Raw genomic sequence first — 69,107 nt, forward strand, 5'->3', positions numbered from 1 at the left:
CCCACAGTTCCTGCAGTCTCCGCCGCCCATTGGAATTCTGGGTTGAGATCCCAATGCCTGATGATGCAAAAACAGTGTCGCGGGGGGTTCTGGGTACATGTCGTCAGGCCCCTCCCCCTCTGTCAGAGCAACGGCAGACAATCGATTCACGCCTGGGTTACCTGTGCAGACAACATACCACGGCAAGCATGGAGCCCGCTCAGCTCAGCTCAGCTCACCGTCACCATATGTCATCTGGGTGCCGGCAGACGTGGTACTGCATTGCTACACAGCAGCAGCTAATTGCCTTTTGGCAGTAGACGGTGCAGTATGACTGGTAGCCGTCATCGGCTATCTGGGTGCTGGCAGACGTGGGGCTGCATTGCTACACAGAGATGAATGGTCATTGGAATAAAATACAACATGGCTTTACAAAAGGTAGATCATACCAGACCAATCTTCTTTGAGAAGTTAACTGATATTTTAGACAAAGGACATGCAGTAGATTTCAGTAAGGCATTTGATACAGTTCCACATGGGCAATTATTAATTAAATTGGAGAAGATGGAGATTAATATGAGAATGAAAGGTGGATAAGGAACTGCTTAAAGGGGAGACTACAAACAGGTCATACTGAAAGGTGAACTGTCAGGCTGGAGGGAAGTTACTAGTGGAGTTCCCCAGGGATCGGTCTTGGGACCAATCTTATTTAAAATTATTATTACTGACCATGGCACAAAAAGTGAGAGTGTGCTAATAAAATTTGAGTATGACACAAATTTGGGAGGTATTGCCAATACTGAGGAGGATCGGAATATCAGACAAAAAGATCTGGATGACCTTGTAGACTGGAGTAATAGAAAAGGGATGAAATTTAATTGTGCAAAGTGCAAGGTCATGCATTTAGGGACTAACAACAAGAATTTTTGCTAAAAGCTAGGCCCAGGGACTTATCAGTTGGAGGCAACAGAGGAAGAGAAAAATCCTGGGTGCATTGGTTGATCACAGGATGACTATGAGCTATCAATGTGATACGGTTGTGAAAAAGGCTAATGCAGTCCTAGGAAGCATCAGACTAGGTATTTCCAGTAGAAATAGGGAAGTGTTAGTACTATTATACAAAGCACTGGTGATACCTCATTTGGAATACTGTGTGCAATTTTGGTCTCCCATGTTTAAGAAAGATGAATTCAAATGGGAACAGGTACAGAGAAGGGCTACTAGGATGTTCCAAAGAATGGAAAACCTACATTATGAGAGGGAAATCAAAGACCTTGGCTTGTTTAGCCTAACCAAAAGAAGGCTGAGGGAGATATGACTGCTCTCTACAAATACATCAGAGGGATAAATATCAGGGAGCGAGAAGAGCTATTTAAGATAAGCACCAGTGTGGACACAAGAACAAATGGATGTAAACTGGCCATCAACAAGTTTAGGCTTGAAATTAGGTGAAGGTTTCTAACCATCAGAGGAGTGACGTTCTGGATGAGCCTTCCCAGGGGAGCAGTGGGGGCAAAATATCTAACTGGCTTCAAGACTGAGCTTGGTAATTTTATGGAAGAGATGGTATGATGGGACTCTGCCTACAATGGCATGTGGCCCATCTGTGACTGCCAGTAGCAAAAATCCCCAATGGCTGGAGATGAGACACTAGAAGGGGAGGGCTCGGAGTTAGTACAGAGAATTCTTTCCCAGATATCTGCCTGGCGAATCTTGGCCATATGCTCAGGGTCTGACTGATTGCCATATTTGGGAATTGGCAGAGACCTTGGGTAGTTTTCACCTTCCTCTGCAGCGTGGGGCACAGTTCACTTGCAGGTTTAAACTAGTTGAAATGGTGAATTCTCTATACGTGAAGTCTTTAAACCATGATTTGAGAACTTCAGTAACTCAACCAGAGGTTAAGCGTCTATTACAGGAGTGGGTGGATGAGGTTCTGTGGCCTGCCATGTGCAGGAGGTCAGACTAGATGATCACGATGGTCCCTTCTGACCTTAAAGTCTATGAGTCTATAATTATTAATATAGATATTTTGTATATATGAATTATTTATATTAATTTTAATATTAACTGCTTTAGTGAATATATTCCTATTCTTAATAGCGATGAATATTATTTATGAATATAAATCATGATTCGCATCATATTTTTAAACATAGTCGTTAGTATTAATTTATTGTTTGCTGTGTTATTGTAGCCATGTTGGTCTCAGGATATGAGAGAGACAAGCTGGGTCAGGTAACCAACAGAATTTGGTCCATTAAAAGATATTACATCACCCAGCTTGTCTCTCTCAGTATTAATTTAGTAATTGTTAATAGTGATATTAACGTAGTATTCAGGAACTACTGATATTTTAACATTTATTAACAATAGTAATTTATATTTAGTAATTAGTAGTAGTAATATTTAGTATTTATGATCAATATTAATTTAATATTTATTAACATTACAATATATGTTAGTATTCAGTGCATACTCTTGGGTAGAGTACTGGACTGGGACTCAGGAGACCTGAGTTCTATTCATGGCTCTGCAAGTGGCCTGCTGGGTGACCTTGAGGAAGCCACTTCACCTTTCTGTGCCTCAGTTTCTCCATCTGTAAAATGGGGATAACGATACCAACCGCTTTTATAAAGCACTTTGAGATCTACTGATGGAAAAATACTATAGAAGAGCTAGGTATCTATTCGTATTGTCTTTCGCTTTGTCCCATCACTCAGGATCAGCAGCTCTTGACCATCATCTCCAAGCGTTCTTGTCAAGTGGGTCTTCCAAGCTGACAAAAACCTTCTTCATGTCCTCCTTCAACATCTCTAACCATCTTTTTCTAGGTCTTCCTTATGGTCTTTGTCCTGTGACTAGTAGTTCTTGTCTCTGGCTACCATATCACACATCTCGTTGTCTCACATGACCCAGCCATCTCAGTTGATACTCCCTCAGCTTTTCTGTGATGGTGGCTACCTGCATCATGGCCTGTACTGTTTCACTGCATAGCCTAATAGCTCTCATCTTACTCAGTGTCCACCTGAGCATTCTCATTTGGCAGTGGCAGTGTGAAGTAGTTGTTCTTCTCTCTTCCTCATTGGCCAGCATTCCGACCCATACGTTATGGCTGGCCTAATCATGATCCTACACACTTTGCTCTTTTGAATATTTGGCATATTTGTATAGAAGATAATTCCTGTCAACTTCCTCCATTTACACCAAGCGCTCTTCATGTAGCTCCTAACATCTGCATCTATATTCCCATCATGGCTCAGCAGTGCACTAAACCAAGGTATTTAAATTATTGCACATACTTTGTACCACCTAATTTTACTGGCTTTTCATTGTCGCACTCAACAAAACATTCTGTATTTTGCTGGCTGATTTGTAAGCCATTTTCTTCTAATGCAGCCCTCCAGTGCTCTTAGGTCCCTTTCCAGTTGTATTTATATTCACGACAGAACATAATGTTATTTCCCTGTACGTCTCCTACAATATTTGGGCAGCAAACACTGCGTTCATTGTTAGCCTTCCTGGCATAAACCCAAACGGGTTGTTGCTTATTTGATGCAGCAGCTTCTCCCAAAGTCTTTTGTCGATAATTCTTTCCAGCCAGCTCCTCATGTGACTCGTTACCATGACGGGTTGGTAACGACTATATTCTTGCACATCTCCTTTATGAATAAAGTTAGGGACCAATGTGCTCTTCCACCACACCTCAGGCTTTTTCCCAGGACAGAGAATTAAGTTGAAGAAGTTTGTCATCGATCCCACTCCCTCATGGCCTAATGCTTTAAATGCTTGATTGGGACACTGGCCAGTCCCATTGCCTGCCCAAGCTTCATCATCTTTAGCGCTGTCTGCGTCTCCATCATACTGATAGGTCCTGTGAGGTTACTGCTTGTGGATACTTCCCTCAATGTTTTCATCGCATTCTCTTCATTGAACAGTTTCTCATAAAACTACTTCCACCTCCTAATGATTCCACCGTCTTCCAGCAGTACTTTTCCATTTTCATCTTTGACACACTTCACAGCTTCCAAGTCCTCTGTTTCTTTGCTTTGCTTCTTTGCTTAATTGTGGCGAATCTAATATTCCTTTTCCACCTTCCTTTGTTAGTAGGTCTGCATATAAGGCTCTAAAATGCCTGACTCTTAGCTTCCACAACTGCTCTTTTCACCCTTTTCTTTATCCGCTTGTATTCCTCATAACTTTCCACTGTTCTTACTTTCTGCCATCACTTCAACCTTTCCTTCTTTACTGCCTCCTACACATTAATGGACCATCACCACATCTCCTTGCCATATTTTCTTTCTTTTGTTTGGCCACAGACAGCTTGTGTACTTTTTGTAATAAGTTTGGATATTTTCCCCCCAAATCTTGTTAGTATCGTCACTGTTGGTTTGGTCATTGTCTTACCTCCATAGAATCCTTAAATCTCAGACTAACTTCCCTATCCACAAGCCTCCACCACTTTATCCGTTGTCCCACAACTCATCTTTTGTCTTTTAATAGTAACTAATATTTAGTATTGATGAATGATTGATATTAATTTAGTATTTATGAACAGTACTAAACAATATTTTAATAGAGAATAATAGTAGTTTGTAGTTATGGATACTAATCAATATTAATTTAATATTTGTTAAAAATATTAAGAACATAAGAACGGCCATACTGGGTCAGACCAAAGGTCCATCTAGCCCAGAATCCTGTCTTCCAACAATGGCCAATGCCAGATGCCCCAGAGGGAATGAACAGAACAGGTAATCATCAAGTGATCATCCCCTGTTGCCCATTCCCAGCTTTTGGCAAACAGAGGCTATGGATACCATCCCTGCCCATCCCGGCTAATAGTCATTGATGGACCTATCCTCCATGAACTTATCTAGTTCTTTTATAGTCTTGGCCTTTGCAACATCCTCTGGCAAAGAGTTTCACAGGTTCACTGTGCATTGTGTGAAGAAATACTTCCTTTTGTTTGTTTTAAACCTGCTGCCTATTATTTCATTTGGTGACCCCTAGTTCTTGTGTTATGAGAAGGAGTAAATAACACTTCCTTATTTATTTTCTCCACACCAGTCATGATTTTATTGACCTCTATCATATCTCCCCTTAGTCGTCTCTTTTCCAAGCTGAAAAGTCCCAATCTTATTAATCTCTCCTCATATGGAAGCTGTTTCATACCCCTAATCATTTTGTTGCCCTTTTTTTGAAGCTTTTCCAGTTCCTATATATCTTTTTTGAAATGGGGTGACCACATATGCACTCAATATTCAAGATGTGGGCGTACTATGGATTTATATAGAAGCAATATGATATTTTCTGTTTTGTTATCTTTCCCTTTCTTAATGATTCCCAACATCGTTAGCTTTTTTGACTGCTGCTGCATATTGAACGGATGTTTTCAGAGAACTATCCACAATGACTCCAAGATCTCTTTCTTGAGTGGTAGCAGCTAATTTAGACCCCATCATTTTATATATATAGTTGGAATTATGTTTTGCAGTGTGCATTACTTTGCATATATTAACAGTGAATTTAATCTGCCATTTTGTTGCCCAGTCACTCAGTTTTGTGAGATCCTTTTGTAGCTCTTTGGAGTCTGCTTTGGAGTTAACTACCTTGAGTAGTTTTGTATCATCTGCAAATTTTGCCACTTCACTGTTTACCCCTTTTTCCAGATAATTTATGAATATGTTGAATAGGACTGGGCCCAGTTCAGACCCCTGGGGGACACCATTATTTACCTCTCTCCATTCTGAAAACTGACTATTTATTCCTAGCCTTTGTTTCCTATCTTTTAACCAGTTACTGATCCATGAGAGGATCTTCCCTCTTATCCCATGACAGTTTACTTTGTTTAAGAGCATTTGGTGAGGTGACTCTTCCCCAACAAATTATGTTAATCTATGTGTCTGACAATTCTATTCTTTACTATAGTTTGTCCAGTTCTGAAGTCAGGCTTACCGGCCTGTAATTGACGGGATCACCTCTGGAGCCCTTTTAAAAAATTGGCGTCACATTAGTTATCCTTCAGTCATTTGGTACAGAAGCTGATTTAAATGATAGGTTACATACCACAGTTAGTAATTCTGAAATTTCATATTTGCGTTCCTTCAGAACTCTTGGATGAATACCATCTGTTCCTTAATTTATCAGTTTGTTCCAAAACCTCCTCTAATGACACCTCAATCTGGGACAATTCCTCAGATTTGTCACCTAAAAAGAATGGCTCAGGTTTGGGTATCTCCCTCACATCCTCAGCCGTGAAGACTGATGCAAAGAATTCATTTAGTTTCTCCACAATGGCCTTCTCGTCCTTAAGTACTCCTTTAGCATGAATATTAATTGAATAATTATTTATAATAGTGATTAATATTGTAGTGTTAATGATTATCAATAGTATTTTATCTTCGTTATTTAATATTAGGGTGACCAGACAGCAAATGTGAAAAATCGGGACAGGGGGGTGGGGGGTAATAGGAGCCTATATAATAAAAAGACCCCAAAATTGGGTCTGTCCCTATAAAATCGGGACATCTAGTCACCCTATTTAATATAGATGTATTAATTATTAATAATGGTGATCAATAGCTATTTAGTATTTATTATTGTTATTAACCACTAGGTGTGGCTGGTTCCCCACAAAAATCCTGCTCCTCTTCTGGCTGGGTCTTAGGGTGAATGGGGCCCAAAAGTAGGAGTTAAAAAAATTAGGAGTTAAAAAAACACACACACATAACCAAGAGTGAGAGACTGTCAGCATGGAAACATCTGGTAAAGATATGCCCTGGCTATGCTGACACGAGACTCCCTGACTCCGCCAACACTCAGATACCCACTACACGCTGACACACCCCTATACAGCTACACCCATACACACTATCTCCCTGCTGACACCTAGACATGCCGACTTCCACAACACCTCCCATACCCCGCCCCTCCCAATACTCAGACACAACAACACCGAAACATCAGCCCAATACATTGACACCCAGACAATCTGACACCTTTCTCTGGTACCCTCCCCTGACACCCCAACACCCAGACACACTGATTTTCACATTGATAACCAAAGACACTGACACACACATTCCCACACCCTGACACCTCCCAATTCCAGACAAACCGACACCCCTCTCTAATACCTCCACACACACCAACTCCCAGACACTTTGACCACCACCAACGTCCAGACATACCAACATTCAGATTCCTTCCTAACACACTGACACCCAGACACCCCAACACCCCTCGACATCCAGGCAGCCTGACACACACACCCCAACATACAGACACACCGACTTCCACAAACACTCACGACACTCCCCCAACACACACACCCTGAACACCCTGGCACACGAACATGCAGACACACTGACACCCAGACATAAAACCTACATACAGACACCCCCCCAATGCCCAGACACACACATAATACACACAACTACACCAACACCTATACAGACACAAACACACTTGGACACACATCCACACTCTACACACCACACGGACACCAACAGTGACACACACAAAGACCCCTGAGGACTCCTGGGCCCAGACATTGCAGGAGTGCTGGGCTGAAACTGAGGAGCCATGTGACTGGGGCAGGTGTTAAATTACCTAAGTGAAAAGGGAAGATTTGAGATAAGCTTAATGGGCAGATTTCAGATTCTGATCTAAACCCAAAGATCCTGCAGGATCACCCAGTCCCCCCCTCACCCAGGCCCTATAGAGCTTCCAGATCTCTCATACCCTATAGATCTCCCCCGATTTCCCAGACTTCACAGAGCCTCTTGCATCTCCCAGCCCCAATGGCCCAGCATCTATAGATCCCCTGGTTCTCCCAGGCCCTATAGTTCCCCCTGGATCCTCCAACTCTACTGGACCAGATCCTAAAGAACCTGGAGCCTAGGTGTTGGGATTGGGGTATCTGTTCTGATCCTGATGGGCAGTAATATTCCCCCAGTACAGCCAATGCCCTGGGGCAGAGGATTCAGCAGATCCCTGAGTGCCCTTGTGAATGGGCACTGAAGGGGGGGCAGTGATTGGGGGTGGGATTCGCTGCAGTCACCCTCTCTGTGCTATTGCTCTAGGAGGCTGGAGCAGCAGCGCATGACAGAGTACGATGCCCAGCTGCGGGAGATCCAAGAGAGGGTGGAGAGCCGGCCCTACCTCTTTGAGCGTGTCATGCAGGTGAGAAAGGAGTGGGAGCTGGTGGGTTAGAGCAGGGAGAGGAGGCTGGGAGTCCAGGACTCCTGGGTTCCATCTCTGGCTCTAGGAGGGAAGTGAGGTCTAATGGTTAGAGCAGGGGGAACTGGCACCCAGGACTCCTCAGTTCTATCTTCAGCTCTGGGAGGGGAGTCTAGTGGTTAGAGCAGGGAGGCCGGGAGCCAGGGTGCCTGGATTTTATTCCTGGTTGTGAACTCCTCCTATTGCTCTCTTGGCTATAGGAGATCCCTGCTAGCTCAGCTGGGAGAGGTTCAAGTGTGGGCAGTGGGGTGGGCAGCCTGAGCCCAGCTCCGTTCTGTGGGTGATGTGAATTATGTCCCTGCCTCTCACCTCACAGACCAATGCCCGCCTGGCTGTGGAGCGGCGCTTCTCCCAGGTGCTGGCAGCGCTGGGCATCGATGAGAGGCTGCTGTGGAGACATGCAGGGCGCCTGGCCAAGGGCAACACTGCCAAGACAGCCGGAAGAGCCACACAGGGGCGGTCACGGAGCCTCTCCTAGACCAGGTGCTGGACATCCCCCCCCCCATGGATCCCGCTTTCCTGGGTCCTATACATCCCCCTGCCCCTGTAGATCCCTGCTGGATCCCACTGCCCCAGGTCTGATAGAGTCCCCCTGGATTACACAGCTCTGAGCCCTATAGATCCTTGGATCCTATAGCTCACCATCTGGCTGTCCCAGCCCCAAGCACTATGGATCACCCAGATGTTGGGTACTCCAGGCACTATAGATCCAGCTGGATCTTCCATTTTCCTTTGTCCAGGGTCTATAGATCTCCCAGCACAGGGCCTGCTGAACCTCCTGGGTCATCCAGCCCTCTCAGGACTCCTAGATTCTATTCCCACCTCTGGGAGGGGAGGAGGAATCTAGTGGTTCCTTTGGTTCATGTCCTGCTGACAGGTTGCAGCTGAACAAGAGGCTAGAGTCTCCTCTTGACTCTCTGGACACTGCCTGAAAATAACCCCGTCTGGAACGGAGAAGGGTCACATACAGCTCCCTGCATTAGAGATGCAAAGTACCGGCAAATAAATGAGTCTTTGAGAGCAGAGTTTGCTTTTTTCTTACTGGGGTTACTGCACCAAATCGAGCAGGGGGTGTGCTGAGCCGGAAACTGAGAGCCAGCCAGGACTCCTGTGTTCTACGCCTGGCTTTGGAAGGAGGATGTGGCCCTGTTGTTAGAGGAGGGGGAGGTTGGGAGTCATTATTATTATTGTTATTTTTATTACAGTATCAGCTAGAGGCCTTGGCTGAGATGGGGGCCCTTGTAGTGCTGGGTGCTGCACAGACCCTGACTGAGATTTGGGCCCCCATTGTGCTGTCCACGGCATAGACCCCCAACTGAGATCGGGGCCCCCACTGTGCCAGGCAATGTACAGACCCTGACTGAGATTTGGGCCCCCATTGTGCTGTCCGCTGCATAGACCCCCAAGTGAGATCGGGGCCCCCCACAGACCCTGACCAAGGTCATGGCCCCCATCATGCCAGACACTGCATGGGCCACGACTGAGATCAGGTGCCCCATTTTGCCTGGCGCTGCACAGACACAATGAGAGAGAGAGTCCCTACCCCGATGAACTCACAGTCTCTAGTTTTCAGGGTTAATGCCTCACGGAGAAGCCTGGAGCAGCACCTCCTTTCTGGAGCAATCAGCTCAGGCTCCCTGCAGACTCAGGCAGGTGTTGCTGCATTGGTAATACTGGGATTGTGGGGTGCTGTTTGGAGGCAACCATGGGATCATGGAAGGAATGGTGACCTGGCAGATGAAATTAAAAACAGGAGGGGGGTAGTGGGAAATCCAGCTTAGGGACAGTAAAGAGATCAAATATGCTGCCAGGGGGTTGGGAGCGCCCCAGTCTGGAGAGACAGAACCCTAGTGTCATGGAGCACGGCGGGAGAAAACATGGCCGAGGGGAGGTAAGAGTTCAGCAGTGCTGCAACCAGTGGCATGGGGCGAGGGAAGCTGTCAGCCCTGGATCTCCCCTGTTGCCCCCAGCCCTAGAGCCCCTCAACCCTGTATCCTTCTACAGCCCATGTTCCCCTCACCCTCCAGCCTTGAGTCCCCCTCAACCTTAGATTCGCCCCTCCACTTCCCCCAGCCCCAGATCCCCATCGGACCCCTGCTCCCTCCAACCTGGATCCCCTTGGTCCCACTACTCCCCATAGCCCTGGATCCCCCCTCCACTCCCCACAACCCCAGACAGCCCTGGATTCTCTCTCCCTCTCCCCAGGACCGGCTCTGGCTTTTTTGCCGCCCCAAGCAAAACAAAACAAAACCGTGCGGTGCGGGGCAGCCAGAGCTAGGGGGCAGGGGGACTCCCTACGCTGCAGATGTGCCCCGGGCAGCGGGGGGAAGAGGAGGGAGCGGGGGGAGGGGTAGAGAAGGGGGGTGGCTAGGGCTTCCTTCAGCGGGGCGCTCGCCACGTGGCCCCTCCCGCTGCGCCGCCTGCCGGGAGGGCTCCACGCCGCTCTGGTCGGCGGGCAGGGAAGGACGCGGGCTGCCGGGCTTGCTGCAGACCTGGCACTGGCTGGGGCAGACAGAGCGCACAGCCCGCTCCCAGCAGGGCGCTCCCCCTCCTCCGTACCGCTGCCCCGTACAAGGCGGCTGGATGGGCGAACCAAAAAGAAAAAAACAATGCAGGGCGGCTGGAGCGGCAAAGCGCAAAAAAAAACCCCTGCGGGGCGGCCGAAGTGGCGAAGCAAAAAAAAAAGGATTGGAGGGAAGCCGCCCCTTAGAATCTGCCGCCCCAAGCACGAGCTTGCTCGGCTGGTGCCTGGAGCCGGCTCTGCCTCTTCCCCACAGCCCAGATCCCCTCACCTCCCCCGCTCCACTTGGGACAGCCCTGGATCCTGCCTTCCCTGCAGGCTTCCTTGCCCCTCCCGACCTAAGCAGCCGCCTGCCAGTGCCTCCCAAGAGCCAGAGCTCTGTTCAAGCTCGTCCAACATTTCTCTCCCCTCACCCCTACTTAGCTGTGTCTTTCCCTGGCTCCCCCCGCAGGGCTGCACAGGCACTGATGTCTCCCACCCCAGAATCCAGGTGAGAGGCACTGAATGTGGGAAACAAGGCTGGGAGTGGGAGAGCACGCGGAGCCCGGATCTTGGCTGGAGCACACCTGCCTCCCTGCCGATCGTTTAAAGAGCCCCCGGCCCCGGGCCAGCCAGGTTGGACACAGGACTCCTGGCTTCTATCCCCAGCTCTGGGAGAGGAGTGGGGTCTAGTGGGTTAGAACAGGAGAGACTGTGCGTCAGGACTCCTGGGTTCTATTTCCAGGTCTAGGAAGGGGGTCTAGGGGTTACAATGGGGGTGGGGCTGGAAGTCAGGGCTCCTGGGTTCTATCCCCAGCTCTGGGAGGAGAGGGGGGCCTCGTGGGATAGACAGGAGGGACTGGGAGCCAGGACCCACCCCTGCCCTCCCTGTGCCAAATGGGGAGGGTGGGTGGGAAGCAGCACTAGCGCTATGAACGGCTAGGAACCGGTTTGTACTGACCCCACTGCTGCTGCCTGACTCTCTGAGCTTAATGTCCCCCCCACCTCTTATTCTCATTGCACTGTCCCAATTGCTTCCCTCCCCCTAAAGGACTCTGCACCTGACTCAAGATAAGAGCTGATCATCGCCCCACCCACTGAAAGCTGAAACCAGCTCCTCTGCAGAAGGGACGATCAGCTCCCAGCTCTAGGGGCAAAGTGAGGTCTAGTCGCTAGAGCAGGGGGTTAGGAACCAGGACTCCTGGGTTCTATCCTGGCTGTGGAAGGGGAATGGAGGCTAGTGGCTAGAGCAAGGAGGCTAGAACCCCAGACTCTGTCACTGCTGCCCCTCCCATCTCCAGGCTTCCGGTTCCCACTCTACAATGGATATAAAGAGACAAACCCACCTGGGTGAAATGCTCTGAGAACGAAGTCAAGCAGAAGTGCCATGTAAGTACCAAAAAGGGCAGAGGTGTGTGTGTGTATGGGGGTACCTGAAATACCATGGGAGTGTGTGGGGGGATAGCTGAATGGCCATGGATATCTGTCAGGGTTTGGGGGAGAGCAGATACACCCTAACAGCCCCTCCAGGACTTTCCAGGTATGTGGGGATACCTGAAACATGGGATTGTCTGTGTGGGGGTACCTGATACATCCTGGGAGACTGTGAAGGTGTGTGTGTGCAGGGGGTAGTTGAATGGCTGTGGAGAGTATGCACACAGATGGTAGTTGAATGGCCACGGGGGGCTGTTGGTGTGTGTGGGAGGCAGGTACCTGAAAAGTCCTGCTGGGCAGTGAGGTGTCTGTGGGAAGGGGTAGTTGATCGGCTGTGGGAGGCTGTTGGGGTGTGTGTGGTGGTACAGGGAGGTGCCTCAAATGCAATTGGGATGTACCCTCTAACCCCTTCCCTTCCTTGCTCCACAGCACCCCCCCCCCCATACACACCATGAAGCTCCGCTACATCAAAGCTTATGTCTGGCTGTCCTGCGTCTTTGTCGCCAATGTGATAGTCTACACTGTAGTGACGCTCTCAAGGAGGCCGCTCAGTCTGCAGGCTTCAGGGAGATCAGCTTTCACTGGGGGCCATTTGAGGCTGTGGCAGCACAGGGACCTCCATGGCCTTCCCCTCTGGGACCTGTTGCTGCTCTACATGGACCGGCTGGAAAACCCCATACTGAGGAATGCCACAGCCCAGTTCAACCTCACACTGCCAGGGACGTGTGGAGAGAACTTCCATGAAGCCTCCCAGAGGCTGGTAGATTTCTCCTCCTACCCTAGCCACCTCCAGGCTTTCGTCCTCTCCATGCACTGCAGGGACTACCCGCTGCTAGTTGGGCCAGCAGATGATGAGGCCTGCCCAAATGGGACCCAACTGCTGGTGGCTGTTAGGTCCCAGATGGCCAACTTTGATCGACGTCAAGCCATCCGGCAGACATGGGGCCGAACGGGACTAGTGAGGAATGTGACAGTGCAGACGCTCTTCCTGTTGGGCAGACAGGGCTCAGGGGACGGGCATCCAGATCTGGAGGCGCTTCTAGAGCTGGAGAGATGGAAAAACAGGGATCTCCTGCTTTGGGACTTCCAGGATACCTTCTACAATCTCAGCCTAAAGGACATCCTGTTCCTAGGGTGGCTGCGGGGCCACTGCCCCAGTGTGGAGTTGATCTTCCTGGGGGATGATGATGTCTTTGTTAGGGTGGACACCCTGATGGCTTACGCTGGGAGCTTTGACGCTGTCACTCGCCGGGGCCTCTTTGCTGGCCATGTCATCCAGGATGCTGCCCCAGTCCATGACTGCAAACACAAGTACTATGTCCCTGAGTCCTTCTATCAGGGCACCTACCCACCCTATGTGGGGGGTGGAGGGATCCTTTGCTCACGGGATGTGGCCACCCGGCTCCACGAGGCCTCGTGCCACTTGCCCCTCTTCCCCATCGACAACATCTACCTGGGGATCTGCCTGAGAGAACTGGCGCTGGTGCCACAGAACCTCCCTGGTTTTTGGACCTTCAACGTGGAGGCTGAGGGACAGGAGGACTTGTGTGCTTACAAGGAACTCATCATGGTGGATCACAGGACACCCCAGGATATCATCCGGCTGTGGCGAGGCCTGCATGACCCTGCTTTGGCCTGCTAGGCCCCATGGTGGTGGCCATGTTGGTTGTCTACTTTTCTTTGTGGCCATCTTGGTTTTCTAGCTTTCCTTAGTGAACATCTTGGCTGACTGGTTGGCCAGTGTTCTTTGGAGGCCATCTTTGCCTCCTGGAGGATATTTCCCCGTTGAGGTGTGGCTACATCTCCCTCATGCAGACTCCAAGAACTGCTGCTACTCTGGAGGCTCGGCTCTGAATCCGAGGCTGCCATCTTAGTCCTTGACAGCTGGCTACAGTGCTGCTGCTTAGCCCAGGGGTGACCACCCCACAGTGCCTCCTGCTGACTAAGCAGAGATTGAGTTTCTCATGCAGCCCAGATACATATCCAGAGAAGGCTAGGGAAGCTGCTGCTGCCGCCATGCCTGAGGGATGAACGGCTCAGTAGGGGGCACTCCCTTCACAGTAAGTGCTCCCCCCAATGCCCCAGTGTGACACTAGGGGGTTCTTTGCTGCAGGGAGCAGGATGGGGGGTCAGTAGAGGGTGCTCTCCTGTCGCAGTCAGTGCTGACCCCAGCATGGAACTAGGGGCTGTGGTGCATAGACTTATCCCAGGGGTGTATCAGAAGGAGACAGCTCTCTCAGCTGTAAAATTTGGATTTAGACTATTGAGTTGCAACTGAAAGGGTCATTTTTTATGCAGTTAATTGGTAACGTGCAGAAGTCCTCTCATTTTGTTCTTGGTTCCTCCTGCATTCAGAGAATCAGGGCTTTGTGTACATTTCTTATAAATAAACAAGAGTGCATCAAAGAAATACCTGAGTATCAGCAATTTCTCCTCTTCACTGGAACATTCCCGGAGTCCTGAAATTTGACTAGCAGCTTGTGTCGAAAATGGGCAGCAACACAAACTGTACACGGTGCTTCTCGCAGCAGGTAAATTATGCTACACAATAACTACAGCGTTGTCCATGAATTGTGCTGGCTGCAATGTATTGCGTGTCTCTGTGTGTCGTTGCCTCCTGCTGGACAGAATCAGGCTGCTGGGGAGTGTTTTCTCTCACCCTGCTATTGCCTGAGCTATGCTGTTCTATAGCAACACCAAAGATGCAGTCCCTGATCATTGTAAGAGACAGGAAGGCTGGCCTTGTCTTTAAGGCACAGAGCTGGGACCCAGGAGATCTGGCTTCCATTCCCAGCTCTGCTACAGCCTCCCTGTGTGATCTCGTGCAAGTCACTTCATCTCTCTGGGTTTCAGTTTAACCATCTACAAACCCTTTCTTTGTCTACTTAGACTGTGAGCTCTTCAGGGCAAGGGCTGTCTCTGTGATTGTTTCGAGGCCTGGCATGACGGGGGCCCTGAGTCAGGACTCCCGGTTTCTGTACCTACTCCTGCCATTATGACCGTAGCCAGCTTGCTTCCTCTCTATGCCTCATTTTGCCTGTACCAAGGGTTAATTTATGAACAAGCTTTGAGCTTCCTTGGCAGCAAGAGGCCGGAGAAGGGGAGCGGAACAAGCAGCAGAGCCCTGGGCAGTCACAGGAATGTTATCTGATCATGCTGAGAGCTGCAATTTCACCCCCTAAGCTCCTGTTTACATCTCTCCCATTGCACTCTGGTTATGAACCAGTTGAGAGCAGCTCCTTCATACCTGGCCAGGAGCCAGGGTAATGCCCTGAAATAACCCTCTGTATAGCGGGGGAAAAAAGAAGCTGAACTGGAAATACAAGATGAGGTGTAGGGGACCCTTGGGGAAATGCTATCTCCACTCCCTGCCCCTTGCATTGCTGTGGCAGTGGGGTCTAATGGTTAGAGAAGGGGAGGCTAGGGGTGATGGTTAGGACTCCTGGATTCTATCCCCAGCTCTGGGAAGGGAGTGGGGTCTAGTGGGTTAGAGCAGTGGGGGAGCTGGGACTCAGGACTCTTGGGTTCTTCCCCAACTGTGGGAGAGGAGTAGGGTTTAGTAGGTTAGAGCAGGGTTTCCCAAACCTTCTACTCAAGTGACCCACCAACTGCATTTTCTTTTTTTAGTGTAGGTCCAAATTCATGCCACCCCCTCCCCAATCATAGGTCAGCATTCTTCTCCTCCTCCACAGACAGGGGACCAACCACTTGCAGCAGCACCCTCTGACCAGCACCGCAACCCTAATCCCAGCCCAGATTGGCTGAGGGGAGGTTGCAGGGAAAGGGGGCTGGAGAGCAAGTCTGCTCTGCACTCACCCTGCAGCAGCAGCTCCTGTCCCATGGTGCTGGGCCCAGTTCCCCAACCTGGCGCGTGGGGTTGCAGCGCCACTCAGCTTTGGCCCAGAATGGCCAGAGATGGGAGTTGGGCCCAGCCCTGCAGGACAGGAGCTGCTGTTGGGGGGTGAGTGCAAGGCAGGCTCTCTTTCTAACCCCCTTAGCCTGCTGGGACCTCCCATCCACACCAGGCCCATGACTCATCTACAACCTTCTCACAACCCACTGATTGGGACACTGGGTTAGTGCAGGGTATATTAGGTACCAGGACTTCTATTTCCAGCTGAGTGAGGTCTAGGGGCAAGAACAGCTCAGGACTGGGAGTTAGCACTCCTGGGTTTTATTCTCAGCTCTGGGATAGGAGTGTGGTCTAGTGGCAAGAGAAGGGCAGGGTGGGGGTAGGGGGCTGGCTGCCAGAACACCTGTATCGCTGTTTCTTTGGCCCTGATTTTCTGTGTGATCTCAAGGCAAGTCCTCTTAGTTATCTGGCCCCCATCATAATTGGATCTGCACCTCCCTGTGCCTCCATTTTCCTGTGGCATGGAGATATTTCCTTTTCTCACAGGCAGCAGAGGAAGGGAGAATGTGATACAGTTACCGAATATCTGCACAGTCCTTGGGGCCTGTTGTATTCCTATTCTTCCTCTTGTCAGTTTTTCCAACGGCTCAGCCCTTACTCCTATTAACTGCCACCAGGATCTACAGCTCTGCATGGCTGGCTCCATCTCCACCAGGATGCCAGCTTTTTGCATAGAAAGCCCCTAACACGCCCAAGAAAGATGTATCTATTTTTTTTTTTTTTTTTTTAGGGATCAGAATGATTTAAGAGAGAGCCAGGGGCTTATTTCAAATATTTATATAGGGCTGCTTTAGCTGGCAGTATTTAAAGAAACAAACCAGGCCCTAAAGTAAAATATTTATATTGGTTACTATCCTAAGGCGCAAGTGTAAGTAGGAGGGAGTCTGCAGAGATGTTGCACCTGGCTAGGATTGTGTCTGTTTTCACAAGCGAGGGTGTTGATGACTCAGCAGGGACACTCTCCTCTCAGTCTGCTGGCCCCAATGGGGAATGAACTGATTTCCCCTTATGATATGTCCCCTGATACAGAAGCGTGTATGGGTCATAGCATCCCTTCCACATAGGAGGGGAGGGAATGAGTGTTCTCCCCACCACTCCCAATGGTATTTCCCCTTGTATATACAAAAGGGTATATGGCTTATACTTTCCCTTCCACTGGGAGGGTGATGGTTCTTTCCCCCACTCCCAATGGGGTTTCTCCCTGGGTATAGATATATTTATAAAGCAGAGAAGGGGGATTTAGTACAAACCATTCCCAACTCTTGCCGAGGTGTGGAGAAGAAATTGTATAACTAACACCACCCCCAGCACGATAGTATGTTCCCCTGTTAGGAGGGCAGGACCTTCATGGTTTATATCATTGGTGGCCAACTTTTTTTGCCAGCTGTGGCACAATATGAATTTATAACATACCAAAATATCACTTTATTACTAACATGTCTAAAACAGTGAATTTCAACTTGTGATCTATGGATCCCTTGGGGTCTGCAGAATATGTCTAAGATTTCCAAAGGGGTCTGCACCTGTGTTTGAAATTTTTTAGAGGTCCGCAAATAAAAAAAGATTGAAAACCACTGGTCTAAAAAATATGACACGTAATTACATATGTCCTATAATGTAATTAATGCAGAATAAAACTAACCATGATCTGGGTGTCATGGTAGCAGTCTAAAGGGGTTTCTGAATGTCCCTTCTTGTCCACAATGTCATCAATCCCTGGGTTCAGCTTTGTTGATGCTAGTACATGTAAGTCAGTGAGTTAGGAATTGGTGACCTAGGCGTGATATTTGCTTTTAATAAACTTCCTCTCTGAAAATGGAAGTTTTGATACGTTGATCCAAGCCTGCCCACGTATCGAAGGGCCAGGTTATCTATCTGAGGAAAATCTCCTTTAGGGAAAAACTTCCAGCATGGTGTCACGTCTTGGTTCACTGGAGATGTACAGAATTCTTTGAATTTATTCTCAAGTCCAGAATTAATATATTAGTTTAAGAATTTCTGTAAATTTGGAGGGTAATTATCAACATCAGCGTACAAAACAGTGAAAGAAGTAGTAAGAAGGGCCATGGTGTACTTATCAACCTTAAAAATCTTCTCAAATGACTCTAACAGTGAAGACACTGCATGGTGGAGTTTCTCATAATTTATACTAGTCATTCTCAATTTTTAACTGATGCAAATGAATGAAGTGGTCCAAATTATTTGGACAAACTGTTTTGAAAGAGTCACAGTTTTTATATAAAAGAGGCAACTCAATTGAACAGTGTAGCAAAAAGGCAAATGATTCCCTGTACATGTGTTGAGATGAAACACAATATCGATAAGGAAAGCTAGATCACTTATCTAGTCCTTGCCTTTAATAAGCTTGCAATTGTCAACGAGTTCATTCCTCTTTTCCAAAAATGTTAGCACTGGTCCTCTTTGTTTCCCAAACCTTTTGAGATCCTTTCCCTTTGACAGCCAATGAACATTCCAGTGGAGCACTAACTCCCCCTGCAAAGCCGATCCAGTGGGATATTTTCTGTTAATTTCTGCAGAGGTTTATGTAAAATGCCACTGAAAATCAAACATTTTCCATACGGCTGCTGTGTTGCATACCACCACTTTAGGTCTAGACTCTTTCCCTTCTATAAACAAGAACGGGTCTTCCCAAGCCAGGTTAAATTCTCTCCTTGCAATGGCATTGCCATAGTTTGGCTTGGACTTGCTGGGCTTACTAAACAACACAGTAAGTAGCCAGCTGTACAGGGTCCAAAGGCACGTCTGAAGCAGCTCACAGAGCCATTAGAAACCATGAGATGGTTGAGCCTGGGCTGGATGGGGCACCGCTGCCCAAGGTGTCCTCGCTCTGGCTGTGTACAGCCGCTGGCGGTGCGCTGCCCCCCACCCCAACCGAAAGCCTTTGTTTGATGGCTCATTGTTTTAATTCGTCGACACTTTGACGCCTGCCACAATCCGCAATGTCTGCAAATGGCAGCTCTGCGCCGCGGGGCGGCCACCACAGCCCGTGTCACTCGGCTCCCCTGTAAGAAATATGCTGCCGCCGCCTCCCGCTCCAATCGTAACGGCACATCCGTCAGGCTAGGGGCAAAGAGCAACTAGCTGCGGCAGCTCCAGGCAAACAGGAAGAGTGTAGGGTTAACCCGGAGGTGGTAGCCTTGTAAACAGGAAGTGACGCGTGGGTAACCAGGAATTCGATTATTGGGAAACAGGCTACATGCCAAACCAGATGTAGCGTGTAGAGAAACAGGAAATGGCGTGTAAATTATCCGGAAGTAGTGCGGAATGACCCCGAACTACCGTGTAATGACCCGGAAGCTCAGTGGCGCCAACCCCGGAAGTTTCGTGTTGCGTCGGTGCCATTTTGCGTCTCCATGGGCTCTTCGAAGAAGCACCGGGAGCGGGGGGAGACCGGGAGCCCCGGGGGCTCCGAGGAGCAACAGCAACAGCTGCAGCCGCCTCCGCCCCCCGCCGCCCCCTCTTCCTCCTCCCGGCACCGGGAGCACAAGAAGCACAAGCACCGGAGCGGCGGGTCCGGCGAGCGGCGAGGGAAGCGCAGCCGGAGCCGCGGGGAGCGGAGCAGCCGGAGGAGTGGGGGAGAGGAGGCGGCCGCGGCGGCACGGGGCAGTCATGGCCGGGCCGGGGACAGGGGCGCCCAGGAGTCCGAGGGGACCAGGCGGATCAAGCGGGAGAAGCGCGACGAGGGATACGAGGCAGGTCAGAGCCCGGGGGGTTTCGGGGAAGGGGCCTAAAGGGTAGAGGTGGTGGTCTGAGGGGATTGGGGAGCCACTGGTGGCTAAGAGTGGAAGGGCTGAAGAGGTCAGAGGGAAAGAAATAGGGGGTGCAGGAGGGGTATAGGTCAGAGTGGGGTGTGGCTATGAGATTTGGAGAGAGGAGCTATGGGGTGGGGGTGGGGGAGGGATTGATGTGGCTAATGAGCTAAGGGAAAGGACAGAGCTTATTAGCCTTGGTGAGCAGTGCTTTACAGTGCTTTGGAGGTTTAGAGCTGGCTATGGGGGGTGTTGGGTTGGCTATGAAGGTTTATGGGGGGGACTGGCTGCTAGGGGAGAAGTTATGGGAGCCACGTGTTGGGAAGGGACTCAGTGAGGGATTAGAGAGCGTGTGGGTCCTTCTATGTTCTGGCATTGGGTCATTAACTTTGGAGGTCAGAGGGCATGAATTTGTTAGGGGCTAGAGATGAGGAGTTATAATCTCTGATGGGTGAGGGGGATGTGACATGTCTCTTGGGTTGGAAGAAGAGGAAGCTGCAGGTGCTGTCCTGGAGGAGGCGGGGGCATGAGGTTTAGGGAAGGTATGACTTGCTGACTTTTTGGGGGCTGGGGGGGAGTTTGATGGAGAAGGGGAGTGAGAGATCAGAGTAAAGCAAGGAAGTAAGCTCATGGCCCATCCTGGGGAGTAAGCATGCATGTGCTTGTAATTGCTCATAAAGGGGTCATGAAAGGTTTTTTGGAGCAGATGAAGTCAGGACAGACCTGTTATGAAGGGGCTTTCTTTGTTGATCATGAGACATCTATGTATAAAGGTGTCTTAATATATAACTCTATACAATAACTGTTGTGGCCTGTGATTTGCATAGAGTCACTTTCTGGCTGCATCTGTCTAGCACATCCTGTTTTATGGTACCATATTCTGTCATGATATGGTATCTAGCCATTGACCTCACTGACACTCCACAATAGTGTGAGCTGGAACCTGTTCTGTCTTGTCAACAGAATAACTAGCTTGGCTCCATCTGCGGGATCTTTATTCCGGCTGATGGGCAAGGCCAAAGGAACCAAGCTAAATTTTCAGGTCCCTGTAAGGTGTGTGTGTGTGTGTTCACAGCACTGTTCGTTATAAAAAACATATCTTAGCTGGGTGGTGGTCTCTGGCATGTGCTAAGCAGGAAATCAAACCAGTTGATCAGAGTGGATCCTTCTGGCCTTAAAATCTATGAAAACAAGGACTCTGCTACTTTTGTCTTGTTTACAAACATCTCCCTGATTTATCTCTAAACAGCTGCCAGCTCAAAGGCCAGCTCGGGGGATGCTTCTCTCAGCATTGAAGAGACCAAGTAAGTGAGATGCTATATCTAATGTAATTATGTGCCCTCCCTGCCCACCACTTCCCATTGTGTCCGAGCACCGAATGCATTTATTCCACCCTCTGAGGTTGGACGACACTTTTATCCCCTGAATCCAGGTGTCCTGAGTCCCACACTAATGCCTGAACCACTGGAGAATCTTTCCTCTGTGTTCTAAATGAGTCCTGCTCTTGTAGGCTGTGTATTTCTGATGCTTATGCCACATAACCCCATGTTTCTTCCTATCTGCAGTAAACTCCGAGCTAAACTTGGGCTGAAGCCTTTGGAAGTCAATGCCATCAAAAAGGGTAAGTTTGGCCTTCACATTAATTAAAACAAAAACCCAAACCACTTTGTACTTAAGGCTTTAACATCCCTTTGTAGGAATGGCACAAAAATTTGGGGTCTCTGGTATTTTGCCATCTTAGTGTTCCCCCTCTTTGATGTATTGCAGTGGGGGTCTTTGCTGGAGGGTCCTTGTTCCTGTGCCCCACCCCTCATCTCTCATCGGTTTCCTGCCATTGCAGGGCCCGTGGGTATTGGGGTCGCCCAAGTCTCTCCTGTTCCCTGCATGGGGCACATAAGTGTCTCCTGAGGACTGAAATGTTTTGGTCTAACAAGTTATTGGGTTCAATATAGGGGTATTTGGCTGAAATTCTCTGACGTGCCTTACAGGCGGCCAGGCTAGATGACTAATGGTCCCTTCTGGCCTTAAACTTTCTGATCCCATTAAGTATTTTTCTCATTGCAGTAGCACCCAAGATGCCCCAGTCATGGACCAAGACCCCATTGTGCTGGGCGCTGTACAAATAACACTGTTTGTGTGTGTACTTACCTGGCCCCTATCTCTGTAGCATTTGAGCCCCTCAGCCTTTAATGTATTTATCCACACAGCTCCCTGGAGAGGTAGACAATGCTAATACCCTGTTGTACAGATGAAGAAATGAAAGACAGAGGCCATGTCTGTGCTAGGAGCGCTATACCACCATAAAAATATCAGTATACTATGCCGGTGAAGCATGTGACTGAGTAGTACTGGCATTGCTCCGGTCTAGTAACCCTATCTCCCCAAAACGAAACACCTCAAAGTGCAGATTTGTCTGTATAGCTACACCTACACTAGAGGCGGTTGCCTGCACAGCTCTTGTCAGTCACAAGTCGCACCTAATCTGACCCCTGGCTGACAGAAGTCTGTAGTGTAGACATGGCCTAAGTGACTTGCCTGAGGTCACACAAGGAGTCTGTGACACGGCAGGGACTCGAACCCGGGTCTGTCCTTCAAGATGAGGTCTGGCTGGAACTCTCCACAGCTTCCATCTGAATTCTCCTCTTCATCAGGCAGCAAGATGCTCTGGGTGGGTTGTTCAAGAGCACTCAGTGTTGGCCTGGCAAACCCCTATGGAAGCCCGTAGGAGCAGGATTAAGGCAGTGCTCCATGATTCTGAAAATTCTGCCCTTCGCCAGCTGAGGGCCCTGGGGACTCCATCCCAGCATGCATTTCTGCACTAGGCATGGTGGCAGGGCAAGCAGAACTGGAGGATGTAGGAGGGCTCAGTGGCTATAGCGCCCCTTCCTGGTAGAGAAGAGCAGGTCTTGGCGGTGGTGTTTATCAAGGCTGCTGGACACAGACAGACCCCGTGGTTCTCCTGGCCTCTCTGACGCCTAAGTTGTGCTGTATAGCGTCACCACACAGTGTCTGCGTACGGACTGTCCTGGGCCAAGCTGCTGAAACATGCCGACTCCCTGCTGAGCAGCCCTTTAGAGTGTGGTGGTCTCCTTCCTCCCCGGACCCAACGTCTGCCAGTTCCCACTGCTGCTCCCTCCACAGGGAGCAGGGCTCTGGCTCTGGCCAAGGGGAAAAGACATCAGGCCCATCCCATGATCAGATGTGGTAAGACTCCCCCCATGCCCTCTCCCAGCTGATCAAGGCACTCAGTTGATGCCTGTGCTATTCTGTTCTCCAGCCAAGCACTAACAGGAGGAATGCAAGTGGCGAGGGGGGCAGTAACATATCCGTATATACTCATTCATTAGCCTGTTCGTTTATAAGCCAACCCTATATTTCAGGGGTTGGCCAACTTTGGCTCCCAGCCGTCAGGGTAAGCTGCTGGCGGGTTGGGACGTTTTGTTTACTTGGAGCGTCTGCAGGCATGGAGCCCCTCACTTCCCTGTGGCTGCAGTTCGTTATTCCCAGCCAATGGGGCTGGGGGGCTCCATGCCTGCAGATGCTCCAGGTAAACAAAATGACTATGTATTAGATATTCAATTCAATGATTCCATAGAGTTTAAAATCATCAAATTTTGGTGTAGACCCGTTTATAAGCCGACCCCTGCTCTTTGATGCGTCACTTTTTTACCAAAAATATTTGGCTTATGAACGAGTATATACTGTACTTGTCTGGCTCCTTCAGCTGCAGCTCCTCTGTCTTATGTGTTTTCCTCTGCAGAAGTGGGCAGTAAGGAGGACCCTGTGGCAGCTGAGGTGATCAACCCCATTGTGCTGAAGCAGAGGGAGGAGATCCGGGAGAAGCTAGCAGCAGCTAAGGAGAAGCGGCTTCTCAACCAGAAATTAGGGTAACCCCCTACCCTGTTTGCTTTGTCCGTGCTTGGCCCCATTACTTTTGAGTGTGATGCAGTGTCTGCACCCACTGCCCCTTGCTCTGACCTCAAGCTTTATACAAATATAAGGATGTAACTGTTTGGCAACAGGAGTTGAACCTGGGATGTCTGGATCTAACAGCCTGGGCTAATGACCGCTTTGCTCAAGATGTGTCATTGAGTAAGGCACACATTTTTACTAGTGAGGCTAATTAACCCTTGGAACAACTGACCAAGGGCTGTGGTGGGTTCTCTGTCACTGGTCGTGTTTAAATCAAGATTAGGTATTTTTCTAAGAGATCTACTCTAGTTCAACTAGGAATTACTTCAGGGCAGTCCTATGGCCTGTGTTATACTGTGGTCAGGCCTGGGCCCTTCTGGCCAGAAGTAGCCTGCAGAACTGATTGACACAGGATATTAAGGTTGAGAATTTAGCTGGATTCCAAGAGGAATTGGACGTTTCAATGGAGAAGAAGAGTATTCAGTGTAGTTAATACAGTCAGTTCTGGAATGGGGTAACTTAGTCACTGGGTAGCTTTAGTGACTGACTTAAGGTCAGGCAAGAAGTCTGATAGAGTTGGGAAAGGAACTTGGGTCTCCCAAGTCCTGGGCTAGTACCCTGACAACTGAACCATCCTTCCCTTCTCTCCCTCTTCCATCCCTCTCTAAAACATGGCTCTGCATTGACCAGAATTTGAATCCAGGTCTCCCACGGGGCAGACACAAGAATTCTACCACTGAACTACCAATGCTTTTCCTGAGGACAGGGAAGGCATTTGAGCTTCTGGTCATTTCAAGTATCCAAAGGGCTCCAGGGAGGAGGAGGAGGTGGTGGGGAGCTCTCCAAGGCAGAACAGCCTTCTTTCCTGCTAGCTTCTGCCTCTGTTCCCCCCCGTTTCAGGAAAATCAAGTCTCTGGGAGAGGATGACCCCTGGCTGGATGACACAGCTGCCTGGATCGAGAGGAGCCGGAAGCTGCAGGTTGAGAAGGAGCTGGCTGAGAAGAGGGTTAGTATAGTCCTGGAGTCTCTGGAGCATCTGGGCTGCATGGGCGCCTCGTTGGGAACACTAGCGCCATGTGTGACACGTACCCAGCTGCCCTTGTCTTCAGTCCAGTAGTAAAGCATGTTCCATCCTTATCCCAGCAGTTGGTGCCATCTGCCCTGCTCTCAGCTGTGCCAGCTCTCTGGTTGCCTCTGCGATAAGGAACTACGGCTGTAATTCGCCGCGTGTGGCAGAGTGTTGCATGGTGGCTGGTATTCTGGGCCGGCTGATGCGAGAGCAGACATTTGCTGGCCTGGTACTGCATGCAAGGGGGTGTTGTGTTGGACTGGGCCTGTGCTGATGGCTTGCTGTATGCTTTGGAAGTAATACTCTTCAGCTTAGCCAGCTCCTATTTTGCTATGAGCTTGCTACAGAGGTCGGAAGGTGTAGACAGCAGCCAGACTTAGCCCTTGTGTTGTTTAGGTGTATTATGGTAGTGCCTACAGACCCCAGCCAGAAGGGGGGCATCATGCCAGGCACTGTGCAGGTCCCCAACCAATATCAAGGAACCAGACATAGAGAAAGTGATACGGGTACAAATGGATTAAATGGCAAGTTTGGGCCAGGAGTTCTGGTTCTCTCCCCCACACATGCCTCTGTTCTGACCACTAGACCATGCTCAGTGGATAATAGAAACCAGGAGTCCTAATGTCCCACCCCCTAGCTCTAACCACTAGACTCTACATCCTCCTAGTGCTGGGGAAGGAACGTATATGTCCTGGCTCCCAGCCCTCCCCCCAACTTTTGGCCACTAGACCAGCAGTCCCCAAACTTTTGAGGGTCGCACCCTGCTGGGGCTGGGAGCAGGGCCACAGCTCAGGGGCCGGGGGGCAGACAGTGGTAAGGGAGCCAAGGCTGGGGGTGGGTCTGGGGCCAGGAATAGGACTGAGCTGGGGGTGGGAGCAGAGCCGCAGCTGGGCTGTTGTGGGGGCTGGCAGCTGGGCCTGTGGCCAGGTGTGGCTCCGTTCCCGGCCTTGCCCCCAGCCTCGGCCCTGGGAACTGAGCCAACTCCCCTGCACACATCTGGAGCGTGCTGGGATGGAGGTCTGGCCATGTTTGCTTATTGAAGATGCAGTAGTATTGATGTCTCCATTCTCACAATGGCTTTTCTGGAGACTATCCAGGACTCCATGTGCTATGGCCCTGATCCTGGGAACTGAGCCATGGCCGAGGCTGGGGGCTGTCGTGGGGTTGGGATTGGAGCTGCGCCGAGGCTGGGGACGGGAGCTGGGGATGCGGCTGGGGGCAGGACTGGAGCAGAGCGGGGAGGGGCTGAATGGCTTTCCCTCCTCGTCCTTGTGGAGGCTGGCCCACGTCCAGCCCTGCCCTCTCTTTGAGGACCTCTGCACTAGACCCTATATCAGGCCTGCACAACTCGTAAAGCGGCGAGGGCCATATTACTCCAAAGAAAATAGCCGAGGGCTGAAACCCCCCGGCCGTACTGAAACGCCCCCCCCCCCCGCGCCACCCAGCCCCGCCGAACCCCATCTCCCCCCCCCAGCCCCCGTGTAAGCAAGCAGGACTCACCCCGGCAGCGCCTCCTGCTGGTCTTCTCGGGAATTAGCTCATCCAGCCGTTGGAGGGTCCGGGGGCATTAGCTGCCTTCCCCGCGGAGCCTCTGGCCCCCCGGCCCGCTGGAGCGCAGCCGAGCGGGAGAGGTGCGGGGCTCCCCGGCAGTGGCGGGGAAGTTTATCGGTTTGGGGGACCCTGACCGGCTCCTCGCCCCTGTACGCCGGCCACCCCGCCTGGGACAAGTCTCGCCCCGGCAGCCCCTCTCCGCCGCGTGTCTCTGATGGGTGGCCCACACCCCCGGGCCGCGCCGCCCATCCGGGCCCTGCCCGCTCCGCGCTGCCCCCGGACGCACCGTGCTGCCCCGTGGGCTGCAGGGCTGGAGCAGCCGCCGCGCTGCACTGCAGCGCTCCCAGCCCCGGCCGGCCATGGCCCGTGTGCCCAGGCTGCTGCACAGGGGCATCTCCTCCCCAGGCCCGGCTCGGGATCCAATGGGGCAGTGAGGGGGCGGAGTGGGGCGGGGGGGGGGGGGGGGGGTGAGAGCCCCTCCGGGCTCCGCCTGTGCGCCGGAGCAGAGGGCAAAATTGTTTGTTTGTCCAGTGTCCCGACCGAACATCGTTCAGGACGCGGGACAAACAAGCAAATATCAGGACAGTCCCGATAAAATCGGGACGTCTGGTCATCCTAGCACCGCGTCCAGGAGCAGCCCTGGACAGCGCTGCAGCGGCGCTGCTCCAGAGAGGCCTGAGCTCCTCCCGCTCAGAGCCGTGTGGTAAGAGGGCGGGGCTGCGAGCTGCAGCCGAGCAGCGGGAGCTCACGTCCCGCTGGAGCCAGGCCGCTGCAGCGCTGTCCAGGGCCGCTCCTGGACGCGGCGCGCTGAGGCTCTGGGAGACGGTGGAGGCGGGGGTTAGCAGCATGGTAAGGCTCTCTGAGCTGGGCATCCCCCCCCAGCCCTGACCCCCAGCTCCGAGCAGCGCCCCTGTGAGCTGAGCAGCCCCCGACCCCATCCCCCAGCAGCCCTGACCCCCAGCTCCGAGCACAGCCCCTCTGAGCCGGACACCCCCTGACCCCAGCCCCCCCCGGCCCTGACCCCTAGCTCCGAGCCCAGCCCCTCTGAGCTAAGCACCCCCCGACCCCATCCCCCAGCAGCCCTGACCCCCAGCTCCGAGCACAGCCCCTCTGAGCCAGACACCCCCCCCGACCCCATCCCCCCGCAGCCCTGACCCCTAGCTCTGAGCCCAGCCCCTCTGAGCTGGACATCCCCCTGACCCGGACATCCCCCTGACCCCAGCCCCCGTGAGCTGCGGCTAGAGCCCAGGCCGGATGCCTCCCCCCTCGCTCGGACTTACCAGGTCTGCCTCGTGCCCAGCCAGCGCTTCCCGCCTCAGCAGCCCCGGAAGTGACGCTGGACGCCAGGCAGGAGGCGCGGGAGATGGCGACGCGTGTGCGGGGGGGGGGGGGGGGGGGCGCGACCTCACAGCCCGCGGTGGGGGGCAGTTTCCGAGTTCACCCCCTGCCCGGGGGGCCCGACCTCACAGCCCCGCGCGCCGCGCTCTGACTGTCCTGACAGTCAGAAGCGCGTCTGCCGGGTTCGCCCCCTGCTGGCGGGGGGGGGGGGGGGGGGGGCGACCTCAGCCCCGCACGCCGCGCTCTGACTGCCCTGACAGTCAGAAGCGCGGCTGCCGGGTTCGCCCCCTGCCGGCGGGGGGGGGGGCCACCTCAGCCCCGCGCGCCGCGCTCTGACTGCCCTGTCAGTGGGCTCGTGCAGGCCTGCCCTATAACTTAATATGTCCTTTGTGACTGCGATTAATTTTAAAAGCATCAGAATTGTTTCTATTTTGTTAAATTCAGGCCAAACTCCTTGAAGAGATGGACCAGGAATTCGGCATCAGCAGTCTTGTCGAAGAGGAGTTTGGGCAGAAGAAGAAGGTGAGACCAACCTGGAGGTGCTGGCAGAGTGCAAATGCCTCAGCAGTGCCTAGGGACCAACCACGAGCAGGGCCTCATTGTACTAGACCCTGTACAAACAGAGTCCCTGCCCCGAGGAGCTTATACGCTAAATGGTGGGGACAGACACAGCTGGGGGAAAGGTGTAGAATGCAGAAGCAGAGTGAACCATGCCATGGCCACAAAGAGAATGATCGCTCCTCTGGGAGGGGAAAGGAAATGGGGAGAGGGGGGCAGGGTGGGGAGGGTATGAGGGGAAGCTGTGGAGCAAGTCTGAAGTGAAGAGACAGAAGGGAGCAGGGTGGAGCAAACCCCCGTCAGTGCAGAGCAGAGAAGTTCCTTCAAATCAGTACAAAATAGTGTCTTATGGTCCGAGCGTCAGCTGATTCTGCTCCTTCCAGTTTGTCTCTGGCTGGCTTCTCCCTGCAGTTTCTCTCCCTGTAGCATACATGGCTGATGGGTGGGGAGTGCTGCATGGATCCTAGTGCCCCCAGAGAAAGAAGGGGTCTCCCCTGCACACATCTGGAGTGTGCTGGGATGGAGGTCTGGCCATGTTTGCTTATTGAAGATGCAGTAGTATTGATGTCTCCATTCTCACAATGGCTTTTCTGGAGACTATCCAGGACTCCATGTGCTATGGCCCTGATCCATGCCAGAGTCGCTCCCTTACCTCAGTGCAACTCTGTCGATTTCACTAGTGTTGCAGTTACTCTAGAGTGAACTGGACTGTGAGTGCTGCAGCGGTGGCTTCCCTATGCAGCCTAGCATTGCTCTAGGGTAGAAACTGCAAGTCCCCCAATTCCAGGCATCTGATCTGAAACCTGCTTCTCTAGCCTCTGTACAAAGCTGAAGCCATACAGTGCTTGGCTGCTGGATCTTGTGTCCAGTTCTGGTGTGTACAGATCCAGAAGGACATTGATAAACCAGAGATGGTGCAGAGAAGAGCCACGAGCTTTATTAAAGGATTGGAAACGTTGTCTTAGAGTGAGACACACCAGGAGCTCAGTCTAGTTAACTTAACAAAAAAATTAACAAAAAGTAGCAGTTTGATCCCAGTCTATAAGGACCTAAGAAGGGGACAGAAATTTGTCTGCTAGGTTGAAGAGCCCTCCATTATCAAAGATTTGACAAGAGCCAATGGCTGGAAGCTGAAGCTAGACAAATTCAAACTAGAAATAAGCAATTTTCCCCCCAGTTAACTGTTGGAAGAACTTCCCAAGGGCTGTGGTGGATTCTCCATCACTGGCAATTTTTATACCAAGGTTGGATGTTTTTCTAGCAGATCTGCTCTGGTTCAACTTGGAATTAACTCAGGGCTGTCATATGGCCTGTGTTTTACGGGAAGTCAGACGAGATGATTACAGTGGTCTCTTCTGGCTCTATAATCTACGACTCTACTGTTCACTGGGGGACGGGTGGCTGTGCCTGAGTTCTGGCTTGGGGGACCATTTGCGCCTTCTCCTCTCAAGCTGACTTCCTGCAGCCTGATGCTCTCCTGTTGGATCTTCCTCTATCTCCAGGATCACTACAGCTCCCGGGATCTGCAGGGCCTGACAGTGGAACACACCATCGATTCCTTCGAGGAAGGAAAGACCGTTATTCTGACCCTCAAAGACAAAGGTAACCAAAGGGACTTCCCTTGCACCCCTCAGCGTGGAAGTGGGGTAATGATCCTGCTGTCTGTATTGGGACGACATGGCTACCACTAGGGCCTTCCCCACTCCCTGCTATAAGATCTGAGTTTGTTTTCTGGCCTGCCTGTACAAATCCCTGAAAAAAGAACTGTTAGTGGAATTGCTCACAGGTTCTACACACAGATTATGTACTGGTAGAATTGGGTGGGTGGGTGTGATATCAACAGTTATACCGGGTGCTGCATAGACCCTGCCCTCAAGTAGTCCCTGCTTCAGAGCTCACAGTGTAAACAGGCAAAGGGTGGGAGGGGAAACAGGCACGGAGAGGGAAAGGGCCTTGGCCAAGGTCACCTGGCGGGGATTAGAACCCAAATATCCAACTCTCAATCCAGTGCCCTGCCCGCTAGGCCACACTGCCTCTATTCACTGAATGGAGATAATGGTGGATATTCTGGAGTCTGGGCAGCAAGGGGCAGGTTTTGTACAGGTTTCAGAAGGCAGGACTCCATCAAACTCGGTGTTACATCCACTGTGCAAGAAGCCCTTTGGCTGGGGAATGCATTTATCAGCATACTACTCCTGCCCCCAGTACAGCAGGTGCTGAGCCACTAATGATTCGCTGCAGTTTCCCATAATCATACTAGAAGTGGGAGGGAGCGAGACCCAGTGGCTAGAGCAGGATGACCGGAAAGTCAGGAGATACTTAGACAGGCAGCTCTCTGTTTGTACAGTTCTTAGCACAAGGGGTCCTGATCAGTGACTAGAGCTCCTGGGCACTACCATGGGTGCTGCCACTGACTGAACTCTGGCAAGTCGCTTAGATGTGTTGGGCCTCAGTTTCCCTCTTTGGAGCCTCTCTGGGGCGTGGTGCAGGATTAAATGCCAGATGTAAAGCACCTTGCAAGGCTAGAGGAGAGGGAAGTGGTGATGTTGTTACAGACTCTTGTTCCTGCTGGCCAGTGACGGGCCATGATCGTTAGCTATAGCGCTGAGAGCACTGTGGCTGGGGCCTAGCCAGGGCTGTACAGTGATGGTCATGGTGTCTTGTCTCCCAGGCGTCCTGCAGGAGGAGGACGATGTCCTGGTGAACGTCAATATAGTGGACAAGGAGAAAGCTAAGAAGAACGTGGAGCTGCGGAAGAAGAAGCCGGAGTACAGGCCCTATGAGGAGGAGGAGAGCGTGGATGACATGGCCATTGTAAGGGCAGCACGGGGTATAAGGGCAGGCTACACTGGTTCTCAGGCCTCCTCCTGTAGTTTAAAATGGGCCCAGGTTCCTCGGTATGTGTGTGTGTGTGACAGGTAATGCTCCAAACATGGAATAATCTAAATAGTGCTCTCTTAATGGCTTCAAATCCAGACTGGAGGCCTTACTGGGAGAGGCTTTCGCCAAACTCCAGATATTGGGCTCAATCCAGGGGGAACTGGATGAAACTGTCTGGCCTGTGATAGACAGGAAGTCAGAGTAGATGCTCTAATGGTCCCTTCTGGACTTAAACTCTATGGATGTATGAAAAGCGGAGAGGTGCCATTGTTGTCCCACAAACTTACACAGGATCGTTTTAGGGGTCAAGACAAAGATGCCACATTTATTATTAATCTGTACCTATTAGCAAATACATTAATGCTTATACACATACACTCACACACACATACACTCACACACACATACACTCACACACACCAAAATGTTCTGCAGCTGCTGGATAGTTACCGGTCCTGATTGTAGTTTGAGTTCGCAGCTTGGGATCGGAGCTCGTGGCAGCTAACTGGCCAGGAAAGCTGAGCACGAGGAGGAGCTGGGTGCTTCTTGATGTTGATAGCAGAACGTTACCCAAAGTCTCTCATCTCACCCTTCCTTTTTTATAGGCTTTTAGTTTGGATTCAAAGTCTCTAGGTCTTGCTGTGTCACGCCGCCTCTGGGTTTGGTGCTTGATCACCCGTCAATTGCAGGCGTGACTGTCAGCCTGGGACCTGGCTTTGATCTTCCTTGGTTGTTTTTTTTCTTTTTAGGGTGGATGCTTCTTGCTTGAGTTAGGGCTGTTGTCTAGTTCTTCAGCCTTTGGTATTTGAACTTTATCTCATCAGGACGGGCTGGTGCTGGAGGTTGATTCTATCACCCATACATACCTCATTCACACATCTCAACTAGACTAATAAAATTACAGTATGGCTTGCAAAAATGGAGGCTGCAGCACAAGCCTTCTACAAAATGGAGTCAGCATTTTAAAATGGGTTTTGAATTACAATATTGCACAGAAGTTACAAGGTTACAATGTAGGCAAAATGGCAAGTGTAATGAAATGGTGAACAGAAGTTACAATGGTACAGTGAATAACTAAAAACAATTTAATTCACATTGGTTCTACACCATGGTTTGTTTAAGTGGGGGTGGGTTGCTTGTGGGATTGGAGGCAGTATAGCTAACCAGACCAAGGAAGGCAGAGGACATGAATTGGGGGCGTGGGAGATGCAGGAAACAGCCAATCAGCAGAGGACAGGACATACCGAGTGGAAGCCAGAATGAGCAGTGGTGGGGAAGACCTGGGCAGCTCATGAGCCGCAAACCCTGGCATTCTGATTCCCCTCTTGCGTTCCTGCTGGAATGCCTTGTGCTGCCTGACCCTGGAGGGTTGGCTGCTGGGGGGTGGGTCTCTGTGCTGGAGGCTCACGTGCTGTCTCCCCCCACCCCCAGTACAAGCACAAGAATGTCCTGTCCAAGTATGACGAGGAGATCGAAGGGGAGAAGAAGAAATCCTTCAAGCTGGACTCGGGCGGCATGGCAGATGGCTCATGGGAGCGGGAGCTGCAGCAAGTCCGTGATAGTCTGCGCAGCCAGGCCCAGAGCCTAGACATGCCCGGTCTGCACCTGGCCTCGGAGTACTTCACCCCAGAGGAGATGGTAAGAAGGCCTCATACACTAGCACCTGCTCCTCGTTTATTCCAGGATCCAGCTCCCTACTGCAGTAGTGGGATGCGGGGCGAGCCAGGCTCTAATTTGGTCCACAGAATCCTCTCTAGTTGCCAGGCTGATGGGCTTTGCCCAGATGCTCAGGGTCCAGCTGATGGCCAGATTTGGGATTGGGAAGGAATTAGACCAAGGTCAGATTGGCAGGGACCTTAGGGATTTTCACCTCCCTCTGCAGCATGGGGCAGGGGTCATCTGCTGGGCATGTCTTACCTCATCTATTCCCTGATGCTGCAGGGGCCTTGGGCAGTGGGAGCCCCTTGGTCTCTCCTACTCTGTGTGGGGTTCACAACAGATTCATCTCCTGAGGGATGAAATGTTATAGTCTAAAGTCTTTTGGTTTAATTTGGGGGAACTGGGTGAAATTCCCTGGTGGTGCTGTACAAAGCCCAGACTAGATAATCTTTAAACTCTGTGAAGCTGTGTCTAATGCTGTTATGTCTGTTACAGTAGCACCTGGAGGGGGATTGTATCCTGGGTGGTGCAAAGCACCTGACTGAGATCAGGACCCCACTGTGCACCAGGCAACGCACAGAGCCCCCAAACTGAGATCAGGACCCCCTCTCATGCACAGAGAGACAGTCCCTGCCCCAGAGAGCTTAGTCTGATTAGACAAAAGATGGGGCTGAGGCATAGAGGAGATGGGACTGACCCCAAGGTTAGCGGCAGAGCTGGGAATAGAACCCAGGAGTCCTGGCTCCCAATCCCAAGATGGTGCTGCCTCCCATACACGGAGAACATTTGCAATGGGGGGTTGGATACTGACCTCGTCTCACAAGACCAGACTCCCTGTGGCCTGGCGGGGACTGGAGTGGAGTGCTGGGCTCTAGCCGCCCCCTGACCTGGTGGGTTAAAGGCAGTTCCTTGTCCCAGTTGCTCGTGTGTGTGTGTTAGGGGTTGGCGCCGCAGGGCATGCGCCTGCACTTGTGGTTCTAGGTACAGATGCGGGGGGGGAGGGGGTTGGGGGGTTGGTGTGGTGCAGAGCCCCAGGTGCTTCTAGGTAGATGTGTGAGGGGGTGGTTGGCAAGGTGCTGGGCTCTGGGTGCTCATGGGGATTGGGGACAAGGTGCCACACACCAGGCCAGGACCCTGCTGTGTGGATGAGGGATAGGGGCTGTGCCTCATTGACCCGTCTGGTCTCTCCCTGCAGAACATCACCTTCAAGAAGACCAAACGGCGGGTGAAGAAGCTGCGGAAGAAGGAGAAGCCAGTGAAAGCTGATGATCTGCTGCCCCTGGGCAATGAGACAAAGCAGAGCGACTTTGGCTCCCGGTAACCGGGGGGGGGAGGGGCGGCCGTGGGTGGAGAGACCAAGAGGGTTGTGGGGGATTGGCTCATGTGCTAACCAATTTCTCTCTCACCACAGGTTACGGGGCCGAGGGAGGAGGGCTCACAGGAAGAAGGAGGAGGAGGAAGAGGAGGAAGGGGACATGGAACAGAATGTGAACCAGCCTGCAGACCTGCCATCCCAGTCAGATGACACCCGGGTAGAGAACATGGAAATCAGCAGCGATGGTGAGGGGCTGGGAGCCAGGATTCCAGGGTTCTTTCCACGACTCTAGGAGTAGAGTGGGGTCTAGTGGGTTACAGGAGTGTTTCTCAACAACCAGTCTGTGGACCAATGCTGGTCCCTGAGATCCCCCTGACAGTTTAGGAAGGCAGCAAAGCCGGTCCCTGGTATCAAAAAAGTTGAGAAGCACTGGTTAGTGTGTCAGGGGCCCTGGGAGCCTGACTTCTTACCCAAAGCTTCCAGTGTCTGGCCTAATGCTCCTTCCAGGACCCCCCCCCCTGTTGAAGCAAAGGCCCCTTGGGATACTTGTTGCTGTTGCTGATTCCCTCCCCATGTTTCTTTCCCTGCAGAGGAGGCTGAGAAGGTGTCCAAATCCCCAGTTGCCCTGGAGGAGGACGAGGCGGAGCAGGAGCTGCAGAAGCAGCTGGAGAAGGGCCGTAAACTCCGGCAGATGCAGCAACTGAAGGAGCGTGGGGAGAAGGTGAGGAGGCCTGGCCTCTGGGGGGAATCAGGGTGGGGGGTTGATATTGGTCTGGGAGGCCGTCTGAGCCTCATAACCATATGGAAGAGAATGGAATCCGAGAGAGAGCCCAGGAATCCTGGCTCCTAGTGTGGGAACCCAGGAATCATTAACCCCTAGACCCCACTTTCCTCCCAGAGCCAGGGAGAGGATCCTGGGGTCACCCTGTTCTATGGATGGATGCATTTGGACTCCACTGCTCCTTGACTGAACCCCCCACCCCAGAACGGAGCATGTGATGCCCAGTCACACCCTTCCCCTGAACACAGGTCCAGCTGCCCTGCTGGGGCTGCCCTGATTCTGGGGGCTCCTAGTGATCCTTGATTCAGCGCCTGAGCCCCCAGCCTTGTTAGCGCCCAGCTGCTGTCTAACCCCGCCCTCTTGCTCTCAAAGCAGGTCATTGAGATCGTCAAGAAACTGGAGACGCGCCGTAGCCGGGAGGACGACGAGGAGTTAGAGAGGAAAGGAGCAATAGTCTTCAATGCCACCTCGGAGTTCTGCCGCACACTGGGCGAGATCCCCACTTATGGGCTGGCCGGCAACCGTGAGGACCAGGAGGAGCTCATGGTGTGGCTTCCTGGGGATTCTTCCCCCCCTCCCCCTTCCCCTGAGTGGGCTGGGCTGGAAGACACTTGCCCCAGATGGAGGGGCATCAGCAGAACTAGCAGGAGCAGAGGGCTGTGGGTCAGAATTATGGGACACTGGCAGAGTGGGGCGGGGGAGAAGAGCCCAGGACTGCAATAGCAGCAGGCTGTGGGTTGAGACTGATCGGCACCAGCACAGCTGGGTGGGTTTGGGGAGAGTCCAGGGCTGGGATAGTAGTGGGTTGGGGGTTGATTCAGATATGTTGCCATGGTGCCTTACAGAAGTTTTGGTCCAGGTGCCTCATGCTCCCATTTTCCTTTATGGGCTGGGCTTCCTGGACAGACTAAAGTTTCCATCCTACACCATGGTCTTTCCTCTGGTGCAGAACAGCACTACATCATGGGAGTCTTTGGCCATGGAGCATCCTGGGAGATGTAGTCTGGCCTATAAAGGAAAATGGGCATGTGAAGCAACCAAACTACCACTCCCAGGAGGCACTGTGGTGGCAGAAGTGCTTCTGTTTTGGGGCTCTGGGCTCTAGCTGGGAGCATGGGGCTGCAGTGGACGTTGGGGCACATGTTCTGCAGTGATCCTAGCCCCACTAAGCCACCCAGCTGGGGGGCCCCCATGCTGATGCCCCGGGTGGCCTCTCTTCTGCTTTCAGGACTTTGAACGGGATGATGAGAGGTCAGGAAATGGAGGCTCAGACTCCGATGGCGAAGAGAACATCGGCTGGAGCACGGTCAATCTAGATGAGGAGAAACAGCAGCAGGATGTGAGTACAATTGGGGAAGGGGTGTGTGGGTGGGGATAGGAGTCACTGCATTCATAGCCCCCCCCCCCCCCCCCCAGTATAACACAATGAACCCTGAGGGGCTGCAAGTCAGGATTGAGGGGCACTGGCAGAGCTGTGGGAGGGGAGTCCAAGGCTGGCATAGCAGGGGACTCTAAACAGATGGGTCCAAAGCCCTGAACCTGTCTCCTCCCTTTGCAGTTCTCAGCATCCTCCACCACCATCCTAGATGAGGAGCCCATAGTGAACCGGGGCCTAGCTGCTGCCCTCTTGCTTTGCCAGAACAAAGGTAAGTGGGGAACTCAGGATGAGCCCCCTGTCCCAGAATCCTCTTGGGTTCCCATGCTTACCTGTTGTGCTCCCAGTCCTGGCTCCCTGTTCACGACAGGGCCCAACTCCTCATTGCCTCTCTGAAAACCCTCCCTGGTACTTAGTGACTGGAGTGAACTTTGTTTAATTTGTAGTAAGGCAGGATCTACAGAGATTGCAGCCCCTGTCATACTGGGCACTGAACAGTCAGTGAGGCAGTCCCAACAAAGGGTGGGAGGGGGACAGAGCCCTTGAGAGGGGAACTGATGTGCCCAAGGTGTGTCATAGCTAGGAACAGAGCCTAGAGTCCTGAGTCCCAGTCTACTGCCCTGCCTACTAGGCCATGCTGCCCCTGAAAGCCCCTTTCTCCCAGTGTGATCCAGCAGCTCTGAGATCTCTGGGGCTGGTGTTTGTGGGAGGGAGCTTCCCAGAGCACTCACTGCCCTTGGGCAGGGCCTGATCCATGCCTCTTCTGTTCACTGCAGGCCTGCTGGAGACGACAGTGCAGAAGGTGGCCAGGGTGAAGGCCCCCAACAAGTCGCTGCCCTCAGCTGTGTACTGCATCGAGGATAAGATGTAAGTGGTCTTGTGGGGCAGGCAAAGCCCCGGGGTAGATCATCAGTAGCTGGAATCGGATCTGTCACCTCTGGGTCTTGGTGCCTGGGCCTCTTGCCTGAGCTAAAGCCCCACTGTGCTAGCCATGGCTGTAGCACTTGCCACCACAAGAGCGACCTGGAGTGGGTGCCACAAGATCTGTTGCCAGAATAGGTGCTGTCAGTGCCCTGCCTCATGGCTGGTTCCCCCAACCCCAGAAGAATGCCCATGGTCTCACAGTGGAGACTGGCAGCAAGGGGGCAGTTGTGCTGGTGGTTTGGGTGACGTAGACACTGGTCATGCACCCCCAGTAACACCCATCCCCTCCTTTATCATAGACCTGGGCCCAGGTCTCATGCCATTGAAAGGCCCCTGAGTGCCAGGGGATCATTAATGGCCGAGGGCTAAGAGCCCTGATTTTGGCATCTCATTCAAGACAGCACCCCCTAGCACCATACTGGGATCAGCAGTGAATGCAGGGAGAACACCCCCCCACCGAACTAACCTTCTGGGTTGGGCTCCCGCAGGGCCATTGATGACAAGTACAGCCGGCGGGAGGAGTACCGGGGCTTCACCCAGGACTTCAAGGAGAAGGATGGCTACAAGCCTGATGTCAAGATTGAATATGTGGACGAGACGGGTCGCAAGCTGACCCCAAAGGAGGTAGTGGGAAGGGACATGTGGGGCGCCCAGAGCCGGGGGAGGGGAGGGGCAGTGGTGATGCAGCCATGTTTCTCCCCTCCATTCCTCCCCATGGGGAGCGGCTGTGATGGTGAAAGGATGCTGTTTCTCAGGGGGTGGGAAGGTTGGTTGGGAGCTGTGATCGTGAAGGGGGAGTTCTGTGGCGGGGATCCCCTGCTCTCCCTGCTGCCACAGACAGATGGGGAAGGGCGTTGGGGGTTTCCCATCCCTGGTGCTGTGTTGAGCGGGTGGCAGGAGGCCCCTGGGTGGGGCTGACAGTCAGTGCTGACCCCCACTCTGTGTGCTCTCTCCCCAGGCCTTCCGGCAGCTCTCTCACCGCTTCCATGGGAAGGGCTCCGGGAAGATGAAGACAGAGAGGAGGATGAAGAAGCTGGATGAGGAGGCGGTGAGTGGGTGACATGGCTGGAGCTCCCCATGGGCAGAGCCTGCAGGATGCTGCAAGAAGGGCGGCGGTGGGGGCAGGTCTAGCTTCATCCTGTTGGCCAAGCAGTCAGGCATGGATGGGAAACCGGAGGAGAGCCCAGGGGGACACAGGAGCAGCATAGGGTGGGGTGCTCTCCCATTGTGGTCAGTGCTGGCTCCAGTGCCTCACTAGGGGGCGCTGTGCTGCTGCTTCTGCATCAGAAAAGTGCAGATTATTTGCACTCCTCAATAGTTTTGTTCCAGCCTTAGACTCAGGCTGTTAAGCCTGGGGTCCTGGCCAAATCCCTCTTTAGGTTAACTGTCTCCTCTAAAAGCAGGGGGCATTAAACTGGAATAGGGGAGTTCTTCCTTTGCTGTGTGATGGACTGGGAACAGCCCCTACACCTCCCTGGTGGCTGTGTCCCAGCACTGGGTGCGGATCCCTGGGTGCAGGTGGGATGGGATGGGCTGTTAGCCTGGGCTCACAGTTGAGCTGGTGAAAGTCTGCAGGGGGCTGTACTGACTCAGGCTCTCTTCTCCCCCCCCAGCTGCTGAAGAAGATGAGCTCCAGCGACACACCCCTGGGCACGGTGGCACTGCTGCAGGAGAAGCAGAAGGCCCAGAAGACGCCTTACATTGTGCTGAGCGGCAGCGGCAAGAGCATGAATGCGTAAGTACCCCGTCCTCCCACCTGTCATGGGGTTGGTCTGTCTGACCTCCCCGGTGCTGGGAAGCCAGGGCCTGGGGCCTAAAATCCCCAGGCAGGTGGTCGGGAAGGGAGCATAGGGCATGGTTCTCCCAAGTCTAATGGGGCTAATATAGGAGTGCACGGCCTCTTTTGTAGCCAGGACCCCTGTTAGGGATGACCCCTTCCCCCTGCCCTGAGTGTTCCTGGGTCCTGGTCCTTCACTCATGTCCCCTCTCTCTTTGCTTCAACAGAAACACCATCACCAAGTGAGCTGCCAGCACTGATCCTGGAAGCAGATGCCACCTGCCTGTCAGTTCCCATCTGGTCTGACCATGTGCATCCTGGGTTCTGAGGGTGGAGAGTCTCTAATCTCCTGGGGGAAATGGTCCAGTCCTGCCCCACCCTCACCATGTACCTACAAGTTGTGAAGTCAAGGGGGGAGGACCTCCCATGGTAGTGCTCCCTCTAGTGGCTTCCACCTCTCAGCATCTGCTGGAGTAGTGTCACTCTGCCCTGTGCCACAGAGGGGACTCCTGCCTGTGCCCAAGTAAGATGCTGGGGTGCAGTTTGTTAAACTCTCCCTTCAACTCTTGATGTCTTGGATGCAAAACAGGCTGACCTGCCCTCGCCCCCACAGGCAGGGGCAGGGCTGTGTATATAGTTGAGAAGCTGTGACTCTTGGCACCAAAACCTTGTTTTTGTATTGATGTCAAACCAAATCACTCATTAAAAGCACCAATTCCTGTCTGGGAGCTGGGCCCTGGTCTTGCCTGTCTGGAGATGCCAGTTCCTAGGGTGTGGGTCTGTAAGCCTGGGGGACAGGGCCCGGCTCTTGCTGTGTTTGTACAGCACCCTGCCCCATGACTGAGGCTCCCAAGTACTATCCAGACCAACTTCCTAGTCCCAGGGAGGCCTGACCTGTCTCTGCAAAACATCTAGTTCTATTGAACAGGGTGACCATGCTGTACTGCTCACCAGCACTGCAGTGGGGGGAGGCGTGTCTCGGCTGGAGGAGCAGCCATGGGCTGGTAGCTGGCCTATATCCTCCCTCTGCACAGATCAGTGTGGATAGCAGTGAGTTCGACCTGCCACCCCCTGGAGCCCAGAACCTGCCCCTGCGTACCAGCTGGCCTGGGACCAGGCTGCTCATTCTTGTGCAGTTTCAAATCAACCCAACTGGCTGCCTGTGGGAAAGTCTTTATTGAATAAGGCAGAGGGGAGACCGCTTATTACACAGCAATAGTGTCTAGGACAGACAGCACCCAGTGCTTTGCATTAGAGCAGAGGGCACAGTCCAGTCCCCCATTAAAAGGGGCTGATAAGGGATGCTGACGCTGGGCTGCTCCATCTTAGATGAGGCCTCCCAGCTGCTATAACTTTACTCCTCCCCAGCCCCCTCTTTACAGCTTCAAGCAGCACTGCTGCCTAGAACCCCATTTCCCTCTGCCCCAAGGAGCAGTGCCACTCTTTCCCCCAGAGTGGGCTGGGTGAACAGTGAAATAACCGTGCATTGGGCACAACAGGCCCAGCACCTTCATCTCTAGTGAGCTGGATGCTGCAGCCACTCATGGCTCAGACAGCAGAGGTGATGGAGGGAAGAAATGTGTCCCCAGCAGGGGGCAGCACTGAGGCAGTTCCAAGCCAACTGGAGCATTCCCCAGGCTGGTGGATGTGAGTTCAGGCCCCAGAAAGCAGTCTTCTTCCTGCTGGATCAGGCTCCTCCTGCATGAGGTGTTTAGGAGGCTAGATCAGCTTTCCTGCCCTGGGTCACTATTTTTCTTCCTCATCCTGGTCACTGGCCACCGCTGCCTCCTCCTCACTGTCATCCTCGCTCTCTGTGCAGCCGTAGCGCAGTCTGTTCGTGTTCACAAACAGGTCACTGTCGTCGTCTGAGTCCTCTTCCCCAGAGGAGCGGGCAGCCGTTTGCTCCCCTTCCCTGCTGCAGAAAGGGGTGGCTGTCAGTTCTAGGCCTGTGGCCCTAGCCATCACCTGGCTTCCTCCTTGGGGCAGCTGCCCCCTGATCGGGGCACTAGCCTAAGACTGGAGACCTGGGTTACCTAGGACTGGAAGGGACCTTCTGGACCAGTGAGCCCCATCCCTGCTATCGCAGCCACCCCATCGTAGAATCCCAGTCAGACCCATATCCAGCTCCCTCTGTAAACTCATTGGGCTGTTTGCCCCCATCCCCATTCCAGAACCTCCCTCAGAGGGGCTGAAATGTAATTTCCAGTCTAATTTATTCCTGGAGAGTTAAGCAGCCATCCCCCTCCTTTCCCACTCACCTGGCCTCAGAGCTGGGCTGACTTTCTGCAGTGTCAGAGAAGGCCTCAGGCCTGTGGGAGGAAAAGGCATGAGATGCTAGAACAGCCCTGGCTTTGAGACAATGGCTCTGACATTTCCCTTCTAGGGAGGGCTGCAGGGAATGGGATATGGGGCCTTTCCTCTCCACTCCAGCCCCTGCCCAGGGCATGGGACTGCTTCAGCCAACACAGCCCCTGCTGTGCAAAAGGGGCCACTAGTAACCCCAGCACAGACCGATTTTCCCACCAACACAATCGACAGACAAACTACTTTGCACCAAAACCCAAACTTGTGGCAAAACCTCATTTGACAGTTTTTCAGTTAAACTAGAACCTGAGACTTGGTTTTGGCCAAGTTAGTTTTCAAAAGTTTTGTAGAGGGAAACTTCCTTTACTCCATCCCTGCCTCCCTCATGTTAAGGAGTCCTAGATCAGGTGGCCAGAAAAGGGATCATCTAATCTGACTCCTGTACAACAGGCTCTAGGACTGCTCTGAATTAATTTCTATTCAAACTACATCAAGTCTTTCCAAATCACCTCTGAGCTGGATTTAAAAATTGCCAGCACTGGTGAATCCACCACAGCCTTTGGTCAGTTGTTCCAATGAACCCTCTGCTTTCCAATCTGAATGTGTCTAACTTCAATTTCCAACCATTGGCTCTTGTTCAATGTTTGTCTGTTAGATTGTAGAGCCTATTGTCAAATTTCTGTTCCCCATGCAGGTACATATAGACTGGGCTCAAGTCACCCCTTAAGCTAAGATTGAGCTCTGGAGTCTGTCACCAATCCTTATATTCTTGTGGCTCTTCTCTGCCCCCTCCAATTTATCAACATTCTTCTTGAGACAAGATCCCAGCAACAGTCACAGCAGCCCCAAACTGATTATAAACAGCATCTGCTGCCAAAGCAATGGGCCCCCTGCTGGAGAACTACCACCCCATCTGCATCCAATGCCCATGGAGCTAACTGCTCTGCTTCTATTCCTACAGCGCACGAGTGGTGGGAATCAACCCTCAGCCCTAGGCTCAGAACTGAAGCCCAAATTGAGCAGTGAAGGAAACTAGTCCTTGGAACAGCTTATCCAGGGCTGGGGTGGATTCTCCGTTAGGGTGGTCTAGGGCCACTAGCCCAGCATGGGGCAGAGCAGGGTTCAGTTCCTGGTTCTGCTACTGCCTCTGGGCGAGTTGCTTTGTGTATCTTGTGCCTCAGTTTCCTCATCTGTAAAATGGGGCTAATCCTTCCTTACTGGGCAGGGCTGTGAGGAGAAATCCCACAGCAAGAGGTGCTGGGATTCCATGCTGAGTGTCATGAGTAAATCTATGCCAGGGAGGCTGGGAGCTTTCTAGATTCCTTAAGACTGGCCCACATGCTTCAGAGGGGGGAAGATGTCCTGCAGGCTCCTCTTCCTACAAGATGGACCTTGCTCCTGACAGCCCAGGCAGGGCTGGTGACACATGGGCACTGCTGGGGGAAGCAGCAAGGCTCAGGGAGGGATGTAAAGAGCAGAAGGGACCAGCTGATGAGAAATCAGCCTCAGGAGGGACACTCAGGCCTGGGCCAATCCCCACTAACTCTTTTTTCCAGCACCTTGGTGCCAGAGGGGCAAGAGCAGGGAGTCTGGGAGCTCATGGCTCATCACACACGCACGCATCCTCCCCCACGCCTCCAACTCCTACCAGAGCCCTTCTTTCTTTAGGTACCGCACATGGTCCTTGTACAACACAAAGTTGATCTCAGCCTTCACCTTCTCGCCCTCTTCGATGGGGTCCACCAGCAGAAAGTCACCTGCAATGATAGAGGGACAGTGTGGGGAGTTTGGCTGGTTTAGGAGATGGGGAATGGGATACAGGGCCTTTCCCCTCTAGGGAGTGCCAGCTCTCATCTAGCCCCAGAGTGGGGGGACTGGTGGGCAGGGAATGGGACACAGAGCTTCTTCCTCTTTTGGGGTGAGGATTCCAATCTGTGCCCAGGGGAGGTGGGATATGGGGCCTTTCCCCTCAAGAGGTGCCATGAACCCAGCTGCACTGTACTCACCTCGTTTGATCCAGATGTTCTTGCGGAATTTTGTGGGCATGCTCACTAAGAATCTAGTCCCCTCGGCTGTTTCCACCTCATGGAGGTTGTTTCCTGGGGTCCCCAGGACCTGGCAGAAGGAACAAGGGGGATTAACCACAGGAGCTGCTTCCCGCGGGAGTGGATTTTCCAGCACTTAGCACCTACAGATTAGGGCCTGTCTCAAAGTGATGCTCTAGCTCAACCACCAGAGCTGGGCTGGATGCAGGAATGGCTGTGGGGGGGTATTCCATGGCTTGACTTATGCAGGAGTTCAGACTAGATGATCAGGCTCCAATTTTGGCCTTGAAATCTTCTGCCCATGTAGGGCTTTCAGATGGCTCACACTCCACCTGGTCTGCTTACCCAGCAAGACAATGACTGAAGCCCTGAAGCATGAGATTGGACTGCAGTCGCCTTCAGCGAGTAGGAAGGGATTTTCTTCCCCAATGCACAATTGGACAGATATATTCGGTTTTCCTGCCTTCCTCTGAAGCAAGGAGCTCACCAGTGCTCAAGGGATATGATGGCAGGGAAGTGCTGAGATGAGACATGCCCAGATGCTCCCCGCAAGCAACCCACACCCCATGCTGCAAAGGAAAGTGAAAACCCCCAAGGTCCCAGTGGAGCCCAGCTAAGCAGGGTTGCTCCCTCTCTCACCCGGACAATCTGCTGTTGAGGAGATGGCACCACGTATTCCTCCAACACCTCTTTCACCACATGCTTGCGTTTGGTTGCTTGGGACATCCTGGTGCGTTAGCCCTCAGGGACAGGATCCCTGCTGGGCGGGTGAAGTGCTGAATGGCTGGAAGGCACACGTGCTCTGGAAGGCTATAAGGAGAGAAGGAACAGTAGAGGGAGAAGAGTCTTGTTGTGTCTTCCCAAGATCAAATAAGCTTCTAAAGGCAAAGAGTCCCCCCAGTGAGAAGGGCACTGGGCTGGGAGCCAGGAAATCTGGGTTCTGTTGCAAGCTCTGCTGCTGACTTTGGGCAAGTCCTTTTGCCACTCAGTGCCTCAGTTTTCCCTCCCCCCCACAGACCCTTTGTCTACATAGAGTACAAGCTCTTTGGGGCAGGGACTGCTTCTCACTAAGTGTCTGTGTACCGCCAGGCATGATGGCATCAGGGTCTGTACAGCACCCAGTACCATGTAGGCACAGAGTGCCTGCCAGCCCCTTAACTGAGATCAAGGCCCCATTGTGTCAGGCACGGCATAGACACACAGTGAGAGACAGTCCCTGCCCTGAGGAGCTTGCAGTCTAAATAGACAAAGGGCAGGAGAAAATGAGGCACAGCGAGAAGGGTTATGGAGGGGGCAGAACAGAACCCAGGCAGCCCTGGATCCCTGGCCAGCGCCCTGCCCACTACACCACATTGCCTATCCATCAAGGATGTCCACTTGATCTTAGGTTATCAGAAAAGGTTACTAGAGATGCCCCATCTACTTTCTCTACTCCCCCCAGGATGGGGCAGAGATTGTCTGCTCTCCCAGGAAGCCAGCAGCACCACTACCTGCAAGGTACCTGTTTGGGGGATAAAAAGAGGCTGTCCGTCTCTGATAGTTGAGGATCCAGCACTGAATTCAGTCCTCGAGGCATCTACCAGCATTGGACACACTGGAAGAGGAACAAAGACAACTCTGTGGCTCATGGAAATGGACTGAGACTCCCTCACTCAGGGAATGAGGCAGCTCTGAGATTCCTCCATTCTGCTGGAAAATTCCAGGCCAGGCTCCACACATTGTCTCCCGTAGTAATAATTCCACTGAGAATGTTTTAGCCGTGAATCTCAAAGTGCTTTAACACGAGGAGGTCAGGATCATCAATAGGGAACTGGGGAACAGGGAGGGGAAGGGACAACACAGGGCAAACAGTGGGAGGTGAAGCTGAGGCAGAGATGGAGCATAACACGGACTAGATCCCAGGCATTTTGAGTGCCAATTGAGTACACCATCCCACTGGGCCATGGAAAGATTGCCAGCAATTCTGCTGATGATTGCATGAGAGAGATTAATTCTTCAGGGCTGAATCAGCTTCCCAGATAAAATCTCATCCACATCAGAGAATGAAGCAAAGACCCCACAGAGACCATGGAAACCAAGAAGAGGTTGATCCAGCCACTTTGTGCCATAACCCTGTTATGGTTTCCTTGCAGTCAGAGACAGACGAATGGGGTCGAGTGAATGAGTCACCTCTATGACTCAGTTTCCCTCACCTAAAAAGATGGGGATAATGCCTGCATCATCAGTCCGTGCTGAGATTTATTCCAGCCCTGCCCTAAGCATTAGACCCCCCAACACACACACCTCCTAGAGCTGGGCTGGAACCCAGGAGTCCTACCCCCTCCCCTATCGCAGAGATTAGTCCCATTTGATTCTCCATCTCCTCACCCAGACGCGAGGACCAGGTCCCCTCCAGGGCTATTCCATGTCACGGGGAGGGGCGCTCCTTGGGGGCGGGTGGTTTCCTGTTGCCCTAACACCCGGGGGGGGAAAACTGGTGTGTGTGTCTCTGCCGCCTCCCCCTCTCCCCAGGACGGGGGTGTCCCTGCCGCCTCCCCACTGCCTCCGCTGGAGCCTCCCGTCCCTACCTCTCTCCACATGGGACTGAGTCGAGTCAACCGCTTCCGCCTCCTGAGCTCCCCCAACTCTTCCCCGCTCCACTTCCGGGTGTTCCGCTCGCTTCCGGCTCCTGACCCACTTCCGGGCGCCTCCTCGCCCTGCCCCGGTATCCCCTGATCCCCTCCCGGCCCCAGCTAACGCACGGGGCAGCCCGGGGGCGTTATTATGGGATGGAAGGGTTGTTACGGGCCAGCCCCAACGACAACAGGTGGCGTCAGAGGCTGGCCCCCGCCCATTGGTTACTGCCGGCGGAAGGATTAGTGGGTACCATCGAGTTTTCAACTGGCTAGAGTGTAGATTCTGAACTCTGTGGTTCAAATGTGGCTGGAGCGTCCCGAGGAGGGCGCTAGGGCTGTCAGGACTCATAGAGCGGATGTAGCCTAGAAAGAGTGACCCTGTACTCTATGGTTAAAAATGTGGATGGATCGCCCCTGGAAGGGCTGTATATAGCGCCGCCTACTCTCTATGGTTATATGGGGCGCGAAGAGGCGCGCGTCCCGGCGTGGCCCGGAAGAGGAAGTGGTGTTTGCGCAGGCGCGGTGGGTGGCCGGTTGGGCGGGAGCGGCGGTGGCTGAGGTGCTGCAGCAGCGAGTGGAGCTGGTGAGTCGTTGCGGCGCCGGGCGGGGGCCTCGGGCAGGGTGAAGGCGGCTGAGGGCGGGGCGGTGTCTGTGGGGGAGCCTGCAGGGGCGGGGAAGCAGGAGCTTAGGGAGGGGGGCTGAGGGGCCCTTTGAGGAGGGAGGGGTGGAGGCTGGGGATGTCTCTGGGAGGGGGCGGTCTGGCGGGAGGGATGGCGATGGCGGCGGCGGGTAGAGCGGAGGAGGGTGGTGTTGAGGGGTGGGGTATATGGTGGGACTGGCTGTCTCTATGGGTGTGGGGTGAGTTAGGGAGAAGAGGGGTCAGGTTGGAGTGTTTGGGGCGGGGGGGGGTTCTCTGTAAGGATTGGTGGGGCTGACGGTTCCTGGAGGGAGGGCTTATCCATAGGGGGAGGGAAGGGTGGTCTCTATAGAGCAGTGGTTTCAGACCTTTTAAAGTACAAGATCACTTTTTGAATTTAAGTGCAACCTAGGATCTACCCTGCCCTTTCCCTAAGGCCCCACCCTGCTCACTCCATCCCCCCTCCCTCTGTTGCTCGCTCTCCCCCACCATCACTCACTTTCACCGTGCTGGAGCAAGGGGTTGGGGTGCGGGAGGGGATGAAAGTTCTGGGCTGGGGCGGAGGGGTTTGCAGTGTGGGAGGGGGCTCTGGGCTGAGCTTGGGCCAGACAGTTGGAGTGCAGGAGGGGGTTAGGAGTGTGAGCTCTGGGAGGTAGTTTGGGTTCAGGGCTGGGGCAGGGGGTTGGGGTGCAGGAGGGAGTACAGGGTGCTGGCCCCACGCCCCTCCTGGAAGCTGCCTGCACGTCCCTGCACTGTGCCCCCTGGAGGGGGGCATGGCAAGCGGCTCTGTGTGCTGCCCATCTCTCCAGGCACTGCCGCCACAGCTCCCATTGGCTGCATTTCCCCATTCCCGCCCAATGGGAGCTGCAGGGGTAGTGCTTGCAGGCAGGAGCAGTGTGTGGAGACCCCCTGACCCTCTTCTCTCTCCCCCCCGCAGGGACATGCTCGCCACTTCTAGGAGCTGTGTGGGGCCGGGGAAGGTAGGAAGCCTTCCTTAGCCCCGCTGCGCCACCGGACTTTTAGCAGCCAGATATGGCAATCTACTGATTGTTGACCTCTGCTATAGAGGGTGAGGCTTGGGAGCTCTGTGGGGGTGGGTGGGCTGATGGTATCTGGGGGAGGGTTGAGTTAGTGCTAATGTTAATCCTTACTTAGCTCTTATCATTAGTAGCTCTCGAGATTTGTAAAGGAGGGTCAGTGTCATCCCCCATTTTACAGATGGGGAAACTGAAGCACAGAGTTGAAGTTAGGCCCTCGGGTCAGTAGCTGATCTGGGAATAGAACCCAAGTCTTTTGAGTCTAGTTCAGTTCTCTACCCACTGGGCTACGTTCTAGGGAAGGGAGGGGTAGAGTGCAGGTTTCTGAAATTATGGAGTCTTTTTTGTAGAGGACAGTGCTCAGGTTGAGTTAGGGAGAGGAGGATCTTTAGTGGTGAGAGAGGGGTTGGGTTATAGTGGGTGTGTCTGGGAAGGCTAGGAGTGTCTGTAGTGAAGGGTGGTCTCTGCTGGGGCTGAAAGTGGCTCTGGGCAGGATTGGATTGGGAGCGGATGGTGGAAGGTGTTTCTGAATGGGTGGAGAGAGGATCTGAGGGGGAGGGAGGTGGGGATGAGGGTGTCTGGGGGAGGGAGGGTGTCTTTCTGGTGAAGCCAGGGTGAGGGTGTGCATAGGGGAGGATGCATCTGGTGAGGATGGGCCAAGAGCAGGATCTCTAAAAGGGCTGAGGGTGTCTTGAGGAAGGGGGTGCAGAGCCAAAGCAAAGGGCTTGTTGGTATTTGGCAGCAAGGATGGGGCTGAGAGTGCATGTGGAAGGGAGGGTGTTATCCCTGAGGTTGGGTGCTCTGCAGAAAGTGGGGAATTCAGGGGCCTTTGGTGGGGCTGTCACAGATTCACAGGGCTCTTTACAGCCTTGGACTAGTCCCTGGAATGACCCCTTTACTGTGTCGACCCCTTTAGGGTCATGCTCTCTCGCTGGGGTAAGTCCCGTGGCTTCACCGCCTCCTGGGACTGAACCTCATAGCCTTTAGCACCCCCGCTAACTCTGTGAGCTTCCCTCAGTGAGTCCACTCGAATTGGACACCTGGGGAAGACTTACAGACCCAAAGGGAGCAATGGAGCCCTGACTTCCTGACTCGAGAGTGACTAAGCCAGTGTTAAAACAGAAGGATTTATTAGAATACTCAAGGAGCTGACTGAGGAGATATCTGAGCTGCTATTGATTATCTTCAAAAAGTCATGGAAGATGGGAAAGATTCCAGAGGACTGGATAATGGCACTATATTTGCCCATCGATAAAAAGGGAAATAAGGACACCCTCATCCCCACCTCCCTCCCCCTCAGATCCTCTCTCCACCCATTCAGAAACACCTTCCACCATCCTGTAATTGAGGGAATTACAAACCAGTCAGCTTAACTTCAGTACACAGAAAGATAATGGAGCAAATAATAATATATGGAGATATACCTATCTCATAGAACTGGAAGGGACCCTGAAAGGTCATTGAGTCCAGCCCCCTGCCTTCACTAGCAGGACCAAGTACTGATTTTTGCCCCAGATCCTTAAGTGGCCCCCTCAAGGATTGAACTCACAACCCTGGGTTTAGCAGGCCAATGCTCAAACCACTGAGCTATCCCTCCCTCCCCACAAATAATTAAGCAATCATTATTTAAACACCTAGATCAGGGGTGGGCAAACTACGGGCCGCGGGCCGAATCCAGCCCACTAGCCATTTTAATCCAGCCCTTGAGCTCCCGCTGGGAACGCTCCATGTGGCTCCTGGAAGCAGCAGCTTGGCCCCCTCCTGTGCTCCAGCCATGGAGCAGGGGTTGGGGGCTGTGCCACGCAGCTCCCAGAAGCAGAGGCATGGCCCCCCTTCTGGCTCCTACACGTAGGGGCTGTTACCTCAGTTCACCTAAAAACCAACCCAGGGTCACACTTGTATTAGTTTTATTACGATGCCGCTGTTGCATCAGATAGAAAAGAGATGGAGCTTATCCACACACGCACACATTCACCGCATTCATACCCTCATGCACCCACACACTTACACAGGCGGAGAGTTACCGGAGACAGCATGGAAGCTGAGAAGCCAAAGTGTGGTAGATTTGGTGTGTCCGCCTGCGGTCATGAATCCAGGCTGGTGAGCAGGTCAAGGAGCAGCAGCTTGTGTGCATGCCTTCTTCCTTTTTCTGGAACTGAGTGGCTCCTGTCACGTACACTGAGTTTTCCTTCTGTGTCCGTCACGGAGAAGCATTCCCAGATCAGTTTCTTTCATGCATACCAGGTTCTTCTTTTCTTTACAGCACCCCATGATTGCCTTCTCAGGGCAGATTATATCAGACACACTTGGCTCCTGTCTCTGAGCTCTTTTCTCCTTGTAGTTCCTCTCCACCCAGTCCCACATACACTCCCTTGTTCACACTCCCTTATCTTCCCAACACACTCCCTCGTTCACTCTCTCTCTGATTGCGTGATGGGATATTACAAAGCTTGGAAGTTCATACAAGTGGTAACTTGAAAAGGTTACAGAGCTTACAAAGGTTACAAAACTTAAAAGGCTATGTTAACAATAACTGAAGTTACAAAAAGAACAGGAGTACGTGTGGCACTTTAGAGACTAACAAATTAGAGACTCCAGCCCACAAAAGCTTATGCTCAAATAAATGTGTTAGTCTCTAAGTTGCCACAAGTACTCCTGTTCTTTTTGCAAATACAGACTAACACGGCTGCTACTCTGAAACCTGAAGTTACAAAGTCTGCAAAAAGGTTGCAGAACTTAATGATACAAGTTACAGATCTTACAATCGCATTTGAGCGGAGGCTTTACATAACGGACAGCCAGGGGCCTCCTCTCTGGACGCTCCCCCCACCCCAAGAGCTGCCCCTGCAGCTCCCATTGGCTGGGAACCTCATCCAATGGGAGCTGCAGGGGCGATGCCTGCGGACGGGGCCATGTGCAGAGCCGCCGGGCTGCACCTCGCGTAGGAGCCGGAGCGGGGATATGCCGCTGTTCCCTGGAGCTGCTTGAGGTAAGGGCCGCCCGGGGCCTGCACCCCTGACCCTCTCCCCGTGCCCCAACCCCCCTGCCCCAGCCCTGATCCCCCTCCAGACCCCTCAATCCCAGCCCGGAGCTCCCTCTTGTACCCCAAACCTCTCATCCCCAGCGCCACCCCGGAGACCTCACCCTCCCACAGCCCTGCCCCAGCCCTAATCCCCCTCCTGCCCTCTGAACCCCTCGATCCCAGCCTGGAGCACCCTCCAACACCCCAAACTCCTCATCCCCAGCCCCACCCTAGAGCCCACACCTCCAGCCGGCGTCCTCACCCCCTCCCGCACCCCAACTCCAATTTTATGAGCATTCATGGCCCCCCATGCAATTTCTATTCCCTGATGTGGCCCGTGGGCCAAAAAGTTTGCCCACCCCTGACCTAGATGATGATGATGATAAGCTGATAAGTAACAGTCAGAATGGATTTGTCAAGAACATATTGAGTCAAACCAACCTAATATCTTTCTTTGACAGGGTAACAAGCCTTGTGGATAGAGGGGAAGCCGTAGATGTGGTATATCTTGACTTTATTAAGGCTTTTGATACTGTCTCGTGTGACAGTCTCATAAATAAACTAGGGAAATACAACCTACATGGAGCTACTATAAAGTGGGTGCATAACTGGTTGGAAAACTGTTCCCAGAGTAGTTATCAGTAGGGCTGTCAAGTGCTTAAACAAATTAATTGCGCTTAAACAAATCAATTGTGCTTAATAGAAAACCATTTATTTGTAAAAAAACTGTTTTTGATTACAAACATTTGCACTGTAAAAAACAAAAATAGTATTTTTCAATTCACCTAATACAAGTACTGTAGTGTAATGTCTTTATCATGAAAGTTTAACTTACAAATGTCGAATTATATACAAAAAAACCCCTGCATTCAAAAATAAAACAATGTCAAACTTTATAGCCTACAAATCCACTCAGTCTTATTTCTTGTTGTTCAGCCAATCACTCAGACAAACAAGTTTGTTTACGTTTGCAGGAGATAATGCTGCCCGCTTCTTGTTCACAATGTCACCTGAAAATGAGAACAGGCATTCACATGACCCTGTTGTAGCCAGCGTCGCTAGATATTTATGTGCCAGATGCATTAAAGATTCATATGTCCCTTCATGCTTCAACCACAATTCCAGAGGACATGCGTCCATGCTGATGATAGGTTCTGCTCTATAACAATCCAAAGCAGTCCAGGCCAGTGCATGTTCATTTTCATCATCTGAGTCAGATGCCACCAGCAGAAGGTTGATTTTCTTTTTTTGTAGTTTGGGTTCTGTAGTTTCCGCATCGGAGTGTTGCTCTTTTAAGACTTCTGAAAGCATGCTCCACACCTCGTCCCTCTCAGATTTTGGAAGGCACTTCAGATTCTTAAACCTTGGATTGAGTGCTGTAGCTATCTTTAGATATCTCACATTGGTACCTTCTTTGCATTTTGTCAAATCTGCATCAAAAGTGTTCTTAAAATGAACATGTGCTGAGTCATCATCTGAGACTACTAGAAGATGAAATATATGGCAGAATGGGAGTAAAACAGAGCCAGAGACATACAATGCTCCTTCAAGGAGTTCAGTCACAAATTTAATTAACACCTTATTTTTTTAATGAGTGTCATCAGCATGGAAGCATGTCCTCTAGAATGGTGGCCAAAGCATGAAGGGACATACGAATGTTTATCATATTTGACATGTAAATACCTTGCAATGCAGGCTACAAAAGTCCCATGCGAACGCTTGTTCTCACTTTCTGGTGACATTGTAGATAAGAAGTGGGCAGCATTATCTCCCGTAAATGTAAACAAACTTGATTGTCTTAGCGATTGGCTGAACAAGAAGTAGGACTGCGTGGACTTGTAGGCTCTAAAGTTTTACGTTGTTTTGTTTTTGAGTGCAGTTATGTAACAAAAAACTACATTTGTAAGTTGCACTTTCACGATAGAGGCTGCACTACAGTACTCGTATGAGGTGAATTGAAAAATACTATTTATCATTTTTACAGTGCAAATATTTGTAATGAAAAATAATATAAAGTGAGCAGTGTACACTTTGTATTCTGTGTTGTAATTGAAATCAATGTATTTGAAAATGTAGAAAAACATCCAAAAATATTTAATAAATTTCAATTGCTATTCTATTTTTTTAATATTGTGACTAAAATGTGATTAATCGCAATTAATTTTTTTGAGTTAATCATGTGAGTTAACTGCGATTAATCAACAGCCCTAGTTATCGGTGGTTCACAGTCAAACTGGAAGGGTATATCAAGTCGGGTCCTACGGGGATCACTTCTAGGTCCAGATCTGTTCAATATCTTCATCAGTGATTTAGATAATGGCATAGAGAGTACACTTATAAAGTTTGCGGACGATACTAAGTTGGGAAGGGTTGCAAGTGCTTTGGAGGATAGGATTAAAATTCAAAATGATCTCAACAAACTGGAGAAATGGTCTGAAGTAAATAGGATGTAATTCAATAAGGACAAATGTAAAATACTCCACTTAGGAAGGAACAATCAGTTGCATACATACAAAATGGGAAATGACTATCTAGGAAAGTGTTTCCCAGAAAGGGATCGGGGGCTCATAATGGATCACAAGCTAAATATGAGTCAACGGTGTAACACTGTTCCAAAAAAAGCAAACATCATTCTGGGATGTAATAGCAGGAGTATTGTAAGCAAGACATGAGAAGTAATTCTTCCGCTCTACTCCACATTGATTACGCCTCAACTGGAGTATTGTATCCAGTTCTGGGCACCACGTTTCAGGAAAGATGTGGACAAATTGGAGAAAGTCCAGAAAAGAGCAGCAAAAATGATTCGAGATCTCGAAAACATGACTTAGAAGATTGAAAAAATTGGGTTTGTTTAGTCTGGAGAAGAGAAGACTGAGAGGGGACATAACAGTTTTCAAGTACATAAAAGGTTGTTAAAAGGAGGAGGGAGAAAATTTGTTCTCCTTAACCCCTGAGGATAGGACAAGAAGCAATGGGCTTAAATTGCAGCAAGGGCGGTTTAGGTTGGACACTAGGAAAAAATTCCTAATTGTCAGGGTGGTTAAACACTGGAATAAATTGCCTAGGGAGGTTGTGGAATCTCCATCATTGGAGATTTTTAAAAGCAGGTTAGACAGACACCTAGATAATACTTAGTCCTGCCTTGAGTGCAGGGGACTGGACTAGATGACCTCTCGAGGTCCCTTCCAGTCCTATGCTTCTATTAGATGTCTGGAACACAGCTTAGAAAGTCCTTGGTTAGCATAGAGAATAGCAAGTTACAGCAAAGTCCATCTGGGTCAGTCCAGAGCTCTCCCTGACCCCCGTTGAGTCCCAGTCCAGAAGTTGAGAGTTTGCTTCCAGCAGTCCACACTGAACAAACCCCAATGGCCCCACTTCGTCTTTTGTTCTTGTTCATGGGCAAACATTGTCATCTGGTCTCCTCCTCAGGCCTTTGCTCTCCAGCTGCTCACAACTGGCTGGTTTCCTGCTGAGGGTGGGACCCCCTGTCATTAGTTGCCAGGTACCAAATGGTGAGGCAGTTGTAATGGCCATTGTCTGTTGGGACTCTCCATGGGCATGGGTCCCCCTGGCCCCAGACAGCCAGGCCTCAGTCATACCTGTATCTCTGGGCCTCTGCAAAAAGCAAACAATCCTTTCCCCCCACCTACTTAACCAGGTACCACATAGGGAAACTGAGGCACACACAACATTCACACAAAGTATTATGAAAAATTCCCACTCCATCACTGGGGGTCTCTAGGAAGGCTGAGGAGGAGAATGAGGTTGAAGGTATCTGGATGGGGCTTAGTATTGAGGGGCCTTTGCAGGAATAGGTTAGGGAGGAGTTGGGGATATCTGCATGGGAGGTTGGAGGGGTCTGCTGAAGGAGGCTGGGAGCTAGTGGGCGGGAAATCTGGAAGGGGAATGATGCTGGAGAATTTGGGCGGTTGTTGGAGGTGGGGAGAGGTGATCTCAGGAGCCTTGGTGGGTAGGACAAATGCATGGGGACAGGACTGGAAGCACTCAGGTGTTAGATAAGTTTTGTTGCTTGGGGCAAGAGTCCTGGAAGGGGGTCAGAAGTACTGGGAGGGGGGAGCAGGGAAGTGGGCTGAGACTCCTGGGTGGAGGAGGTTGGTCCTGGGACATCAGTCTCCCTTCCCAACCCTCAAAGCTTCTAACTAAAACCATGATGTGTCCAGTCCTCCCTCTGCCTGTGAGGTGTGTATAAGGAAGCTGACTAGGAAAAATGCCTCAAGAAAAACCTTTGCTCCATGAAAAGTCCAAGGCTACCATTCTCTCCTCCTGACAGGTCAGAGTGTGATAGACTTGAGTTACAAGACTAGGAAGTTGGTTGATTCCTGATCTGGGAATTCCCTCTCCTGTGGACAGAAAATGTAAAACGGGGGGCAGTTTTAAGTACAAATAACCATTTTTTGTATTTTTGACTACTTTTGTTGACCACGTACCAAAGCTCTGTGAGCTTTTATTACTGCCTTAGCTATGTGTTAGCACCATGTGTTCTGCTCCTGGCATCTCGGTAGATGAGTCCATTTCCAGTGGCTTCATTTGTTCTCATTAGACTGCAGTTGTCTTGTTTACCTGTGTATGCAGACAATTCAGTGAGCTAACACTGTAGGTGAATATTTCAAATATTAATTTAAGAATCCTGGGTAAAATTTGACACTAGCTGTCAGGTTTCTTGGAAGCTATTTTTATTGGCTTCTTCCCAGAAAAATAAAACTTCCACACTGTATGAAACAGATTTCTCTCCTCTGCTCCTGTGATTCAGGGCTTGTTTATTTTAAGTAATTTACAATTTCTACAACTACAATGGAAACTAAAAGCTGAAGTTGGGCATCTGTACAGAGATAAAATTGAAATATTTCATCCAGTCTCATTATTGCAGCTGAGAGCTATGATAAAGGTGTTAGGCTTCCTACAACTAATTAATATTTTTTATTACAATAGTGATCAAAGGCTCTGCTGTGAACGCTCTGTACACAGACAATTCTTGGCCCATATTCCAATCTTCCTTAGTTTTTTTTTAAGGCTAGAAGGGACCATTAGGTGTATTCTGACCTCCTGCATAATGCCAGCCGTAGAATTTCACCTAGTTACCGCTGTATTGAGCCCAATAACTTCCCTCAGTTACATTCAGACTGGCGTGCATGACAGAGGAGATATATATAGAACTTGTATATACATCCCCTCTTCTATATATAGCGCTGGGCACTAGCCATGCAGTTTATAGCTATTCTGAAAGTGATCTGTGTGCTTGAACAGTGTTCTCAGAGGTTTGGCTGATGGCTGTTAATGAATCTGAATTGTGGTCTCTCTGATCTGTGGAAGACCTGTTAGAATCTGAGATCACAACTAAAATGGACTTTTGTGGGCATCTGTCCACAACGGAACCACTGGTATCTTACTATGATTATGTTGTGGAAAATTGACCACACGGTTGATTTTGGATCAGACAGCCTGAGGCTCCTTTATTGATCAATCAAACATGCATGCATGGGGAAATCAGCCAAGGCAGCCGAACACCCCCCCCCCCCCCCCCGATAAAATGCGAGAGTTTATATAGGATAAAACCACAAAAATTACATATACTTCCTTAAAGTTTTACATCCATATAAGGAATAAAGCAAAGCAAGCCTTTTCTGTTTTTCCTTACTTTTGCTCTTTGCGGTTTCTTGCTCTGTCACCTGGCAGCTATTAATCATAAGCTGTTACAAAGGTTAATTCTACTTTTATAATTTCTGCAGTTAGTTCTGCTTTTATAGTTTCTACAGTTCTGCTTTTATGATTTCTCTTTACCCTACCTTTTCTATCTCTTTCTCCCCCCCCCCCCCCCCCCCTTTCTACCTTCAGGCCATACTTTACACACTGCTTAACTAAGTTTAGGCCCTGACCATTATTCCTCCACAATTAGTAGGATCTTGTAAATAGTAAGTACCAGCACTTGTTTCTGTCCTCACTTAAAACTTAGAGTGGATAAGATCTTTCATTTTGCACCAAAATATATTTCACACACATTCAAGTCCCCAAATCCTGACTGAGTGGGTGCAGTTAACATTGATCTCTGGTCCAGCAGGATTCAGGGCTCTGTGGCACATGTTGTCTCTTATTACAGTGTCTGACCTTCTCTTCTTTTAGATCAAGCACCAGCCAGTATGTCGTCCACCTCCCAGAAGCACCGGGACTTCGTGGCTGAGCCCATGGGGGAGAAGCCCGTGGGAACTCTGGCCGGAATTGGGGATGTTCTTGGAAAGAAACTGGCGGACAAAGGCTTTGACAAGGTCTCTGGAACCTTTTTTTGCACAGCTCTCTGTATCTTTAGAGGGGTGGAGTTCAGAAAGCTCAGCTCTGGCTGGGTCAGTGGCTTGAGTGAAACCATGTGGGAAATTGGGGCTTGAAATTGATCCACCAGCAATTCTGGAGCATCTTGGATAACTCCAAGGGGCAAAAGTTCCTCTTAAATCATGTGCCAACACAGGGCACCTTCTCCCTGCGATGCTCCTGTCACAAGGGGAGCTGGCCCTTTGAGGGGATTATGGCTCTTCTAGGTGTAGCCCACCTCCCCTAGTGGAGAAAAAGGATAATTACATGCTGGGGGAGCATGGGATTTAGAACCAGACTTGTTGGGAGGGGGTAGGAAGGCAGCCTGAATTCAGGGAGAGCAGATGTGGGATTGAGTGCTCCATTAAAGAGCAGACAGAACAGCCAAGGAGGAGGCCTAGGCTGTTCTCCAAAGGTTGTAGGTGGGCCTGGGGTAGATGACAGGGAGAAGAGCCTGCTAGAAGAATCGCAGCAGGGATGGGACTAAGACAGGGGTGGGCAAACTACAGCCTGCGGGCCGGATCCGGCGCCTCAGGGCTTTGGATCCGGCCCGTAGGATTGCCACTCCCATGGAGCCGCGGACCTCGCGCCGCTTCAGAAAGCAGCTGGCACCACGTCCCTGTGGCCCCTGGGGGATGGGGGACAGAGGGCGTAGCGCACTGCCCTTGCTTGTGGGTACCTCCCCCGAAGCTCCCATTGGCCGTGGTTCCCCATTCCCGGCCAATGGGAGCTTCGGGGGAGGTACCCACAGGCAAAGGCAGCTCGCTCAGCCCTCTTCCCCGCCTTCCCCGGGGCCGCAGGGACGTGGTGCCAGCTGCTTCCCGAAGCGGTGCGGGGTCCATGGCGCCACGGGAGTAGCAATCCCGTGGGCCGGATCCAAAGCCCCGAGGGGCTGGATCCGGCCCACTCCAGGTAAGCAGTTCTGGGCCAGAGCCTGCACCCCAAACCCCTCCTGCACCCTGCCCTCCAACCCGCTGCCCAGAGCCTCCTGCCTGCACCCAAGCCCCCTGCCGCACCCCGCACCTCTCCTGCACCCCAACCCCCTGCCCTGAGCCCCCTCCTACATCCCGCACCCCTCTTCTGCTCCAACCCCTTGCCCTGAGCCCCTTCCTGCACCCCAACCCACTGCCCCAGCCCTACATTCATGGCCCTGCATGCAATTTCCCCACCTAGATGTGGCCCTCGAGTCAAAAAGTTTGCCCACCCCTGGACTAAGAACCTCTGCATCAAGAGTGTGAGCCAATTAGGAAGGCTTGGTGGGGGAGAGATCTGTGGTTTGAACTCTGGTTTATTAATGTAGACTCCTGAAAAGGAAAGGATTAGTGAGAAAACATCTGCTGTCTGAGATCTGATGAACTAGAGAAGGGGAAACTGAGGCAGGGCCCAAAAACACATTGGGCAAGTCCTGCTGCAGTAACAAGGTTAGAAACAGGACAAGTGACAATCTGCCTTAACCAGCATCTTCCTTAAAAGATCACTGTCACATACTTACAGGATTGCTCAGGCACTCAGAGTTGGAAGAGCAAGCCTGACCACAGCCTAATCCCTTTTACCTCTTCAGAGGTTCTAAAGCCCTTAATTCCCCTTTCACCAGAATTGATATGCCTCGTAATTGTCATAAATACAAAAGCTCCAGGCAATCAATTCTCCAGACCCTTGTTTTAAAATATCCATCTGCCCTGTGGTGTGGAATCCCTTGTATGTGGAAGGAAATCCTTTCACGCACTGTCAGCTTGAGTTGTAGAGATCAGAGATCCCAGCTGCTGTGGTTCCCATGAATGCAAGACTTTTATTTCTACCTTACTTCTAAGCCCCCTAAAGATCACCCTGAATAATGGCTCTAGATGTTCACAACTAACACCAGACTGCATGCTTGTAGGGGTTGGAAGGATAGTGCAGTTGCCCGGAACTCAGGCCTGGGTTCAACTCCACCTGAGCCACAGACTTCCTATGTGACCTTGGGCAAATCCACACTTAAGCTTCTTTGGCGTAGCTATGTCAGTGAGGGGTGTGACTTTTTTGCTGACAGCTAGGTTGGATAAGTGTAGAGGTTGTTACACCTGCAAGAGGACTGTTCTGCCAGTACGCAGTCTATCCTGGGAGGGTTTGCTGTTATAGCTGTGTTGTCAAACCTTAAGTTTAGACAAGGCCTTAACTCACCCTGTGCCTCAGTTCTCTGTCTGTAAAACAGGGATAATGTTCCCATCATTCACTTTCCTGCGAGGTTAAAGCCCATTGATCTGTGAGGTACTCAGTTGCAAGTTATGTTAGTATCGAGATTGAAAACCCCTGCCATAGAGCAAACTGGGGGTCACGAGGTTATTACATGGGGGGGTTCGCGAGCTGTCAGCCTCCATCCCAAACCCTGCTTTGCCTCCAGCATTTATAATGGTGTTAAATATATAAAAAAGTGTTTTTAATTTATAAGAGGGGGGGTCGCACTCAGAGACTTGCTATGTGAAAGGGGTCACCAGTAAAAAAGTTTGAGCCTCTGCTCTATGGGACCGTGTAAAAGCTGTTCAGCTATCACATACCCTTTAGAAACCAATCAGTGGACAACCTGGGGCTGTCCTATCCTCTCCTCCATTTAGCAACAGGTTTTGTGTGTATATTAACTATCAGTTGTGATACCCTTTCCTTTCTGTGCTCAGGCATATGTGGTACTTGGGCAATTCCTGGTTCTGAAGAAAGATGAAGAACTTTTCCGGGAATGGCTGAAAGACACGTGTGGAGCCAACGCCAAGCAATCCAGAGACTGTTCTGGCTGCCTGCGGGAGTGGTGCGATGCCTTCTTGTGAATATTGGCTATTGTTGCCTCCGCACCAGCAGTCACTATTATGGCTTTCATAGTTAGCAGGGGGGAAAAAAAATCTTCCAAACCCTTCCACTTTGTACCCAATCCAAAGGGCAGAATGAAATTAATAATTTATGGAAACCCCGTGGCATTTAGAATGTCTATTTACATGGCTCTGATTTCTAGCCAGAAAGAAAATAATTGTTCCTAGAACCTGCCGTTAATGTAACTGACAAGATTTCTTCTGGGGAAAGGGGGGGTAATGTTCTATTCTACACCTTTGTTAGATCTGTGTTTGGATTTTCTAGATACAAGGTTCCTCACTGTTTCAGACCAGCTAACTCCTAAAGCCTTAATAATCCGCATGCTTGTAAAGGGGAGCGCTTCTATTGTCTTAATTCGAACTCTCATTGATATGCAGCTTGCTCACTGTTAGTTTAAAAAAAAGTTGTGGTTTTAAGCTCATTCTGGCTTATTTCTGGAGCAGTTATTTGTGGACCCTCCAGATTGTTTTATGCCACTTGGCTTTCTTTGGAAAAGTAACAGTGGAAGAAAACATTGTAAAGTTTTTTTTAAAAACAATAAAAATCAGCTGTGTTAATATTCCAGAGTTGCTCTTGGTTTAACTTGTTTCCTAGGGGATCTGGGAGATGGTGGAGCAGATGTAGATGGGGTGTTGGTTGCAGAAGGGCATAGCACTATGAAGGTAGGGCACATGCTCTTGGAGGCTTAGATCTGGGCTGGAGAACAGGCTGCTGGGAGCTGGTGTTGAAAATCTAGTCTGAGCCTGTGAAGGACCTCTGTCCTGCTTACATTTCCCTGAGCTTGTTAGAGGTACTGGCCATTTAAGACATTGTGTTTCTAGCCTTTCAGTTCAGCTCCAACTCCCCTTAAATCCTTATGTCATCTGGTAGCAGGACCCCAGGGTGTCAGGTCTTCCTCCAGCTTGTGGAGTGCAAGAGAAGGGATACCTGTTTTGGCTGGCAGGTTTCCCCCAGCTGTGTTACCCTAGTCCTTGGGGTTTCTGTTCCGGCACCTTGGGCAACTTCCTGCCAGTTTGCTGCCTGACACAAGGTAGTCCTCAGCTTGTCAGACAGCTGTGCCCCCTGCCTGGGATGCAGCCCATTATCCAAATGTTGCTGGTCACCCACTTAGCTGGAGTTGGGGAGATAGCTATTCTGCCCCTTAGCCCCTTAGTGGCTGTGACAATGGGGTTTATATACCCCATCACAGAAGGCTTGTCCCATTTTTGAGGGGGGCGGGCTGTGAACCAGTAACTTGCCAGACTGCTATCTGGTGATAGCAATGGTAGAAGCCAAAGTAGTACTGAAAGGGCTCACATACCATTGTTATCTAAGCCTGCTTGGAGCTGTCACATCTCCCTATGGCTGAATATTACACTGGAAATGCACATTCCAGGTGTGGGCAAATTCCATGGGGCAGAAAAATCTTATCACAGGAAAGTGTCTTGGCAGCCAAGAGCCACTCATTGTGTTGGGAAGATTGGCAGAAGCACTGGCCAACATAATCACTTCTACTCTGCAGGTGCTCAATCCTCAGGTGGTGAGGATGGGCCGTGGTACCTAAGGTAGTTCAGGCAGCTCACGTAGGGGACAGGATTAGAACTTAAAACTACCTTGGCAAATTAAAGTATTCATCTGAAATCAAGACAAAATTCAGTAAAGACAAGTGCAAAGTATGCTTAGGAAGTCAAAACCAAATGAACCAATACATGACAGGGAAGAGCTGGCTAGGTGGTTGTACTGCTGAAAAGGAGCTGGAGATGAGAGCGGATTACAAATTGGACATGAGTCAACAATGTGATGCAGCTGCAAAAAAGTCTTAATATTCTGGGGTGTTAGCAGGAGTGTTGTATGTAAGATATGGGAGGTAATTGTCCTGCTCTACTTCACACTGATGAGGCCTCAGCTGGAGTACCATACTCAATTGTGGGTGCCACAGCTTAGGAACCATGTGGACAAACTGGAGAGAGTCCAAAGGCTTAGAAAACCTATGAGGAAAGATTTAAAAAACTGGGCATATTTAGTTTTAAGAAGCAGGGGACTGTAATCAAGCACACAGGGAATCTCAGCTAGCTGTAGCTATGTAGGGCTCATGACATGGGGTGAAGTGGGGCTGATTCTGGTCCCTAGAAGGAAGCAGCTTGCAGGGGGCTCTAGGGGTGTATGTAGGGTGCTTAGGGCACCTGGGGTACAGAGGCCCTGAGGGGACCCACGTAGGATGGGGGACAGCAGCGCGTAAGGGGAAGGGATGGGTGGGGCTCAGTCCCCTAGAGTAGGGTCCCCCTGGCGGCCTGGAGGGGGCGGGCCCGTCTCTATGGCAACGGGACGCCCCGCCCTGCAGCCCATATGCGAGCCCCACGCGGAGGCGGCGCTCATTCCGCGGCCGGGATGCTGCTGCCGCTGCTGCAGGTCGGGCTCCTGCTGCCCGCTGCGCTGGTGGCCGCTCCGGGGGCTGGGGCGCTGCGGGAGCTGGAGGCCGGCCTGGACCCTGCGGCCCTGGAGGCGGCTCGCTTCGCCCTGGAGAGCTACAGCCGGGCAGCGGAGCAGCGCGGGGGGCCGGCCCGGCTGGGGGCTATCCGGCGGGCGCAGGCCCAGGTGAGGGGCCGGGGTACGGGGCTGGGCTGTGGGTAGGGGTTGGGCCGGGCCGGGTTGAGCGCGGTGCGCGTGCAGGGCCAGGGCCGGACTGGGCCGGGGGTGTCCGGCGACCGGCAGCCTGGCTGGGGATGGGGAGAACGGACTGGGGGTCCGTGTTTGCAGTCACGGACCGGGTGATATGAGCCAGGCAGGGGAGTGATCTGGTTTGTGCTGCGGTGCAGAAGGACTGCAAGCTGCATCATATGGCCACGGCCTCGGCTGCGTAGGGGTTTGGACTAGGCAGAGTACAGGGCAGAGGGGCTGGGGGCATGGACTGGGTTCTAGTGATGGAGGTGGATGGGGTATGGACTGAGTTATATAGATCAGGGCGTGACGGTGGGGTGCGTAGGGACAGGCTGGGACATATGGACTGGAGTATAGTGTACAAGGGCTAGTGGGGTCTGGGCTGGGTTATGTGGACTGCGGTGGGGGGCACAGTGTGTGTTATACGGCTAAAGGCTCTGGCTTGAGTTGTAGACTTGAAGGTCTACACATTGATCATGCAGGGCAAAGGGGTATATTGGGGTACATGGACTGGGATACAGGGCAAAGGGCTGGGGGGCATGGACTGGGTTACATGGATTTGGCAATGACAAAAGGAATAGGGATTGCAGCTTGAGGCCTGGGCCTGGTCTATGCTAGAAAATTAGGTCATCTTAACTATGTGGGTCAGGGGTGTGACAAATCCACGCCCTAAGTTTCTGTGTAGCCCACACTAGGTCGACAGAAGAATTCTTCCATCAACCTAGTTACCGCTTCTTGGGGAGGTGGATTACCTACACCGATGGGAGAACCCCATTGGCATAGGTAGTGTCTACCCTGAAGCGCTCCAGTGGCACATCTGTACTGCTGTCGTGTTTTAAATGTAGACAGGCCCTGAGGTAAATGGACCGTTGGGGTTGTAGTTGATATGCTGGGGTATAGCCTGACCTATACAAGGGTATGGTCTGCGGATAAAGACTAAAATGTACAGTAAAAGCGCTGCTGGTGTCATTTGAGTTCTATGGACTGAGTGAGGGGTTATAGACAGGTGTACAGGGCAAAAGGACTGTGGGAGATGGGGATTGGGTTATATGGACTAGATAAGGGGCTGTGGACTAGATTATGTGAACTGGGGCCGTAAACTGGGTTATGTGGACTGGGAGGAATTACTAATTTGTATGATTACTTATGTGTGTTTCTAAGGGCAGTTACCACCCTGTGAATCTGACTTTCCTTCCTAGTACAATAAGGGGAAGGAAACAATTGGAACCTCTGTAGAGTAACAGATTTGTGAGCAAAAGGTTTATAAAGAATCATCCTGCCCAGATAAATGCGATCATTTCCATAGCTAAACAAATGGACACCCGGAGAATCCTGCCATAGGTTGGAATGTTACGAAAACACTTGCTGCAGTCTCTCGCAACATCCTAATTGAAAAATTAATTCAATTTGGCTTGGATCAGAGCGCAGTCATGTGGGCTGGACATTCTCTAAGAGACTAAGGAGATAAACAGGAAGGTGTTCGAGTTGGGGAGGTGCCTAATTAGAACCATAGGGCATGGCTCTATTTAACTTGATGATTCAGGAGAAATAGCACATGAACGAAACTTGCAGAAGATTCTAATAGTGGGAGCAGCTGGAAATACTGTTGAGAACAGAAATAATACAAAACACTCATTCATGTTAGAAAAATGAGCTTTTTCATGGAGATCTGCAGCTAACACGTGAGAGAAAAATTAATCTGAAACCCAGATACTCTAATGGAGGGAGAGCTAATCTGATGCATCAGGCAAAGTCTTCAGTTGAGATAGGAAAGTATGAATGCCATTGTACAAGGCACTGGCAAGGCGTCATCTGGAATGCCGTGTTCCATTCTGTTCTGGTCACCCATGTTCAACAAAGATGAATTCAAATTGGCCCGGTACAGAGAAGGGCTCCCAGGCTGATGATCGGGGAATGGAGAGCTGATTTTAGGAGAGGAGACTGAAAGAGCTGGATTAGTTTAGCCTGGCCAGGCGAAGGCTGAGAGAGGATCTGGTTGCTCTGTCTAGGTACAGTGGGGGAGACCCCATGGAGGGAGAAGAGCTATTGAAGCTAAAGGACAATGTTGGCAGAAGAACAAATGGGGATAAACTGGCCAGGAATCAACTGAGGCTGGAAATGAGAAGAAGGTTTGTGCCCATCCGAGGAGGGAGGGTCTGGAATACCTCCCCATAAGAGCAGTGCGGGGCAAACAACCCAGCTACATCTCTACCTCGATATAACGCGACCTGATATAACACGAATTCGGATATAACGTGGTAAAGCAGTGCTCTGGGGAGTGGGGTGCTGCGCACTCCGGTGGATCAAAGCAAGTTCAATATGACACGGTTTCACCTCTAACGCGGTAAGATTTTTTGGCTCCCGAGGACAGCGTTCTATCAAGGTAGAGGTGTAGTTTGAGGATGGAGCTGGATAAGTTTTGGACTGGATTCTATGATGGGGCGTTGCCTGTGATAGTGGGGACTGGACTTGATAACCCAGTAGGTCCCTTCCAGTCCTACGTTTCTATTGACTTAAAAGCTGATAAAAGAAAATACATGTTTCACACACTCTGTCGTGAACCTTTGGAACTACTTGCCTCAGGAAGTCATTGATGTCAAGAACTTAGCAAGATTCAAAAAGGGATTGGCCATTTATATGGATATCAGGAATATTCACAGGTGTCCTACATAATGATAACAATTTTGGAAGGGGTATAAAACCCTGTGCTTTAGGGCTTAAGCTGATCTCTGTTAGAGACCAGGGTGAGAGCTAATGGAGTGGAGGGGAGGTTATCCCATATCTTCATACTGTGGGGTTCTTGTACCTTCCTCTGAAGCATCTGGCCACTGTCAGAAACAGGATTTTAACTAGACAGACTTTGGGTCTGATCCAGTCTGGCGATTCCTGTGCAAGTTTCTCTTGCAGGGTAGCCCTGGGAAGACACCCTTCCCCCCCTCCCATCCCCTGCAATCTTGCACTCCATTCTAGATCCCTCAGCGCCAGAGGCTTCCTATTCCAGAGCAGAGAGGGCATAGTGTCCTGGGGCTGTGCACGAGGCTGCCCGGCACTAGGTATAACATATGTTCTGCTTCCCATGGCCCCCTGTGGGTCCTGGAAGCTGAGAGTAGCTAGCATGCAGAGAGCTCCAGCCTCATCCTTTGCTCTGGGGGCTGGGAGCAGAGTCAGTGCGGAGCCCTCACTCCAGCTCTACCCTGACTGGCGCGGGAGATATTCTCAAGGGGCAGTTTACTTCTATGCCAGGGCTCCTAGGAGCTACACTAATACAACTACTAACTTTAAGATCCCTTTGCAGTGCCAGAGTGGTGTGACTGAGGATTCAGACCCGCTATTCTGGATTTGTAACCAGCAGGAATTAATTAACATAATTAACAATATGTAGCATCTTTCCACTTACGAAGCCCTGTACAAAAGTACGTGATTAACCCTTCCAGATGCTGGTAAATAAGAAGATGTAATAATTAATCCACACACTTCGCACATTACAAATAAACCAGTTATCGGAACTCAAAATAGGGCAAAGCATTCTAAGCTAGCAGGAGACTCGAGAGGCGAGGAAATCCTATTAGGGTATGTCTGCACTGCAGGGGGAGGTGTAACTCCCAGCCCAGGCAGACGTGCACAGGCTAGCTCTGCTTGAGCAAGCGTGCCATAAATAGCAGTGAGTCTGCGGGGTCACGGGCAGTGGTTTGGGCTTGCTGCCCAAGTCCAATCCTGTTGGAGATCCTAGGTATGTACTCAAGCGATGGCTTGGACTAGCCACTTGGGTATGTTCCTAGGATCTCAGATGGGCTTGCATTCTGGTGGCTAGCCATTTTTATCATACTAGGGCACGTACACCTACCCCCACTGGGAATTACACCTCCCAGCTGCAGCATAGACACACCCTTAGAGAGAACTTGCTAATGGACCTTCATGTTCCCCTGTTAGTCACAGCTAGGCCAGCACAGGACTGTCTTCTGGAGATAACCCAGTTATTGTCTTTACATCCCTATGTGTTGGTACATTCCATTTTACTTACGCCTTTGCATTACTGGTCGGAACAATGAGGAATAGACCAGGCAGTTTCACTCTTGTTTCTAGTCAATTTTGCTTTTCAGGTTTGGCTAGCATATTGGAGGCTGGTCTAAAAGTTACGTTCCAATTCAACCACACGTTATTGGGCTAGATGCAGGAATCACTGGGTGAAATTCTCTGTCTTGTGTCAGGCTCCTGCCTGATCATAGTGGTCCCCTCCTGGCTTAAAATCTGCAAATTTAGCACAGATCTACCCTCAAACTTCAGACTAGTGCTGGGAGATCTTTGTTTTTATAAAGAACTGCTTCTGGTAGATTACTTTCTGATTGCATGTTACCTCTGTATGTAGCATCGATGAGACCAGTACGGGAGTAAATCGCCCAATTGTGGGGGCCACATTTTGGAAAGAATGTTGAAAAATTGGAGAGGGTGCTGAGAAGAGGGCTGGGAAAAAATGCCTGACAGTGAGAAACTTAAGGAGTGCTGCCTGTTTAGCTTCTCAAAATTATCAAAAGGTGACTTGATCCCAGTGTGAAAGTACCCTCACAGGGAGAAAATCCTAGGTACTAAAGGGCTCTTTAGTGGAGAAAGGCAGAACAAGAACCAGTGGCTGAAGTTAAAACCAGACACATTGCCATTAAAAATAAGATGCACATTTTTACCAATTAGGGATTAACCCTCAGAACAAACTCTCAAGGGAAGTGGTGGGTTCCCCATCTCTTGATGTCTGTGAATCCAGACCTGGCTGCCTTTCTGGAAGGTGTTTTAGCCAAACACAAGTTATTGGGCTTAACACAGGGATGACTGTGGGATATTCTCTGAATTGTGCTATATGGGAAGTCAGAGTAGATGATCTAATGGTCATGCTTTATATTCGCCTGTATAAGAAATAAGCTATGAAATCTGAACCCAAGTTTGTCCCAACAAGATCCCGGTAGCATCCTTTGCTGTAGAGATGAGCCAGAACTTGGCTGTAATGAATATAGAGGGGAATCTTTATCCAGGCTGCTGGACACAGGCAAACTCTGGTGTGCTGTCTTCACCAGTTCCCCATTTATTGTCACTGAATGTTAAGTTCTAGGCTGGGGTCTGCAGTAATGGAGCAGATGGTGCCATGCTCTGCCTACCCGAGAACTGTGCTCTGTCTGCAGGTGGTGAATGGGATCAAGTACTATCTGGATGTGACCCTGCTGAAGTCACCGTGTAGCCAGCACCGATTCACAAACCAGGATGCTGCTATCTGTGAAAATTCAGTGGAGCCGGAGCAAATAGTAAGGACCAGGTGCTGGGTTGTGGTTTTGTTTTGGGTCTGTCACAGATCCACCCTCTTGGTGCAACACCCCCAGCTTTGGCACAGTCTCTTGGAGGAACCCCCTCAGTGCACCAGATCCCCAACGGGGGATCTCACCGCCTCTGTAGACTGAACTTGTGGGGTTCCAGCACTCCTGCTTCACGCTGTGAGCTCTCTTCAGTGAGTCCAGCTGAGAGAGACTCCTGGTAGGGACTTGTTAATGTACCTAGCCCAGCCTTTGCAGTGACACTCAAACAGTGTTGTCAAAACAGTCGGGTTTATTAGTCAGCTGGAACACCGCGTAGGCCGTCCTTAGGTGAGCACAGAGAAGTGAAGGTTAAAGCCTAGTCCCGGTCCATTCTGGCCAGCGCAGAGCCCAGCAAGCTGTAGCGAACGCCAGGTTCAGGCTGTCTCTCTCTGTCTGATGTCCTTGATCAGCTCCAAGGTGACAGCCCAGACTCCATCCAGCAGCCAGTTCCTATCCCCCCACCTCCCACCTGCCAAGTCCTTTGTTCTGGAGCTGGGTGATCTTGCTCAGCTTCCCTGCTGAGAGGTGGGGAAATCCATCTCCCTCTGGGTCATTGGTTGTTAGGTGTCAGTGTCCTGGTGACTGGATTTGCCACTGGCTTCTCGGATTCTCCATTGATACGGGGTCACCCTCGGCTAGTCCTTTTTAATGACCCATTCAGGCTCAGACAGACAGTCCTTCCCCCCCCCCCCCCCCACTGGGAAGCCATACAAAATGTAGAGGAAACCGAGGCACACATAGGGGCCATAAAAATATTATGGAAAAATCCTGTTTCATCACAGGGTCCACATAATCAGATCCTCCCACTCTTAATAATTAAACTGGTGTGACTCTAGTGTCGCATCATTGACCTCCATGGAATTAGGGCTAGATTCTGCTCTCTGTGCACCAAGATAAGTGTGGATTCATCTCACTGATTTGAATGAGGTGATTCTGGATTTACACTGCTATCACAGAGAGCAGAATCTGGGCAGAGATATTATGAATCACTGCCTTTCTCCTTCCCCCAGTAACTCCAGGAGTTCTGAAATCGTGGACACCTGGCGAGGGCCACATCTCCAACTGGGTAGGAGCCCAAAGGATACACTTAATTTGCATTAAATGGAACAGGTATGAAGGTATGGCCGAGGGTACTGCAGCTCCCAGCATATCTTGCTTCATCTTGATTCAAGTGGAGGCCAGTTATTGTTGAGCATGGCATCCTGGGATCTGTAGTTTCCACGGCTCTGCTTTAAGAGAAGGCAGACAGTTACGATCCCAGTGAGTGGACACATAGGGAGGTCTCATCTGGGATGCAGTAAGATGTGGGGTGGTGTTTGGGGATTGGACTTTTCCA

The 69,107-nt window shown here is 51.3% G+C and overlaps 5 protein-coding genes across 6 annotated transcripts in view; 4 read left to right on the plus strand and 1 right to left on the minus strand.

Annotated features, from left to right (window-relative positions):
- Nucleotides 1-12,608: 12,608 nt before the first annotated feature.
- On the plus strand, nt 12,609-14,540 carry LOC135881725 (N-acetyllactosaminide beta-1,3-N-acetylglucosaminyltransferase 2-like). Its single transcript, XM_065408414.1, has one exon. It carries the CDS (start codon nt 12,609-12,611, stop codon nt 13,797-13,799), a length of 1,191 nt encoding a protein of 396 aa, XP_065264486.1. The 3' UTR covers nt 13,800-14,540.
- Nucleotides 14,541-19,444: 4,904 nt separating this feature from the next.
- SART1 (spliceosome associated factor 1, recruiter of U4/U6.U5 tri-snRNP) lies at nt 19,445-39,707 on the plus strand. The gene is made up of 20 exons (XM_065407276.1): nt 19,445-19,787; nt 21,090-21,144; nt 21,406-21,461; nt 23,601-23,727; nt 24,653-24,758; nt 28,155-28,232; nt 29,771-29,870; nt 30,940-31,082; nt 32,580-32,786; nt 34,003-34,124; nt 34,219-34,367; nt 34,713-34,843; nt 35,276-35,449; nt 36,132-36,242; nt 36,462-36,549; nt 37,055-37,145; nt 37,691-37,826; nt 38,161-38,250; nt 38,816-38,937; nt 39,207-39,707. Exons 1-20 carry the CDS (start codon nt 19,445-19,447, stop codon nt 39,223-39,225), a joined length of 2,448 nt encoding a protein of 815 aa, XP_065263348.1. The 3' UTR covers nt 39,226-39,707.
- A 429-nt stretch (nt 39,708-40,136) lies between these two features.
- On the minus strand, nt 40,137-45,955 carry EIF1AD (eukaryotic translation initiation factor 1A domain containing). Its single transcript, XM_065407957.1, has 7 exons — nt 45,896-45,955; nt 44,830-44,922; nt 43,968-44,138; nt 43,290-43,398; nt 42,932-43,040; nt 41,238-41,288; nt 40,137-40,894 (listed from the first exon to the last, which is right to left on the minus strand). The coding sequence occupies exons 3-7, from the start codon at nt 44,052-44,054 to the stop codon at nt 40,726-40,728; spliced, it is 525 nt and encodes a 174-aa protein (XP_065264029.1). The 5' UTR covers nt 44,055-44,138; nt 44,830-44,922; nt 45,896-45,955; the 3' UTR covers nt 40,137-40,725.
- A 486-nt stretch (nt 45,956-46,441) lies between these two features.
- On the plus strand, nt 46,442-60,360 carry BANF1 (BAF nuclear assembly factor 1). 2 transcript variants are annotated; one of them, XM_065407459.1, is made up of 3 exons: nt 46,442-46,526; nt 56,778-56,920; nt 59,612-60,360. In XM_065407459.1, the coding sequence occupies exons 2-3, from the start codon at nt 56,795-56,797 to the stop codon at nt 59,756-59,758; spliced, it is 273 nt and encodes a 90-aa protein (XP_065263531.1). In that variant the 5' UTR covers nt 46,442-46,526; nt 56,778-56,794; the 3' UTR covers nt 59,759-60,360. The 2 variants fall into 2 exon arrangements, with proteins under 2 accessions (XP_065263531.1, XP_065263533.1); XM_065407461.1 differs by lacking the exon at nt 46,442-46,526 and adding an exon at nt 47,549-47,649.
- Nucleotides 60,361-62,165: 1,805 nt separating this feature from the next.
- LOC135881736 (cathepsin F-like) overlaps nt 62,166-69,107 on the plus strand; it is a 16,885-nt gene continuing 9,943 nt past the window's right edge. The window contains exons 1-2 of the mRNA XM_065408429.1: nt 62,166-62,372; nt 67,604-67,723. Of these exons, the coding sequence (XP_065264501.1) occupies nt 62,166-62,372; nt 67,604-67,723 (327 nt within the window). The remainder of the gene's footprint in view (nt 62,373-67,603; nt 67,724-69,107) is intronic.

The sequence above is a fragment of the Emys orbicularis genome, chromosome 7, assembly GCF_028017835.1.
Source record: "Emys orbicularis isolate rEmyOrb1 chromosome 7, rEmyOrb1.hap1, whole genome shotgun sequence".
NCBI classification, from domain to species: Eukaryota; Metazoa; Chordata; order Testudines; family Emydidae; genus Emys; species Emys orbicularis.

Coding starts and splice junctions, on each gene's coding strand:
- LOC135881725 (XM_065408414.1), top strand. CDS start 12,609: ATGAAGCTCCGCTACATCAAAGCTTATGTCTGGCTGTCCTGCGTCTTT.
- SART1 (XM_065407276.1), top strand. CDS start 19,445: ATGGGCTCTTCGAAGAAGCACCGGGAGCGGGGGGAGACCGGGAGCCCC. Junction 21,462..23,600: donor AGTCAATGCCATCAAAAAGG/GTAAGTTTGGCC, acceptor TTTCCTCTGCAG/AAGTGGGCAGTAAGGAGGAC. Junction 36,243..36,461: donor AGGAGAAACAGCAGCAGGAT/GTGAGTACAATT, acceptor CTCCCTTTGCAG/TTCTCAGCATCCTCCACCAC.
- EIF1AD (XM_065407957.1), bottom strand. CDS start 44,054: ATGTCCCAAGCAACCAAACGCAAGCATGTGGTGAAAGAGGTGTTGGAG. Junction 43,399..43,967: donor CTCAACAGCAGATTGTCCGG/GTGAGAGAGGGA, acceptor TCCTTCTGCCAG/GTCCTGGGGACCCCAGGAAA. Junction 40,895..41,237: donor CAGCCCAGCTCTGAGGCCAG/GTGAGTGGGAAA, acceptor CCCTTTCTGCAG/CAGGGAAGGGGAGCAAACGG.
- BANF1 (XM_065407459.1), top strand. CDS start 56,795: ATGTCGTCCACCTCCCAGAAGCACCGGGACTTCGTGGCTGAGCCCATG. Junction 56,921..59,611: donor CGGACAAAGGCTTTGACAAG/GTCTCTGGAACC, acceptor TTCTGTGCTCAG/GCATATGTGGTACTTGGGCA.